Genomic DNA, 61,049 nt, shown 5'->3' on the forward strand with positions numbered 1-61,049 from the left:
TTTCTCAGTCATAGAATCCCTTCTAACTGTCTTTGAAACAATTGTTGTTAATGAGGCTGTGGGGAGACTCTCCCCATTGCAGAAAAATCATAGCGGGGAGGGGAGGACAAATTGTGAATTCTGGTAGGGTAACATAGTCCTGGAGAGCCAAATATTTCCCTTACGTGTTCGCTCACTTTTCCAGTTGGGACTTTGCAAAAGCCAATTAGTATAAATCAATGGAGCACAGACTGTATTTCCTATAGGATAGTCTTGCTTTGCTTTAGCTTCCTATGGTCCTGCTTTGGCTGAATTTTAAATGAAAATGATCAAGACTGTTTCTCCTGTTTTGTTGGAGGCTCCCCAAGATGGCCAGCTTCACACTTTGAGAATTGCTGGTGTTACGAAACTCACCTTTCAGTGGCCTGGTTCTTGGGTACTGCACTCTACCCTGGCTTTCCAGCAGTCAGCTTCTTCTTCCTTCATCCTCCAAAATAGTAATTCTGTGTATAAATGGGTTACATCACTCCATTATTTTGGACTACATCAAGAAGCTACTGTAGTATTTGATTTATATAGTGGATTAATTAGTTATTGCACAGTTAGGAAGTGATAAGCATAGAATCTTTTTGAATCCCTCTTGTGCAAAGGTAGTATTTCCAACAGTTCTTGGACTGAAATAATTGAATGAATTTGTCCTTCATGTCTATCAGATCAAAATACTGGCCGTTAGATTTTAGTGATTTTATTTTGGATTGGGAGGGGCTTGTGCTCTGGATACTGCACAACTTTCAAGGTGACTATGGCTAAGAGGTAGACAAGTATGGTGTTCTGACTTTTGAGCTAAGCTAGCAAACAGTGAAGCAGAAATGTCTGTTTAACCCACAGTTCTACAAGATAGAGGCCAAGAATCTGCAGGGAGTATTGATCCCTCTGTTAAATAGCACCCTAATACAGAGCAGCTTATATGAAAGGCACTAAGCCATGGCGAGTGTCGTCTAAAAGTGGAGTTGTTAAATGACAATCCAGGTTTCTCCTGCTGTAAGTCAATAATTAGAACTCTCTGGACAGTTGGAACATTTGGCTTATGACAGCTTGTGATTCAGTGACTCAATATTCATGGCACCCTGTTAGGTCAAACACGACACAGCACCATTCAGTACTTTATTTTGCATGCTGTGTGGTGTGCACTGGCTGTGCTATGCTCCTCTTGGAGCTATGCAATGCTCTTGCTCAAGTTTTGCTTCTGCTTTTGTGCCTGTCACTTGAGGTTGTTTGTTTTGCTTTTAATGTAGAATTGTGGAAGGCAGTTTTGCAAGCGGGTGCTTGGCCCAACAAGAAAGTAAAACTGTTACTAGCAGGTTTCAGAGTAACAGCCGTGTTAGTCTGTATTCGCAAAAAGAAAAGGAGTACTAGTGGCACCTTAGAGACTAATCAATTTATCTGAGCATAAGCTTTCGTGAGCTACAGCTCACTTCAGCTCGAAGTGCCCACTGGAAACTGCTGTTGTCTATGGAGTCTGAAGATGGCTAAGGTGTGCATAGATGACAAGTTGCCTTTCCTGGAGTTGAGGAGGAGAGGATAGACTATAACTAGGATTAAGGATTTTAAATTACGAAGAGGGAATTTTAGGCAATTAGGTTTCATATCAGGGTAGACTTCCTGACAGAGCTGTTAGATTGTGCAATAGTCTCCAGAGGGAAGTGCTAAAAGGCCCATCTGTTGGGGGATTGAAAATTTAGACTAGAGAGAAAACTAGAAGACTAAAGAAATAGATTCAGTCCCTCACTTGATAAAATAATAGATCTTTTCCATCTCTAGCCTATATGGGTCAAATCAGAAGAATGGCATTGTAGCCTAGACGCATCTGGTACAACTCTTCTAGGTGGGTGCCTGTGATGGTTGTCAGGGTACCTAGGACCAAGTCACCTTCTTACCCTTGTCCCTAGCGTGAGGTAGACTTGCCCATGGTAGCTGGGTCTTGGCTCCCTAACTCCACCAACTTACTAGCCACGCAAGGGCACTCCTCTGGGCTATGCCAGTCCTGTCTTTGCCTTGCAAGTTAACAATAGGAGTACCTGAGTCCCTTTGAAGCATTCCCTGTGATCCAGCTCCTGGTGTTGGCTACTCACAAAAATCCAAGGGTCCTCTGCCCCGAAAGGAGCTGTGTACCCTAGTTTACCAGTTTTCCATAAACCACCGCTCCTGTATCACACACAGTACTTGTGAGCACTTACAATAATACAAAAGTAGGTTTTTTAAAAGAATAAAGATTAAATTAGAAACAGAGTGATGGAAACAAATGCTTACAATACAAAATGAAATAATAAAATGCTAACTAGGGTCTACAGTTACAAATAGTAATCTTTTCTACCTAATAAAGTAGGTTTTCCCCAAAGTTCAGTATGGTGCAGAGCTGTCTGGCTTCATGGGAACCGGGATCCAGCCTTTCATGGAAACACCCCCACTCTAATAGATATCTCCTCAATGAATGAATCCAGAGTGCCTCTACCCACTCTGGGTTCTACTAGACAGTCTTTTGTTTTTATTCATAGACAGGGCCATCCCCTGTCTGTTACAATGTTCACTTTTTACCTCGAGCTGGTTTTGATTGTTGCTGTTGTCTTTGATGATTTTCCATTGACTGTCTTATGATGGGGCAATGGTAGACAATTGAACTTTGCATTACATTGCTGGTTAACCAAGGAGGGGTGGCAACTCCCTCCTGCATAAATAGGCTATCACGAAGCAATGTTAAAAAATTATATAGTACACAGGTTAAGAGAAGTGTCTATACATCTGGGTATAGTGCTTAGATTATCCACAAATACAAAGTTTATTAAAGTCATAAGATACATGTAGTGCATAATCAGCAATAACCCAAATTTAGGTGTATAAATTTAAGAATACAGTTTAGATATTAGCATCCAAGTATTCAGGTACATCACTCATGAAAAGTTATACAGAGAGTTGGTTGTGGAAAGCAACTATAGCAATGAGTGAAGATTTGTCCCTCAGTAATTGAGAATTTAGGGTAGGTTGTCCATTTAGAAAATACAATCCATGAGGAAAGTATTTTAGTTACTTTCAAAATTGCGCTTCTCATCAGCACTCCCTCCAGTTCATCCCTTCTGGTATTGCTGATGTCCAGTGATGTGTTCTACGTAGCTGTCCCTCGACCACCTAATTGCATCCGACACCATGAGTTGCCACATCAGCCGAGCGTAGTGCTGATTTGATTCCAGGTTCTCTCAATGCTTGCTCATTACTGCGGTCCCATGCGGCCAGGGCTCTGACAATCAGCGCATCTGAACCTGGTAACCATTAGCTCTCAAGGTTTCAGTCAGAGGGGCATATTTCTCCACCTTTCGAACTCGAGTGTCGTGGAAGCCCAGGGTCCTGTTCTCAAAGGGCATTGTGACTTCCACCGTCATGATCATCTTCTGGTCCTTGTTTGTGATGATGATGTCCAGTCACAGTTGGCTGTTGGTTCTGAGGATGGCAGAGTTCATGGCCACCTTCTATTACCTTCTGGTGATGCCTTTTAACTTTAAAACCATAAGGGCATAAACTTCAATATAGTTACATTATACCTTAAATACTACCTGTATGCCCATCACGCCATGATTATGAACACTGATAAGTTGCAAACTTTCAAAAGAGACTTTATATATTTCCCTCTTTAGATCAATACTTTAAGCAATCTATCAGATGTAGTGAGTTTGGCAGTTCTGAGATGAGAGCTGTTTGCAAAGAACAGGGGCACCTTTGCAAAGGGGCCTTTGTGTCAGTGTTACATTGTTCTTTTGTAAGTTTTGTTTTGTTTTCTGAAGGGGCCTAAAGGTATTATCAGTCTATCTCCTTTAGTCCTCTTTTAAGATCCCAACCTTGGACCTCAGAGGGATATTTCTATCTAGTTTAGAGAGAGAGATTATGACATTCTGTGGTACAATCCAGAGCAGTGAGGGGCTGCATCACCACCTGCCTCACGGCCTGGGTGCCTCACAAAACTTTGCTGCTGTAACTCCCAATGTGGGAGCCTCACAAACAGTAAAGTAGCATGCAGGTCACACCCTGAGTGTCTGTGTATAGCTGTAGCATGCCAGATTGCAATAGTGTGTCCGGTGTGAATACAGGGGTGCATTCGGTCACATAGATACTTCTCCATTTTTCTGTCAGAGGAGCTATTAGATGAGGATGAAATTCAAAGTAATGGTTGATGACAAGTCAACTGTATTAATTAATTAAAGCTGGTTCAGAAACAGGAGGGAAAAATCAAACTGTTGACACATGGCCAGAAAGGGTTAAACATCCTGCAAAATAAATAACCCTCAAAAGACATGTGGAGGGATAATGTTTGTGGTTTTGTGTATTTACATATGTATGAGTAGGGTCGACAATGTAATCAACAGCCCTGTCTATGCTGTATTCTGATAGTTTAGAGATCAAAAAGAACATCCTAGCATTTACATTAATTGTAAACACGGGATATCTCGGTATTCATCTCTCTTTGAAATATACTGTGAAAGGTGGAGGAACAAGCAAATTGCCTCATGTTAGTTCTACAGCGAAGTACTAGTGATGGAGCACCTTGAAAGTCATCCTAATTACCTTTTGTTCCCAGAGGAACTCCCAACTTGCCAAAGAGGACATGAAATTGTATAAAAGATCCTTGGGTCCTGATTCTGTCATCTCAGATCTGCTTGAGGCTTCATACAGTGGAAGCTTAGCAAAAGGACTGAGATCCCAGTCCTAAGCTGGAACACCCTGCAATGACATTGGACTATAACCTAAAGACTATTTCTGAAATAACTCTTTGCAACTACAAAACTCACCATCTCTGCTATGAATCTGAACCTCAATGAATTGAACTCGTGTCTGTATGTATATTGACCTTTTAACCATATTCTTTTGTTTTTTAATTTTTAGCTTAGTTAATAAGAATTGGCTGTACTGTGTATTTGGGTAAGATCTGAAACATTCATTAACCTGGGAGGTAATGTGTCTGATCCTTTGGGATTGGTAGAACTTTTTCTTTTATATGATGAAAAAGATTTTCAGGAATCTTCATCATATTTGACTTAGGTACCTGGATGGAGGCCTGAGGCTGGATCATTTTAAGGGAACTGTGTTGTTTGGACTTCTGAGTAACCAGTGAGGTAATTAAGAAGCTGTTTTATGTTGTCTTGGTAAATCTACATATTGGAATATCCACCAGCTTTATGGGGATTGTCTGCCTCATTCTTTGCAGTTCACCCTAATTGAGTGACCACAGCTGGCCCCCACTGGGACCGCAGTCACACAAACCTTTTAAAAATAGTTTTACAAAAATAATTTCAAATGTTGGAAAAATTGATCACCTCAGTAGTTGATTTAAAAAAAAAAAAACATTACTGAATGATTAATACATTTTTCCTCTTTTTTGTTCAAATTCTGATGTTTAAGTTGTTTGAAATTATTTATTATAGACTAGATCTGCTGCTGCCCCTTCTGTTGGACTATTTAATAGGATTTTGGAATAGGTTTAAAGTGTTCTACCTCCTAGTCACGCTGCCCTCATTAACATAGTAGGGGAGAGGATACAACTAAACCTGGAGACAGATGGCAGAAACGTGGAAATACAGAGGATCACATGGTTCATTAATGGAATACGTAGGATTGAGTTGCTTAAGCTCCAGTCTTGCGAAGACTTTTGCACATGCTTACATTTATGTGGTGACTAGTTCCATTAAACTCCATGGAACTCGTGCTTAAACAGCTGTGTAAGGCTGTCCAGCAGGGGTACCTTATTTCCTTGAAGATGTGGCAATATCCATTTTGAAAAGAATCACTTGGGGGGTGGGGAGAACCTTCTATAGCTGAGAATGTGAGTGTTCGTAAGCTAATGTTTATCATTTCAGTGGGAATGGAAGCCAATGTTGGGATATGAACATAAGATCTTGAAAAATTTCCCGAACACCTGGTGTGCCAATGACTAAGCGTAGGTGAAATATATCTATGTTGCCTTTATGCACCCCTCTGAGCCATACATATTTAGTGAACAATACATCTCTTAACTCCCACTCCTAACCATTAGTCATTTCTGTCCCTGTAACCTGATGGATGTACCTGCCCATTACAGTATGTTAGGGATGAGGGCAAATGACACTCTGCACCAGGCCCTGTGCTTGAGAGTGGGAACATCTGCCTAGCACGGTCACCCAAAGCTCAGTTGTGCTGCAGTATCCTTAGGCTTGGGGGAGATTCTCACTTAAGAGACATGAGGTCATAAGGGAATATTGCCCCCTTGGCTCCCTAACTGAGCACGTGCACCAAATGTCTAAAGAAAAGGAGTACTTGTGGCACCTTAGAGACTAACCAATTTATTTGAGCATAAGCTGTAGCTCACAAAATGTTATGCTCAAATAAATTGGTTAGTCTCTAAGGTGCCATAAGTACTCCTTTTCTTTTTGCAAATACAGACTAATACAGACTAACACGGCTGTTACTCTGAAACCTGTCAAATGTCTAAAGCTTCCCTTCCCACCTACCCTCTAGGATTGCTTTGGGAACACCTCAGCAGCAGAGCTAAGGAACCAGAATTTGTACCCTGTGGACAATTTCCCATGTCCAAGAGGAATTTAAAAAGGGCAGCCCCAGGATCACCTACTGAAGCTCTGGGCATGGGCAGGCACAGGCAGGAGCCCAAGGGGGCAGTTGGCTAGCCTGCTTTCCAGTGAAAAGTTTGATCTAATCCTATACTCTGTGCTGGAGGATCAGCTTTTTCTAGTGGAAAAGGGGCAGGTTGCCAGCCCCAGCAGCAGCCCGGGCGGAGACTGGCTATGAGGTGGTGTGAGGCATTTAAAAATCCTTTGTAATATTTTGTTTCTTTGATGGAAATATTGAAAAGGGGGAGGGGGGGCAAAAAAAGGTTCTCGAGGTCAGCCCCCCCGCCCCCGGCTCTCCCTGGTCCCTGGCCAATGCTTAATTTGTAATGAGAGAGGTGCTGGGGCTCAAGCAATTTTTTACATTCAGAGCTGGTGCAGCAAGCCCAGAGCGGGGTGTGTGTGTGTGGGGGGGGGGGTGCTGTGAACAGCCCCGCCCAGAGGTGTCGGGGCTCATCCCTGGCAAGCCAGACTGGCGCAGACTAAGCCCTGGCCTTGGCAGAGCGGCAGCGGGCCCGCTCCCCCTGTGTAAACGCCCCCCGCAGTGAAGCCAGAGCTCCCCTCCCGCTTCGCGCCCATTCAGCTCGCGCTGCCCCTCCAGCAGCTCCTGCCCTTCCCCCACACACCAGTGGACCCCGCCCCCCCACGGCCGGGTGGCTCCTGGCCCCGCCCCCGGAGGCCCTGCCCCCTCCTCCGCCCGCCCCTTCCCTGGTGCCCTTAAAGCCGCCGTCAGGGGCGGTTGGTGGCCTCGCTCCCCCCTCCCCCTCTGGCGGTGGCGCGTGGCGCGCCCCGCTCCAGGCAAGGCGCCCGCCGGGCCGTACCAACGCGGCCATGGCCTTGCCCGCGGAGGCGGCCCGGGGCGTCCTGGGCTCCCTCCTGCGGGACTTCCCGTCCCCGCTGGGCCCGGAGGATCCCCTGCCCTGGAGCGCGCAGGGCAGCGCCGCCCTCAGCAGGGCCGAGGCGCCGGGGGAGCTGGCCGAGTTGGCCAGGAGCTTCCTGGGCTGCAGGTGAGAGCGGGGGGTTGCCAGGGGACTGTGCCTGTCAGCCGGGGGGGGGGCTGTGCCTGTCAGCCGGTGCTTGGGGGGGGGGGGGGAAGACAGTAGAGCTGGGGGGGGGCTGTGCCTGTCAGCCGGTGCTTGGGGGGGGGGAAGACAGTAGAGCTGGGGGGGCTGTGCCTGTCAGCCGGTGCTTGGGGGGGGGAAGACAGTAGAGCTGGGGGGGGGCTGTGCCTGTCAGCCGGTGCTTGGGGGGGGGGAAGACAGTAGAGCTGGGGGGGGGCTGTGCCTGTCAGCCGGTGCTGGGGGGGGGGGAAGACAGTAGAGCTGGGGGGGGGCTGTGCCTGTCAGCCGGTGCTTGGGGAGGGGGGAAGACAGTAGAGCTGGGGGGGGGCTGTGCCTGTCAGCCGGTGCTTGGGGGGGGGGGGAAGACAGTAGAGCTGGGGGGGGGCTGTGCCTGTCAGCCGGTGCTTGGGGGGGGGGAAGACAGTAGAGCTGGGGGGGGGCTGTGCCTGTCAGCCGGTGCTGGGGGGGGGGAAGACAGTAGAGCTGGGGGGGGGCTGTGCCTGTCAGCCGGTGCTGGGGGGGGGGAAGACAGTAGAGCTGGGGGGGGCTGTGCCTGTCAGCCGGTGCTTGGGGGGGGGGGAAGACAGTAGAGCTGGGGGGGGGCTGTGCCTGTCAGCCGGTGCTTGGGGGGGGGGGGAAGACAGTAGAGCTGGGGGGGGGCTGTGCCTGTCAGCCGGTGCTTGGGGGGGGGGAAGACAGTAGAGCTGGGGGGGGGCTGTGCCTGTCAGCCGGTGCTTGGGGGGGGGGAAGACAGTAGAGCTGGGGGGGGGCTGTGCCTGTCAGCCGGTGCTGGGGGGGGGGAAGACAGTAGAGCTGGGGGGGGGCTGTGCCTGTCAGCCGGTGCTGGGGGGGGGGAAGACAGTAGAGCTGGGGGGGGGCTGTGCCTGTCAGCCGGTGCTGGGGGGGGGGAGACAGTAGAGCTGGGGGGGGGCTGTGCCTGTCAGCCAGTGCTGGGGGGGGGGGAAGACAGTAGAGCTGGGGGGGGGGCTGTGCCTGTCAGCCGGTGCTTGGGGGGGGGGCTGTGCCTGTCAGCCGGTGCTTGGGGGGGGGGAAGACAGTAGAGCTGGGGGGGGGCTGTGTCTGTCAGCCGGTGCTTGGGGGGGGAAGACAGTAGAGCTGGGGGGGGGCTGTGCCTGTCAGCCGGTGCTTGGGGGGGGAAGACAGTAGAGCTGGGGGGGGCTGTGCCTGTCAGCCAGTGCTGGGGGGGGGGAAGACAGTAGAGCTGGGGGGGGGCTGTGCCTGTCAGCCGGTGCTGGGGGGGGGAAGACAGTAGAGCTGGGGGGGGGCTGTGCCTGTCAGCCGGTGCTGGGGGGGGGGAAGACAGTAGAGCTGGGGGGGGGCTGTGCCTGTCAGCCGGTGCTGGGGGGGGGGGAAGACAGTAGAGCTGGGGGGGGGCTGTGCCTGTCAGCCGGTGCTGGGGGGGGGGGAGACAGTAGAGCTGGGGGGGGGCTGTGCCTGTCAGCCAGTGCTGGGGGGGGGGAAGACAGTAGAGCTGGGGGGGGGCTGTGCCTGTCAGCCGGTGCCTGGGGGGGGGGGCTGTGCCTGTCAGCCGGTGCTTGGGGGGGGGGGAGACAGTAGAGCTGGGGGGGGGCTGTGCTTGTCAGCTGGGGTGGGCGGGGCTGCCAGGGGGCTGTGCCTGTCAGCTGGGGCGGGGGGGGGGAAGTGGGGCTGCCGGTCAGCTGTGGCGGGGGGGGGTGAAGACAGTAGAGCTGGGGGGGCTGGCGGAGGGCTGTGCCTGTCAGCCAGGGCTGGGGGGTACAGTAGAGCTGGGGACGCTGTGCCTGTTAGCTGGGGCTTGGAGGGCAGTAAAGCTGGGGGGAATGGGTGGTTGTGCCTGTCGGCTGGGGAGAACTGAAGGGGGCTGTGCCCATTAGCTGGGGCAGGGGGGACACAGTCGAGCTGGAGGGGGATGGGGAGGCTGTGCCTGCCAGCCAGGACGTGGCTGTGGGGACAAGGATGCCTGTGCCCGTCAGCCGGGGATGAGAGGGGCCTGTGCCCACTGCACGGGAGGGGAAGGAAAGGAGGGTGTTGTGCCCACTGGGGACGGGGGCTGTTAGTGGGGTTGGGGGTTTAAGTAATGTGGGTGTATGATTGGGTGGGTTGGTGCAGGAGAGCGAGGGGCTGTACCATGTCTCTTTTCTTATGCCCATGGGTTGGGGCACATGCTCTGTTTTTGGGAAGCACCGAGTAACTGGCTCTCTGCCCTATGCACTGCTGAAAACTGAGCCATGTGTATTGCGTGGACACTTCCAACTTTACATGGTGGGGTTGGGAGACCCTGTGTCCAGGGTGCCTGTGCAGGCTTGACAATGCCCCTTAAAGTCGTCTGGGGCATGAATCAGAAAGATAGTAACCCCATAGTAAGCAGTGAAACTGGTACAGGGTGACAAAGGTGTGCAGAGCTCCATTGGTGTAACTGCAGAGAGTGAAGCTCCATGCATGGAAACAGGAGTAATGGCGAGCCTAGGATAGGAAAATGTTGCTATCACCTGTTGAGTTGCACTGGTGTTCACCACACTGGGAGCTTTAGGTGGACTGGCATGTGTGATTAGACTTGCTCTGAGCCAGGTTACATGACATAATACACCAGCATCCTATTTGCACTAGGATTCCTAGTGTTGCTAATGTCCGTGGAACTTACCATCCCGCACATCTGTTAAGAAATCTTCAGAAAACATCTCTAACCTTGACAGGGTCCTTGCTATTGTTATTGTGCTATCTACTGCTTGAATTGGACTAAGTTTAAAGAGATGCTGTCTTGAAATCTAATTAGTATTAAAAAAACAAAACAAATGTAAACACAAGGTTTTTTAATACATATGCTCCTCTGACCCCTGCCAACTTTTGTAATTTTTACAGTCTCATTTTCTTTTTAAAATGTTTTTCTTTTTCCTTTGTGACAGACGCACATAAATGCGGGAAACTAAAAGTCCCAATCCTCCAACTGGATTTAAGCGGGTGAGCCTGCGATTTCAGAGTGGGTCTCAGTGGGTGCTGTGTTCTACCCGTGTGTAGATCCAGTTGCAGGATCAAGGCCTAAATGATTGACTCGGCATGGAACACAGCTCACTGTGCACAAAGGACTGTCAAATGCACAAAATAAACTGAAAAAACACAATTTTTCAGACTTACCCAAGCTGACTGCAGTTGAAGTATGATACTTCTAACTAGAATAGATACAAATATTTAGACAAAGTTGACATTGTCATTTTCAGCATCCAAGATTGCAGTTCTTAACAGCTTGCCATTATAAACTTACGCTGCTTTGATGATCCTACATCACAATTTCAAGGGAAATATTTTTTTCACCTTGATTCTAATTGGTGGAGGCTCCTTCTCATAGACTTATAGATTTTTAAGGCTTGAAGGGCCTATCATGATCATACAGTCTGACCACCTGCACGCTTCAGGAAACAGAACTCACCCACTCACTCATGAAGGAGGCCCATTAACCTCTGGCTTTGTTGTTGCTTTATAATTTAATCAGTAAATGATGATTCTCTACCCAGACAGAACAACCACATTATTTTATTGATGTAACCCTTTGACCTCTGATTCTCTTCCCTCCCATTGTCTGCCTACCTGTTTGTTACATTCTGTCTCTGGTAAGCACTTCAGAGTAGGGACCATATTTGATATGTTCTGCAAAGCACCTACCACAGTGTGTGCTTTATGGAAGGTAATAATTACAGGGGACTTGCAGAAGAATATTGTGGATTTATGTAGATCTTCACAGGTCTTCTAAATAAAAAGATGGCTTTGTGCTGTCAAAGCAGCTAGGAATTAATGAAGTGAAGAATGAGAGAAAATTAAGATTGCTTCCATTTAGGTACACACACCTCCCTAACGTGTAAACTGTGTATCCAGTTTTCGGGTGGGTATTTGGGGTTGGTGGGATGACATCGGGTAGGGTTTTCAAAAGCATCAAGGTCATTTAGGAGTACCAGTCCCATTAACTTTCTTAGCAACTTTTGCTCCCAAGTCACCTACGTGACTTTGAAATTCACACCTATTTGTTCAATGACATACCCAAGGCCCTAAAAGTGATCTGATTTGGGACTATCCTGGCCCCACTGTAGTGCTCTGACCTCTAGACCACACTTGTCTCTTTGACAAATGCAATGATTTTATTTTCAGCAGTTGAGTGCATAAAAAGCATAGCCTTGAAAGGATGTAAGTTTTCTCTGCAAAAGTCAAACATTTTAACATAATCCTTTAACTGTTTTTTAAAAAATGCAACTACAATATATTCCTCTAATATCAGTGGCCTAAAAGCTGCAATTGTCAGGCTATTATGACTGGTGTATTAGATTCATACTCTTGAGCTTTCCAACACCAAAAATGCAAATTAAGTCTCCAATTAAGGTCAGAAATGAAAAGTAGTGTAGTGATCTCAAGACAGTCCTCATTTATGAACTTGTGACTGAGCTGTCTTTGATCAGAGCACCGTTTAATGAAAGTGTTGTATTTTTAAGTTGGATCTGAAATACGTGGTGTGCGGTGTGATTTCTAAACTGTTAGGAGATTAGAGTAGTTTTGGATGTGCACTTTATGGATCCCACCAATGCACGGTGGTGCATGTCTTGAACAAACACCCAGCCAACTAATCACCAAGTGAACCAAGATGATGTTCCTAAAATTCTATGCAGGAAAAAGGAGCTTTCTGTGTTTTGGTCACCTGAAAAAGAACTAACTTTTAGGAATTGGGGCTTCTGCTAGTTATAGCTGCAAATTCAGTTCTGTTCTTGTGTGAATCAGTGGAAGTGGAGAGTCCATGCTGCTTTTGCAGTGCTTTCAACCTATCTGTCACTCATGTTGTTTACACAGAAAGGAGCTTTCCCTGTCAGTAGCAGAATTCTTCACATACCTGCCCTCCAGCCAGTTGTGATTACACAGCCTACATCTGAGAGTTCCTTGAGTCCCACAACCTCATTCTAATATTCCCCCCTCCCCCCCCAGGCTTATTTATTCCTGGTCTACTGCTAGAAAAATTATAGAATTATAACATTCAAAAACCAGTCGGAGAACACTTCAGTCTCTTTGGTCACTCAATTACAGACCTAAAAGTGGCAATTCTACAACAAAAAAACTTCAGAAACAGACTCCAAAGAGAGACTGCTGAACTGGAATTAATTCACAAACTGGATACAATTAACTTAGGCTTGAATAAAGACTGGGAGTGGATGGGTCATTACACAAAGTAAAAGTATTTCCCCATTTTTATTTCCCCCCCTCCCCTGCCCACCCAACCCTACTGTTCCTCTGACGTTCTTGTCAACTACAGGAAATGGCCCACCTTGATTATCACTACAAAAGGTCTCTCTCCCTCCCCTCCCCCCCCCCCCCCCCGCTGGTAATAGCTCACCTTACCTGATCACTCTCGTTACAGTGTGTATGGTAACACCCATTGTTTCATGTTCTCTGTGTATATAAACCTCCCCACTGTATTTTCCATTGAATGCATCCGATGAAGTGAGCTGTAGCTCACGAAAGCTTATGCTCAAATAAATGTGTTAGTCTCTAAGGTGCCACAAGTACTCCTTTTCTTAATACAAACTAGGTATCCTTTAGAGCGCACCAGCTGGATCTGCACACAGCAGTAGAGGACTTTACAGATCACACCTTTCTGGTGTGCTTTGCTGCACCACATAGACAAGCCCAGAATTCATGGACTGGCAGCATCCTTGTTTCTTGAGATTGCATCCAGTGTTGTTGTTTAGCAATCCAATGCAAGGAAAAACACTTGTTGCCTCTGGAGGTAGCCGTGTTCGGACATCCACCAGTGGGAGAAGGGTTTCTGTGGCACGGCTTTTGAGAGGAATGAGTGGAAAACTAAATGGGATTCTTCAGGTTCTATAAGGGACTCTGGACCACCAGTTTTGCAGTTTATGGTGAAGAAGCAGCTAGCTAGCTCAAGCCCAATCCAACTCTTGCTCTCGATACGCACTGTTGTCTTTATAGATGGCACTATGAATAATAGTTTTATATAGCTCTGTAGTTATACACATCAAATACTTTCCTTGTCTGAGAGATTATGCAGTCTGAGGCATTGATCCTGTAAAGACTTGCATGTGGGTTTAACTTTATACACTGTGAGTAGTGCGATTTAAGTCAACAGGATTGTTTGCATTCTGCCAAGTTAAACACATTCCTAAGCATTTGCAGAATGAGGGCTTGTGAGAACTTAAATAATACTCTTATATTTTTTTGTAGAATTTTTATTTGAAAAATATTTTCAGGTAAAAGCCACCTGCCATGAAGACTTATAGAAAATGGGTCAATGCGTAAGGAATCCAGAAATGCTTTCCAGTAGCTTTAAAGGTTTTAATTAATCTGAAACTTTTTTAATTTACACATACTAGAAAGTAAAGTGAAATGTGTCCCATCCTAGTATAGAAATGTTTCAGATTCCCTTTTTAAAGGAGCTGAAATTTATTAGAAGATGGTGGCTCTTTGGTTACACACAATATAAAACACAAGCAGGCTTCCTGTTTGAAGAGACTCTACTACAATAATTGTTGTGAGACTCCTCCTAACTTCCTGTTTTGACTGTCTCCCCAACCGCCAATGCCTTTCTGACTGTTTTTTTGGTTTTGTTTGTTTGCCAGTACATATTCACCACCCTGTTGATGGTTTTCAATAAATGTCAAATATTTCTGTTCTCAATAAGGGTTTGTCCTCTCTCTTTTCCCTTCAGTTAATGTTAGATTTCTTTTCCAGGCATTCTGGTTTCAAAAAAACACTTTTAAAAGGAAAATCTAAATTATTTTAATTTTGCCTCAAGATTAATTGTGACACCAGTTCCACTATTTCACAGTAATGCTCTGATCCAGCATTCCCGTTTTTCAAAGGGCGCGTTATGTGCTTTTTGTCTATTATTTCACCTTTTTCCCATTGCATCCCGATTTATTTTCCCTGACCGGGAGCCAAGTATTACTCAGAGATATGCAGATTGTCTTCTGTGATTGTCTTCTTTTCCTTCTGAGAGGAAAAAATAGTGCTGCCATACATCTGGTACAGAGTACAGTTGCATTGAGAGAGAGAATAACTGGAAGTGCCTGGAATTATCTCAGAACTGGAAATAAGTCTTGGGACAGGAAGGAAAATTATGCTTCTGACACTTGAAATCTTCAGTCCTTGTGCAATGTGAGCAAAATTTTCAAAAGCACCTAAGTTACACTGGGACTTAGGATAGGTGCTTTTGAAAATTTTACCCTATGTGTATAAATTGAAAGTCAATAAATAGGCTTCATTAGGCTTTTAAATACAAGATGGATCCTAGTCACTCTTGTGGTTTAGTCTTGATTAGCTTGTGATGTCTACAGATTCCTGGAATGTATTCCAGTGACATTATTCTTTAAATGAATTATATTTTAAATCCATAATAAAATCTGCTGCTCTAGGCTCAGGCTGATAGAGCCGCCTATTAAAGTTGCCTGACATTTCCTGTTATAAGCAACTGACAACAGGTTCTTTCTTATAACTTTGCCAAATATTAACCATTCGGGTTGAAGTTTTCCATGCTGGGTGTCTACCTCAGGATGGATGTTTTGGAAAACTTTAGCCAAAATGGTAAAGCAGTTTCCAAGAATGAGGCTAGGGAAAAATGTTTTCCCTATGTTAAATCCAGAGATCTTTTTTTTTTTTTGAAAAGCTGTAGCACCCCCCATTACTTGGTAGGAGGGACTTGCAATTGGGCAGGAGAGTGGTTTTTGTGTTTGGGCTTCTTGCTGTCCCCGTGAAAATCTGCCCACATTTGGCCAAGTTATAAGCATGTGAAAAATTGCACATGCTCTTTAGAGGTGACTTAGATTTTAGCAGTTAAATTCCCTAAAGAGCCAGTACACAGAACTCTAACGCATGGCAGAGCAGGACTTTTCCTGCAGTTGCAGCTCTGGGCTGCTGAGAGCCATATTGTGCCCCAGAACTGAAAGCAAAGATACTGTCTCTTTCTTGGGTTCTCAGGGCCAGACTGCACCCCCCCCCCAATGCTGGGCCCAGGTAATGTGGAGGAGGAAGCTACCTGATCTGAATGCAAAGAGGAGAAGAGTCACACCTATGCAGGGAGAGCAGATTGGGACAAGGAGCTTGAAGGGGAAGGGGGCTGTGAGCTGTGGGTGGAGGATGGGAGAAATAACTGTGACTGTCTGGGAAAGGAAATGGACTTGGAATCAGGGAGAGAAATAGGATCACAGTAGCTCTGGGAGCCAGTAGGAAAGGGAGGGCTGAGATGCACTGGCTGGGCAAAACGAGACTGGAGCTGAGAAGCATTTGGACAAGGGGAAGAAGGTGATAGATCTGATGAGGAGCCAAGGTGCAGAGAAGGAAGATTGTGATAAGGAGCTGGAAGGTTGAAAGGGGAACTTGGGATGCCTGGGCAAGGAGAGTGGGACAGGAATTCTGGACAAATGAGGCAAGGATTTGCTATGGTAAAAATAGTATGTTAAAAGAACATTATTCAGGTTGTAAGGCAAGCACTCAACAATTAGGAAATGTGGGAATTCAGGTTGTCAGTGTTTGCTTTGGTGTAATTATGTATATAAAGAGAAAATGATCTCTTGTCCCTATACCTCCCCTGAATCCTCCTTAATGGCTCTTTCTCATACCTCCTTTTTTGGGTGATGCTGGTAACTCTTTTTTGACACAACCTCTGCTTTCAGTAGCACTGTGATCCAGTAGTTTCAGTATATGTGTGTGTATATATATATATACACACACACACACACATTGCGACAAAGTTCCTGCTCTACCTTGGTGGATCTTGCACTTATTGGCGGATTTGCTCACCTTGGAGCTTCATGGCAGCCCTCAGCTTGGCCGTTTTTCTGAACCCACAGTCCAGGTCGACTCCTCCTGTGTCTGACCAGGAGTTGGGAGGATCTGCGGGGAATCCGGGCCTGCCCTCTACTCCAGGTTCCAGCCCAGGGCCTGTGGAATGCAGCTGTCTAGAGTGCCTCCTGGAACAGCTGTGCAACAGCTACAACTCCCTGGGCTACTTCCCCATGACCTCCTCCCAACACCTTCTTTATCCTCACCATAGGACCTTCCTCCTTGGTGTCTGATAATGCTTGTACACCTCAGTCCTCCAACAGTCCATGTTATCACTCTCAGCTCCTACTGCCTCTTGCTCCCAGCTCCTCACACGCACACCACAAACTGAAGTGAGCTCCTTTTTAAAACCCAGGTGCCCTGATTAGCCTGCGTTAATTGATTCTAGCAGCTTCTTGATTGGCTGCAGGTGTTCTAATCAGCCTGTCTTAATTGTCTCCAGAAGGTTCCTGATTGTTCTGGAACCTTCCCTGTTACCTTACCCAGGGAAAAGGGACCTACTTAACCTGGGGCTAATATATCTGCCTTCTATTGCTCTCCTTTAGCCATCTGACCCTGTCACAACATATAATACAGTAATGCAAAGTATTTAGCGACATTACAAATATCATAATGGAATGTAGTGGGCGTACCAACATTGTTTTCACAGCAAGCCTTTAGAATAAGAGTGACTCATCCAGGAGTTACAGATTGTTGGTGATATCTCACGTGAAGCATGACTTTACAAACTATTCTTTCTGTATTTGGTGGGAACTGCTGTACTCTGTAGTAGCATGATTGGAGGAAATCATGGGATTAACAGAAATGGCTGCCTCTTCTAGAAACCCCATTGTTCACACTAATCAATGGTATTGTTGGAATCAGAAGCATCTTTTTAGAGTCCTGCACACAAGATGAAAATGACATAAATAGTAATGTGATGTCATTTATTAACACAGCTTGCTAAAATAACCAGTGCATTGGCAGGTCTATACTACGGGGCTAAGTCGACCTAAGTTACGTGAATAACGTAGCTGGAGTTGACGTACCTTAGGTTGACTTATTGCAGTGTCTACACCGTGCTGGGCTGAAGGGAGAAACTCTCTCATCAACTTACCTTGTGCTTCTCGTTCTGGTGGAGTACCAGTGACGATGGGAGAGTGTATGCCAGTCGATCTAGCGGGTCTTCCCTAGACCCAAGCGTCGATGCCCCAGTAAGTGGAGACAAGCCCTAATAGTTGTTTGTGGCCAATGAAGCAGAATTTTGCCTTGGCTGCTTCCACTTCAGACTTGCAAAGTTAACTTTTTTTTATTGCAGATGATTCATCCATAATTAATATGTGCTAAAATTCCTTTACCACCACAGCTGGGTTGGGATTAATACAATTATAGTGAGTATATTCGTATAAACCATTATTGTATTCCCTCTGTCATCTTTCAAACTGGTATCTTTGTCGTGATGAGATGGAAAAGTTCCACATCAGAACAGCTATGAGATTATCAGTTTTGCCAGAAGAAATGTTCAAAAGTCATTTAAGCCATGTTATGTTTTCCAGCTTTTCTCTGCAAACATGAGGACTAGAAACTTACTTCATTTTTTTAAATGGAAGTGGAGATCTCTGCTAATCGTATGCTTTCAGGGGATTTAAGTATAACATCAAATATCATGAGACTCATGATCATGAGAGTTGGTAACACTGGATATTGCTTGGTTTGGAGCTCTTGTTTGGATTAAATCTGAACACGTGTTTGCATGATATCAGGAGATCAGCATCTAAATTGGAGACACTGTGCTGTTTTCTGTTGGGGACAAAAAAAAAATCTTAGGGTATTGGGTTTGCCATCTTAGATCAGTGTCATATCATATCATAGTCCAGCTTTCCCCCATTTCTCAGGAATAAGTTTAGCTGGTTTTTGCACCAGAGTCCTTTATGTACATTTGATGGCTGGCAGCAGATAGACTGAGCTGTGTAATATTTCCATTCTTGCCCCCACTCAGCTTTGGCCTGTGGAAGTTGAATAAGAATTTTGCCCCTGGTAATGCTGTGCTTGTGTTCATGTATTAAATAGAAATGCACAATAAATTATGAGTTGCATCCAGAGAAGAGCAGATTGCTAAAAAGGATCTCTGGTCTTGGCAGACACAATGTAATATAAATGCTGGTGCCATCGAGCCAAGTAAGTAGCTAAATTCTATCAATTTTTCCATGTTTAGTTTGATTTCCTTTCTATTTTAAACACACAAAAATATAGACCATTTGTCCATCTCTTTAAATTTGGCATGGCTCAAGCTGTTGCTGTGCATGATGTGCTGACCACTTCTTCCCTAACTAGGAGCAGCTTTCCAGGCTGGCTGATGCCATGCTCAACAAGGCCTTTGGATATGGTGGTGGAAAACTGCAGAGTTCAGCTGCAGCTGTAATTTCTTGCCCCCTACCTAGACCCAAGTGTTTGCCTGTGTCATCTTCTGAAACATGCTTACTGCTGAAGGAGTTGGTGGCAGGACAATACTGTAGAACTTGATACTGACAAAATAATGCATAATTGAGCGCTCCGCGCAGAGTAGCGCTCATCAATACAGGTAACTGGTTTCTGGCAAACTTGACCCATTGCAAGTAGAAAACAGAAAATAGACTAGACAGCTCACCTAAGAAGTGACCAGTGCACTGTGGGATTCTGTGAACTGCCAGAAGTTGTGTAAAATACATTGATTTATTTTGATCCTTGGAAAAACTAATTCAGTTTTCCACTTGTAGAATTTGCAGGCTCTGCTCCAGTAGTTTGTATGAAATTACTCTGCTTCTGTTGAAATCGTTGTTATCCTAAATGTTATGTTCCACTTCTGAACAGTGCCATTTAGTTCATAGCCATGGGTGGGTGGCTGTCTTGGGGCAGGGCTTCTACTGCAGAGAAGTCTCTACATGCATCTGTCAGTTACAATTCTGAACATTCCCAAAGGGGAGGGGATGCTTCTAAGTTAAAAGAAAAGGAGTACTTGTGGCACCTTAGAGACTAACCAATTTATTAGAGCATAAGCTTTCGTGAGCTACAGCTCACTTCATCAGATGCATATCGTGGAAACTGCAGCAGACTTTGTATATACACAGTTAAGTTAAGAGAGCCAACCCCCATGTGACTCTTTAAAATGTTAATTGATACATAGCAATTCTGTGCCCCACACCACAAGGCTTGGGCTTCACTTTATGGCTCACAGAGGGAAGGTTAATAACAGATGTTACTGGGTTGTTGTTTTTTTCCCCAGGGAGTTTTATAATCTCTCAACCCCTTACTGTGATCAATAACCTGTCACCATCTAGGACTTGGAATCAGACTTCTTCAGTGAGAGCTGTATTCCCCTTGGAATTGACTCAGCAGAGAATGGATGAGGTGGGAAGGGCGGGGATTGTTTATCCCCTCCTCCCCAACATGTTATGTGTGTTTGAGTTTTGTTGATCTTGCTCTTGGGAATGAAGAGGGAATGGTGGGTGGTTCTTTAGTAGTATCTACTTTCTATAAGGCTGTTATCAAAATATAGATACTTCAGCCAGCAATAATAGAGATTCTGAAGATCAGACCCTGAAGTCTAGTCTTTGACAGTTTTGTCAGAAAAGAATCCTATGGTGATTATTTTATTTTTCCAGCTGGATGAAAACCGTTCTGAGAGAAGATGAAAATTCTATCTTTAAAATCCCTCATTCTCCTCCTTTCCCTGTGTGTTTTAAAGACCAGGAAAACATTGATCACAAAAGTCAACAAGTGGGCTGCTGAAATTGTGTAGTAATCATTTTCTGTCATCTAGGAACATTCAGCTGTTCTCTTTTTGACTGATGTTTGTATCTTGCCTAGTGCAATAGGGCTCCAACCTTAATCAGGGCATTTGGGTGTTACCACAATATAAATAGGTAATGACCATTAGATTCACTTGAATGAAAATGTTCTGCAGTTAATTACAAGGCAGGAGGGGAGGAATATTTTATTAAGGACCGCTTTTGTTTCCTAGACGATTTCTGATCTGGAAATGCTGTCACTTCCCTTCCAAGCAGAGAATCCATCTACACTTTTTCAGACTGCCCCCGCCAATCTTCTGTTCTCTTAACAAAAACTTCTATCTAATATGTTTAGACTTTTATACCATGCTCATCACAGCAGTATTAGTGTGACTCCATGTATTTGAACATCTAGAATAGCTCCATATGAGTTTCTTGGACAAGGGCAAGTGGCCAGCATACCATTCTCTGATATATATATATATCCATTAAATCAGTAGTTCTCAACCAGGGGTCTGGGGCCCTTAGGGGGTCTTGAGCAGGACCAGCATTAGACTTGCTGGGGCCCAGGGCAGAAAGCTGAAATCTCACTGCATGGGGCTGAAGCCCAGCCACCCGGGGTTGAAGCTGAGACCTGAGCAATGTAGCTTCATGGGGGCCCTGTGGCATGGGGCCACAGGCAATTGCCCTGCTTGCTACCACCTAACGCCACCCTGGCTCTGATAGGCAGAAAACCAGTTATTGTGGCACAGATGGGCTGTGGAGTTTTATATCATGTTGGGGGGTCCTCAGAAAGAAAAAGGTTGAGAACCCCTGCATTAAACTTCACAGGTACAGTCGGGAGCCTCTTATCTGTCTGGTCGTATAACAGAGATGATCTTCTGAAAGTATCACATGGGGCGATTGAGACAGGGAGGAAGAATCTAAACTAGATTTTTAAAAGAGCCAGGAGGACTTGGGGCTTTAGGTATTGATCAGTCTTTGCAAGTCCTCATGCCACCACCTACTAAGTTGTGTAGAGCTTGTTTTTCCCTGTATAGCACACCAGAGAACAGCTGTTCAGAGTCTGCCATCTGTTGCACAATTCTCAGTTCTAAAGCAGCTGTAATCTGTGGGCACAGAGCACAACAGAAGGTCGGTATCGTGCTTTCAGAACCTTTCCGAAAGTGTCATAATTGGGGCAGTGACTCTGGAGAAGATAGCGAGTCTGCATCCGATCGAGGATCCGCAATAATTATCTGTGGATATCCGCAGATTTGCAGGGCTATACGCTGGGGGCCAAGCTGAGGCTCTGAGGCATCCCCCCCTGCCAGAGCCCAGTCGGGGACAGCCATGTGGGCAGCTGTGGGGAGCCCGCGCGGAGTCGCAGACCCTCCACCTGCCCTCGGCTGGGCAGGGAGCCTGGAGGGCTGGGACACGGCTGGGGGATGCTCTCAGCTCTCCCCTCCCCTGCAGCTCCCCAGCTGGGCTCCATGCTGGTGAGGGCGAGGGGAGACCTGTGGAGCTGCCCGGGGGGCTGCTTGGGCCCCCAAGCCAGGGCAGGTGGAGGGTCTGTTGCAGGTCCCCACAGCTGCCCACTTGGCTCCTACAATGGCTGGGCTGCGGCTCTGAGCCGGCCGGAGCTGGGTTGGGGAGAGCCGCGCGGGGAGCTGCGGTGGACCCTCCACCCGCCCTGGGTGGGGGGCCCAAACAGCCTGCTGCCCAGTGTCCCAGCCCCCTGCCCAGGGCAGGTGGAGGGACCCAGGCTCCACACAGCTGCCAGCGTGGCTGTCCTGGACCCAGCTCCAGCTGTGAGGCGGCTTGGAGTTGCAGCCCAGCCATGATAAGAGCTGTGGAGCTGCAGCAGACCCTCCACCTACCCTGGGTGGGGGGCCAAAGCAGCCACCTGCCCAGTGTCCCTGCTTCCCTGCCCCCCAGGCCCTCTGCCCAGGGTAGGTGGAGGGACCCAGGCTCCCCACAGCTGCCCGCGTGGCTCTCGCAGACCTGGCGGGAGGGGGGAGGGAAGTGGCGCCAGCCATTTTAATAGCCGGGCGGGCAGCTGTGGGGAGCCGTGGCGGACCCTCCACCTGCCCTGGACTTGGGGCCCGAGCAGCCCCCTGCCCAATGTCCATACCCCCGAGACCCTCCGCCTCGAAGACAAAACAAGACAGATACACATACAAGAGGGAAGAGAAAAGAACAGCAAAGATATAAAATGCAGCTTCTGTCTCTGGTGTTCTCTTGCAACTTCACTGCTGGAAAAACACTGGCACACACATTTGTCTTATCAGCCACTCAGACTTGACACATTGGTACCAGCATTGGGCTGCTTGGGGCATTGCTTTTAGCTGCCTCTTTCGCAGGCTTACAGTGGTATTGCAAAATATGCAGGCTTGCCTGACTAAACCAGACACTAATTAGACAGAAAGAAAAAGGAGAGCGAGAGGACAAATTTGGGGACAAGGGAAGGAGACAGTGTCACATCCCAAGTTGTGTTCAGGATTTAGCCAGAGCCGGTGGATGAGGTGGTGTCATCTGGGTCCTTCTCTAGGGTCTGGTCTGGTCAGGATGTGTCTCAGGATTAGGATGAAGAAGGTCTGGGGTCCCAGGAGATGGTGGGGGGTGGCAGTCTTGGTGGGGAAATGTGCTCCTTCTCCTTGTCTTGTCTTCCAGTCAGCCAGCATTGCAGTTTTCCCTTCTGCTAATTTTCATCCCCCAAAGTCTCGTTGCTTTTTAAAATTCCCAAAAGGGGTGGGTGGAATAGCCAATCTCCTCATTATTTTGTCCACCAATAGGTCTAATTTCTGACATGCCAGTTTTGGTCAATTGATTTCCAGTGCTCTACTCCTCTTGTTTACCAGTCATACTACTCAAGAACAGTGTTAAGATTACCCGTAAAACCTTTTCAGTTTAAATTAATTGTCTTTCTATCTCCTTGCATCTTTTCTTAAACAATTTTATATAACAGGTCATTGTGACAACTTATGAACTGTCATTCACTTTTTACAGTTGAGCTTACAATTTAGGTAAATTGTAAACCGAGTTATCACAATAGTCCACCTCCTGTTAGACCTGCTGAATTAGTCATGGTTGATACCAGGGATCTGTAGCCCAGGTTCTCCTGGTCTGAGAGTATGTAAATTGCAAATTCCACCCTTAGCGGTAAAGGCCTGGGGCTTGGCCCCGTGGGGTGCATACAGAGAGAGCATCCCTGCAAAAAAACAGCAGGTGTAGCCTACCAAGGGACCGTGAACACAGGCACTGTTTCTGCTCCCAATTCCTCCTCTTCTAAATCAGCTCCTGTTCCTCCATACTATCTCTCTCCCAGGAGAAGAGAGACTGATTGTAACTGTCCATTGCTCCCTTCCTCAGTTAACCAAATATATATAAATTTTTTGGTTAATCTTCTGCTTTGGAGCAGGTGGGGCTGGAGCCTATTAATATCTAATTTGAATCTCAAACACCACTGCCATGCAGGTAACTTCATATGAGCTAAAGTAAAGAGGAGGCAAGGTAGATAGTCAGCTTCACCTTGATCGATTGGTTCGTGTTGTTGTAGCCAGTCCTTCAGCCACCCACTGGCTAGGCTGTCAATGGCACAGGACACCTGATCAGCATAGTGCACCAAAGCCCAGAACAACCTTAGTGATCCATCAGCCTCCCAAATAGCTGGGATTACAGGCACGTGCCACTGTGCCCGGTTTGATAGATAGTGCTGCTAGTAAAACCCTATAAAATGTAGCTCAGAACATCTAGGTTCATTTCAGGTCAAAAAAGGACACTGCAAAGCTATTTTTTCCACATCTCACTTGGCAGTGTCCTGCTCTGCTTCCTGAAAATGCTAAGGAATCTTCAGTGAATTTCCTTTTGGGAGCTGAGTGGTAATTGGCAAGAATGCAAGGATGTGACATGATGGTTTGTAATTCTTTTCCTTTACTTGGAGGGCAGAATCTACCAAGAATGTTGCACGCTTCCTGTGATTAGAGGTCTCAGTGAGACTTGTGCATTACAGCATTTCCTGTGCTTTAAAGTTGTGTCTAGGGTCCAGCCCATACTGAGCCAAGGCTTTTGAAGGTAGAACAAAAGCCATGCCTGAAACCAAAGTATTGAACACTATTCTAATGTCAACTAGAAATCTGGTTTAGCTTTCAAATTCCATTCACAAGGCACCATAGGTAAGTCTAGAAAAGATCCTTAACTGTGGCTCTTAATGGCCATTAAAGTATACTGTGATTTCTCTTCTTGTTTCACCCATTTTCTTTCCTGCTGTTTTCCTCATAATATTTTCTGTTTCCATCTCTGGAGATAGAACTTATATTGACACTTAATCATGGTACAAACACTTGCACCATTTCTAGGCTAAGATAAAAGGTGTGATGCTAGAATATCTTAGGTAACATGTTCTAACTAATACGCTTGAAATATCTAATGTAGACAAGCTATCTGGCTGAATGAAAGCTCAGGTGGGAGTATAGGCTTTAACTTGATCAGCCTAGCACAGGTTAATGTATATGCTACTTTGTCTAGACTAGACTTTTCGAACACGTTAGTGTAGACAAGGCCTATGATGTAAAGGTGCTACCGCCTAAGTCGATGTAAGTTACGTTGCTCAGAGGTGTGAACCCCCCAACCCACCCAGAGCAACATAACTTACATTGATTTAGCATGGTGTAGACGCTGCTTGATGTCGGCGGGGGACACTCTCCTGGTCACATAGCTTCCACCTCTCGTTTACATAGAGTAAATTACATTGATGGGAGAGCGTTCTCCTGTCCATGTAATGTGTCTTCACTGGACATGCTAAATCGGTGCCGCTGCATGACTTCCTCATGCTATGCTTTGTTCTGCAATGCAGAGACTAGCTGTGCAGCTGACAGTTGCTGAAGCATTCTTGCACTCATGTTGTTTTGAATTCTCCTTCCTTCCTCCTTCCCCCCCACAAAGATGCAGCAGCTCAAAAGGGGGAGAAGTAGAACATTTTCAGCTTAACACTTTCCTACTGCTGTTGCATTTCTACGTAGGTTGACTGCATTTCTCGTCTGCAAGGTGGTCTTGAAACTTCCAGTTGTCCATTTTGTCAGCGCAGTCATGCAAACCTATTCCTAGTAAGCAGATGTGATTTGCTTTTGTCTGTTTAGATTGGATAGGAAAACAAAGACCTTTTCAGGCTTAACCATGCACTAAAAGAAATGGCAAAGTAGCTTCTGGTTTTGGCAAGAAAGCTTTGAAATGAAAGGAGGACTGCAAATACGCTTCTGTGCGTTTTTGGAGTACTGAAGGCACTCTCAAACTAAAGTAGGACATCGTTGCTACAGAACATTGCATAAAACAAGCTTCTATATTAGCAGCCAGCTGACCTGCATGAAGATTTGTTTGCAGTAGCAGGAGGTACACATGGCCATGAATACTTGACAAAGTCTGCTTTTCAGCAAGGATTTTTGAAATACAGTAAAAGCTGTTTTATCCGGCATGTTGGGTGAAGGGGGGGTGCTGGTAAGTGAAAAATGCCAGCTATATAAGAGGAAGGAAGATTGGGTGTGGGAGGGGGTCCGGGGGGCGCTCACTTCAGGCAGCTCCCCACAAGTGGCGACCTGTCCTAGCTGCTCCTAGGCAGAGACATGGCAGGCAGCGCTGCACACTGCCCGAGCGCCGGCTCCGCATCTCCCACTGGCCAGGAACCACAGCCAATGGGAGCTGCGAGGGTGGCCCCTGCGGGCGGAGGCAGTGCACAGGTTGCTGCTTGTGGGGAGCCACCTGAGGTGAGCATCCCCCAGATATGGGACCTCGCACCCCTCCCCCCAAGCCCCCCAACCCTTTGCTGGCCCCGTGCCAACCAGGCTATAAACCGGACTTTCAATGAAGATCAGAAGTGCTGGTTTCTAGAGATTTCCGATTGGTGAAGTGCTGGATAAAATCGCTTTTACTGTACATTTGAGCTCATAGTTCCTAGTGGTGCTAAAAATGTTCTTTTAAGATTTGAAAACTGGGGTTTGAATCTTTATAGAGCATTTATTATGTTAAAGCCAGCCAATTTATGCAGGCCTTCCCAAACTCTTTCCAGGAAACCCCGCTCCCACCCAAACCTGTCCTTGACCTGATCCAGATAGCTTACCATTTTACTTCTTTGGATGCAGTGTTAATATCCTGTCGATATCCAGAGACTCTCAGAGCCATGTTTGAAGTCCTGTGTTCATGAACTTCTTCGTTCCCAGTAGTGTTTTTATTTCACTGCCTCTCCTCCCAGAGATCCTCGGCAGTGAATTCTTGATACCTGCTACAAAGATATATTGCATATGAAATGATTATTTTGCAGTCACACAACTTTAAAGTTGGAACAGGCTTCCCTTGAATCTGCAAATTTATTATTTAAAGCCTTATCACGAGTCTCTTGTGTGTATCATATAAAACTCTCATTATGCATGTAGTATATCTGTTTAAAGCCTCATCCCCAGTGGACACTCTCTTTTCAGTTCCACTCTGCACTGGTTTTGTGGAGCCTCCGCTCAGGAGAACCTGGGGACTGGAATGCTAGAGGCAAAACATTCCAACCTCTCTCTGACCTATGCTGTGCTAAGATGTTACACTTTGCACAAAAATTCAGTCACCTTTCCCTTCACCTGTCCAAAGTGTATTGGAGCTCTGGATGCTATGTGTTTAGTGATGTGCACATACCATACACTGGGATTCTAATATGCTTTGTAATATCACAATGGATAATTATCCACATTTCAAGCAAGAAATCAGCAAAAACCCACCAAAAGAAATGAGTACTGGGGGTGGGAAGGTGAATAACTCCTATCATATCTGTTTAAAAATAAAGAAGACATGGCACACAGTGAGAGAAGCAGAGTGCATGAGCTCAGTCCTAACAAGGCTCTGTAGGTAACAGTTCCCATCACAGAATGCAAGAGCACAAGATGCAGTCTGTGATTGAAAGAGTTAAAAATGAGGCAGCAGTTCGAAATCACACTTCATGCACCTCTGGCCCCTGCATTCTCAAGGGAACTGCTATCTTTGAATCTAAACTGAGTTTAGAGACTTATAAAGGTCTTTGTATACTACAAATACTGGTAATACTAAAGTGTGACACTTGTTTTCGGTTGTCTCTGGAGACTATTAAAGTTACATCCCTGACCAGGAGTCACAATTATTGGTAGCTGCTGGGGCTTTCTAACTTTTTGAGCCATGAGGTTGCTGACTTCAGGAAGGCCACGGTTCAGTTTAAATTTAATACAATATATTTCTTTTTTTCTTTTCCTCGCATCAGGAATGCACCGCCTCTTCTTGCAGCATCTTTGATCCACGCTGCAATTGACAAAGTGCTACAGACTGATCTTTCTGTTTTTAAGAAGCAGAGTGTGGAAGAGGAGAAAGAGGGAGACCAGAGGAAGTTCACCTGTAAGTATAATATCCCTCTGTGGATTTCCACAGGTTGTCTGCTGGAACACTTGTAATTTGAAATACTTCCTGGAGTACCTGGTGGGATGTTTTGGCAAGCAAATAGGGAGCAGAGCGTTTATCGCTCTTACAGAATGTGGGATGAAGGATGACTTTGTGGTCAAGGTGCAAGCATGGAGTCGAGACCTGGATCAAGACTTTCAAAACTGATTAGTGATTTGGGGTGTCCAATAAAGAGGCGTGATTTTTCAGAAACTGCTAAGCTACCTACTTCCTGAAAATCAGAGTTGAGTCACATTGGAAGGAGTAACTGCACTCTAGCTCTTTTGTTGCTAAATGGAGAGACTTCTGTGAAGAGTTGATTGTCAGTCTTTCTTGAGGAGTTAACCTTTTGTAATTTTGAAGTACGTTTGTTTCTTTACACGAGTAACCTTTTCAATGATTAGCTAATGGTAGTCCATTAATGTGCCTTTTCAGTCCACATTGGAATCAGTGGGGTCTCTACTACGCAGCTACATTAAACATCATAAGTACAACCCATTTAAATCTTTGAGCATCTCTGCCCACACGCAGGGTCAAGATGACAGCACCTATGGTCACTCTTGAGCCTGCAAGTGTCAAAACCCCAGGCCCTTACATTTGGTGAAACAACTACCTGAAGGGGCGGGGGGTTCCAACGGGGATGGAGCTCAGCTGTTCTCAGTGGTGGCAGACGACACAACAAGGAGCAATGGTCTCAAGTTGCAGTGGGGAAGATCTAGGCTGGATATTAGGAAACACTGTTTCACTAGGAGGGTGGTGAAGCACTGGAATGGGTTACCTAGGGAGGTGGTGGAATCTCCATCCTCGGGGGTTTTTAAGGCCTGGCTTGACAAAGCCCTGACTGGGATGATTTAGTTGAGGTTGGTCCTGCTTTGAGCAGGGGGTTGGACAAGATGACCTCCTGAGGTCTCTTCCAACCCTAATCTTCTATAAGATCATCATTACTGTATGGACTACTTGATGATGGGTGGAGCACTGTTGGACCTTCTACCTGGTGCCTTCATTCCCTCACAACCAGCTGACGTTGGGTAGGGAACAGACAGTTGCGCACTGTTTGAGCACTGTGTAACAACCAGTTCCATCGCATTTATTCACTAGAATGTTTAACTTTAAGCATTACCAAACCTCCTTTTACCATTTGATTTGGAGCTGGAGTGAGGGTCGGATGCTGCAGGAATCAGAAGCTAGAAATGGAAATAATCTCTTGGGTAATCTAGACCATCACAGACAATGAAACGTTATTTCCTGTTTCACACGTTCTCCAATCTGTTTTTAAAAGCCCTGCAGGATGGGGCTTCCACTTCTTACCTTGCAAGACTAATCCACTGGCCATTAGGTTTCATTGTCGAATATTTTCCAATATTCAGTTTAAATTTTCTTTCTTAATTTCATCCCATAACTCTTGGCTGTATCCTTTACAGCATCCTAAATATTTTCTCTCCCTCCTTGATGTGTACAGCCTTCATGTGTTTGTAGACTGTTATCACGCCCCCTCTTTATATGGAAATAGCTGGTTTCAATCAAATTGGCCAAGGCCTAAATAGCGAGTACTAGCTCTCCTCCTCCAGAGCATAGAAAAATTATGTGGTGGTAGACTTTAATAGAGAATGTTGGAAGGGAAGTGCAGGAAGTATAAACAAAATTTGTTTTTAAACACAGTCTTCTCAAGACATTTGGCAGCTCTTTAGTCCCACAGATTCAGGAAACATTTTTTCATTCATATGCCAACCCAGTTTGCTTTCTCAGAATTGAGCTGATAGTAAATTGGCTCCATCTCCTGGGATACTTGAAAACTGCAGGCCCTTATGGAAAGCTGAGCTACTTAGAATTGTGATGGTTTCAGAGTAACAGCCATGTTAGTCTGTATTCGCAAAAAGAAAAGGAGTACTTGTGGCACCTTAGAGACTAACCAATTTGAGCATAAGCTTTCGTGAGCCACAGCTCACTTCATTGGATGAGCTGTAGCTCATGAAAGCTTATGCTCAAATAAATTGGTCAGTCTCTAAGGTGCCACAAGTACTCCTTTTCTTTTTTAGAATTGTGATGATCTCTCAAGAGCTGCAAGCATTTCTTTATGAAACTGGCTTGTTCATTCCCACAATACCCTAGATGACATTGTGGATGCCTCATAACCCTTTCATAAATTTTCAGTCTCATAGGCCTAGTGTCTGCCATCCTTACTCACTTGAGTAATAGCTTTCTCTGAGAGCAGTCCCACTGATTTAAATAGAACTACTTTTAGAATACTCAATATGAGTAAGGATGGCAAAATAGCCCATGCTGGACAAAGCACTAGTAATCATAAGTATTCACTCGCTGTATATAGACTGCTGCTGCTATCTGATTCATTGGATTTAATCCTTTGTATTCTGACTGTGCCAACAGAAGTTTGCCTAGAGGGGGACATGGTGGTGTAAACTTCCAATGCTTCCTGTTTTTTGCGGGGAGGGGAGCAGAGTTGACTGCTGCAGTTCCCAAAGTAGGTAGAACCAGTCGCTAAGAGATGGGACCAGCACTCTTCCCAGGCAGCCTCTGTCAGAGAGGTTCATATAGAGCCTGGCTGGAATTTAAAGCTGCCTTCACTGGTTAGAATCCTCACGGCAGTGTGGTCATGATACTGCTGATTACCATCCTCCAGGATAATCTGCTTTCCAAAGCAACTGTCACACAGGGTTAAGGAGATGCAATTTGTGCCCTGGGTACTCAAGGTGAAAGTTTGGCTCAATATTTGTATCCCCTTGATTGGATTCTAGATGTGGATTTCTTTGTTTTGGGGGTAGGGTGTTTGGAGGTTAGAGTTCTGTAGCCAATGTGATTTCACCAGTGCAGTGCATGTCACTGCGTGGGAACCAGAGATCTATGTCAGTGTGGTCCTACGTAATCTAGAAAAGCAAGCTTAAATGTTTTAAACAAGGATCATTCTTATGGCACTAAAATACATTCCAAAACCGGAAGGGCAAACCAACAAAACATACCTTTTTGAAGATGACCTTGCAAAAATTCCAGTAGTCTGAGCAGTGTGGTGTAAGGTAGGAAATGGAGACACAAGTCCACTCAGTTTAGACTTAATCAGTTTTGCCTTTTTGTTTATAAATTTTCAGACAATCATTTATTTATAGTTTGACAGATAAGTAGGCAAGATGGAACAGCTGGGGGCCCGAATTACTGAGTTCCAGGGTTCTGGGTTGCTCCTAGCCACTTCATGGTGGTCTTCTCAGTGTCTGGTCCAGCATTCTCCTACTAGGTCCCTTGTTCGCTTGGTTTTTTTTGTTTTGTTTTTTAATACCTTTCCACATGACCTATTCATTGCCTTTCTTCCAGTCAACATTGAGCATTGTATCTTCTGTAACCTGTGCAATACACATGTGCAAGCTTCAATTAACATAACTTCTGCTCTCTACACTATTTTTGTCATGTCTCCTTATCACCGTATTACTGTTTTTCCTCAACACAGGGATTTTTTTTAGCATTACATTTTATCTTCCTCTTGTATATACTCTCCAACACAATATGTTCCATGAACAAAAATGTATATCCTAAATTATTTATTAGCATAACCTTTTCATTTAAGTAGAAAAGTTATGAAAAACTATCCTTAATGTCAGCATATTATCTTTTCCAAACATTGGTTTCCAGGTAACTTTTTACTCAAAATTTAGCTTGTAAATCATTTAAAAAAAAACGGTGTCAGCTTACCATGGCATGGAGTTCACAAACTGCTTAAAACTTACGTAAAGAATAAAAACAAGAATGGAAAAATATAAAGCAAAACCAGAACAAAAATCACAGAAAAGAGAAATGAGACCAGATACAAAGGGAAAGAGAAATAGGAGTTGTGGAAAGAATATGGACAGAAAGCAAAAAGGTTGCAAGCAACTATGCTAGAGTATGGGGGTGGGGAGGGGAGTATAGCATTTGATACCATCCAGCTATGCACATATCTGAACTATGTATGTGGCTTTTTTGTTTGTTTGTTTGTTTTATGGTTTCCCTTGCCCTACTTTTCAGTTGCTTATTAAACCCACTTGTCTTGCCTTAACTGTAGGGCAGGAGCCATCTTTCACTCTGTTTATACAGTGCCTAGCACAATGGGGCCTCGCTCCTCACTGATTCCTATAAGTACTATTATAATACGAATAATAAATAACTTTGTTGATTTGCTAGGATATGTTTTAATCTTTTTAAAAAGAGAAATTTTTGTCTTGAGATGAGAGACTTGCCATTATAGACCAGAATACCATTGATCTTTCATGAAAATAGACTTCAAACTAATTTTAAAAACTTGGGTTAGTGACACAATATCACTATACTATTTAAATGCTTGGTTAAGGAAATCTGCCTCACAGGCATTATGCTGTGTAATGGTATGCATATTTAGACTATATTAACCAGCATATGTAGACCAGCATCTATATTGATCTTCTCAATTTAAAAATAGCTGCATGTGTGATGAGTGCACTTCTCAGAATTAAATATCTTGCCTATTTAAAATTTCTAAAAATAAGTAAATCAAAAGTGATTATATCACAGACTGACCACTTGCCAATATTTGGTGCATTAAACCAAAGCTCTTCATTCACCAGGTGCAAGAAAGTATCTGAAACTGGACATCCAGTACTGTGGATGAGAGAATGTGCTTGAGAAACTGGAGTTAATGCTGAGACATTCTTAGTGCTAGCAAGAGTTGCTATAGTATAGAAATTGAAAAGGTAGTTTACCCAGTAAAGAATTTCAGTGCTGTAAAGTAGAAAGATCTGTGATAGTTAATTGCTTTAGTTCTACTCGCCCTTTAAGCAAGTTGATTTAGCAGTGGGTGAGAGATTTTACTTGGACAGCAAACTTAAAATTGCAGCCTACCTGAGAGACCCTGCATTGCTAAGCTAGAAATGATCACAAATATCACAGTTTATTGCTCACCAGACTGAATGCTGGGATTAATGAAATTTGAGATGAGTCCAGGAAAGGATTTGAGTGTCTGGCTAGTACTTTTCCTGTTGCTCTCTGTAGTGTTGTGATTCTGCTCTGTAATGGCAAAGCAGTAGTGTGGCAGAGATGGTCTTCTGTCCCTCATGCTTTTAACATTCGATAGTTCACTCTCTGTGTGAAAATGATTGAAGAAGACAACAGTTTAAACATTTCTGCAGTCTGATAGTGCTGGGTTATTACCTAGTTGATCTGTCACGTGATACATTCTGTGTATCCATTGTTTTCAGTGAATATAATTCAACTGCACTTAACCTAGGTCTAACCCAGACTAATATTTGTGACTTGTGTCAAGAGAACAAAAGCCCTGTGCACAGTCTTTAGAGTTTTCTGATCTGCATCTAATTTTCTTTATAAACGGATACATTTCTGCCAGTATGCACAATACATTGCACTCACAATTCCCAGTACTGGATCATTTATGTCTAATTTACTAAACTGACCTTGGATCCTCATTGTGACCTTAAGCAGTCTATTGCCCTGGAGAACTGTCAGCCATTTGATAGCATGATGAGCTTCAGAGGTAATAACTATTTAATAAACTGGTGACTGAAAGACCTGTTGTCCATAATACTCTACTGTTGGGTCAGAACTTTTTGCCTGTGATTCTGAAGAGGGGTTTGACTCAGAAGTGTGTGGGCCAAGCATAATGATATATATTTGTTGCTCCTTTTTTCATAGTGTCCCAGTGGAGTGATTTTCGGAGGGAGTATTCTGTGTATCCATAGGCGCTCATATGTCTAAAACCAGTGGATTAAAGGGAGGGACAGAACTCTGGCTCCAAGCCAGAGGCTAGTACAGGCAGAATATATTGAGAGAATGCATTTAGTCCTAGGGAAGAAAACTTGTAGGAAAAGACAAGTGAGGGGGTAAGTAGGAGAGAGGAGATTGGGTTTGAATATCCTCATTTGTTTTCCTTCTCCTTTTCCCAAACATACAACTAAGTCACCTACTGTCTCTCTGCCATCAGTGCTGGATGGAGGCTCTTTGCAGCGCTGTTTCTTTAATAAGCTGCGAGACATTTGCTGTGAATGGCAGAAGCAACTGCCATCCCTGAAGTCACTGAAGTGCTTCCTGCTGATTTCCAGCCATGCCATCCGCAACGTCCGCCGGAAAATGGAGGACAGACATGTTTCTCTCCCAGAATTCAATCAGCTCTTTGGCTTGTCGGTAAGTCTCTGTGGCCAGGAGAAGTCAGTTCTAGCATTCATTCAAACACCCCTTGAAACACACTCATGTCCTAGTATCACAGAGTGAGCACTTTTGGGAGGTGCTACAAAGGATTTTCTGACAGCAGTCCTTTTATCAGGTCTGTAGTGGAGCAGAGACCTACTGGATTTGTGTGTTTCGGTTAGCTATATAACATTTTTTTGTGACATTGATATGCTCCCACCACAAGGGTGAGAGCGGGAAAATAACTCACTTTGGGGGCGCGGGGTGTTGCTATATTTTGTGAGAGAATTGATGATGTAAAGGTGAAAAATAGCATTTTGGTTGAGGATTCAGGGATGCTTACTAAATATATAATGGAACCACACAACCTTCCAATCTGCCTTTTCAATTCCTATTCCTTTTCAGGAATCTGGTCAGTGATCAACAAGGAGCAAAGAAAAATAACACATACCCCCATGAGATTATATTCTATCTATTTTACACATTGGTAAACTGATGCAAATTACCCGAGGTTACACACAGTTAGTGGGAAAGCTCAGAGTAGAATACAGGTATCCTAATTCCTACTCTCCAAATTAGTTTGCTAGATCATGTCACCTTACTTTCCTTTCCCAGGGAAGATCATGGTGTTTGTGGCTCTCAGTGTATTTGCATAGTATTGTATCCATGTACATGCTTGCACTCTCTCATACATATGTGTGCATATTCTCTCACTGAAATGCTTGCATAAAATCTGGTAATTGACTTTTATTTCTGAACTCTTTGTATCTCCCTCCTGCCAAAAGGATGATGTTGATCGAGTATACTTTGCTGTATTTGATGGCCATGGTGGAGTAGATGCCGCCAATTATGCAGCGACTCATTTGCATGTAAATGTTGCATTACACAAGGAGATTCTTAAGAACCCAACTGAGGCCTTGAAAGGCTCTTTCCAGCAAACTGATGAAATGTTCCTTTTCAAAGCTGAAAGAGAGGTGAGTTGTGTAGAGTAGGGTTGCCAACCCTCCAGGACTGTCCTGAAGTCTCCAGGAATTAAAGGTTAATCTTATATTTAATTAAAGATTGTCATGTGATGAAACCTCCAGGAATACATCCAATCAAAATTGGCAACCCTAACATAGAGCCAGATTCCATTATGGTTAAGCAGTTGGGAAATTGCTTGGGTAACAGTAAACAGGAATGGTGTTATGCAGAAAATTTTGTTCTCCTACAGTTAGACTTTGAATTCATTCTAATTTGTTTGCCAAGTATCCTAAGTGGAAAATATTTCACTGGTCACATTAAATTTTCCCTTCTCATCAGAACCAGTGCCTGCAAGTTCAGGGAGATGGAAACTTTGAAGTGAGGAGTTAGTGCTATTTCAGGATCCTCAATCTCAGGGAATATACAGGCAACAAAGAGTTGCTTCCCTGGAGAGAAGAAGAAGGGGGGGAAAAAAAAAAAAGACTAGCCTCAATTGTATCTGCATAATTTAATACAGGAAAGGCAAAGAAAATCTTTCTATTTATTTTCTTAAGGCTGGTTCCACTAGCACCATCACTGACCTTTCTCTTCCTCCTTTCCCCATATTTGGGAGAGTGAAGTTGGTGTATGGCAAGATAACTGGAGGATGAGAAATTTTAAAAATGAGTTAAACTAGGTTCTTGAGTTCAAAGTATTGTAAGGGAACTGAAGGTGGTAAACGTCAAATGAAGGATACTCTTCCATCTTTATAGCAGCAGCATTGAAACTTGACCATTCAAAGTGTAACAAGGATGGCTTTTTATAATGGACTGTAATATAGCAGTGGAGAAATGCTTACCTTGAGAATATTTTTTCACTGCCACTAGGAAGGCAGAGATAGGGTGGCTACATCTGTTTGTATGGGGAAGAAAAGTCACGTACTGAAAGGTTCTTCCTGCTGAAGTTAAAATCAAACTGATTCCTCTGCTTTTCAGAAAAACCCAAGTAAACAAATGGTTCTGGGCCCTTTGAAGCTAATGTTGGAGTTAGTGAAGACGAGGGGAAGAGCATAACTATAGCAGTGTCAGACACTTGAAAGCTAGAATAGGGTTTCCTCTAAACCTGTGTTTTCTCTTATGTTTGTACCTTTTATTCAGTGGATTGCCAGTCACAAAGATCTAAATTACTGCACAGTTAACAAGCTTTAATTAACCCTAATTAAGGCTAAGTTTTTTGTCATGGTTATTTTTAGTAAAAGTCACCGACAGGTCACGGGCAATAAACAAAAATTCAAGGAAGCTGTGATCTGTCGGTGACTTTTGCTGCTGCAGCTCCATGGTTTCCCCTGCCACCGTGGTGGATAGGAGCTATGGGGCCAGTTCCCCCTGCCCACGGCAGTTGAGCACAGCGGGGTGACCATACTTCCCAAAGAAAACATGGGACACCCAGCCTCTCTCCTGAGGCACCCCCCTCACCACTCAAGGCGGTCACCCATCACCGGAACCCGGACGAGGGCCCCCTCTAGGAGTCCGTCATGTGTCAGTGGGACCTTGCAGGGGGCCACCTGTTGCTGGAACCCTGCCAAGACCCTGCTGGCTGCCAGCTCCAGCTCCAGAATCCTGCAGCCCCTGGGGCTGAAGCAGAGACTGTCACGGAGGTCTCTGGAAGTCACAGATTCCATGACTTCCATGACCTCCGTTACATAAATGTAGCCTTAACCCTAATTTACAATGTTATGATGTTAAACTGCAGTTTAACTTGCACTGCTCTGTTTTCCTTTGTAGAGGCTGCGGAGTGGTACAACAGGTGTATCTGCCTTAATTGTGGGGAACAGGTTACACATAGCCTGGGTTGGAGACTCCCAGGTAATGTTGGTGCAGCAGGGAAAAGCTGTGACCCTGATGGAACCTCACAAACCTGAAAGAGAAGTAAGCCTGTTTTCTTTGGCTCTCTCCTCTAATGGCTGTAATTAATTTACTTTTTGGCTCACTGAATCTCTTTAAATGAAGACCTGGCCAACTACCAACTGACGTTGAACTGGTCTCTTTGTAGACATGTTATAAAAAAGGTCTCTAAGTAGCTTTGGAACTATTTGGAATCTCTAGATTTCCTGGAGTCTGGCACATATGCAAGTCTATAACTAGAATGACAAACTGAGCTGATAGGTTTCAGAGTAGCAGCTGTGTTAGTCTGTATCCGCAAAAAGACCAGGAGTACTTGTGGTACCTTAGAGACTAACAAATTTATTAGAGCATAAGCTTTCGTGGGCTACAGCCCACTTTGTCGGATGCATAGAATGGAACATCTAGTAAGAAGATATAAATACATACATACAGAGACGGTGGAAGTTGCCATACAAACTGTAAGAGGCTAATTAATTAAGATGAGCTGATGGTATTGGTGGCCGATCTCATCCTTGAAATGGATGAGGATACAGTCTGTTGGCAGTTTTTGATAAGTGGTCATGAATTACATCTATTAAATTTAAAGTCTCTAGCAGGACTAGATGGAGCCACTTTTCGGTGATTTCATCCCTTTTAAGTTGGACGGTTACGGAGCATAATTATGTTGTGTCAGTCTTGCCTTTCTTCTGTCTAGGTGTGTGTTCTCAGTGCATGTTTTTCCAAAGGAAAAAAGGATTGTGCTGAAGAACAGATTTGATCTGTACTCTCAGTTGGGAATCCCCTTAGAAAAAATAAAAAGAACCTTGTGAATACTGTAGTACTATGGAACTTTGCATACAGGGCAACCATGAAAAATCTACAACTGCAAGCCTTTTATTAACAAAATTAACTGATTTTTTTTTTAAAGTTACCATTGAGTTAGTAAATTAATGTTTTAATTTCAGACCTGGCTTACATAATAGCATCATCCAAACGGCAATAATAGTCTAGTATCATAACAGGCTTAATTAATCTTGCATTTCTTTTTATTAAAATAGGTCAAAGATAACTCAACTGACTTATGTACAATCTGAAAAGACAGTAGCAAGTTTTTAGAGGTGGCATTGCATGAACCTTCTCCTTTATAGTATGAATATTAAAGTTTTTGTAGGGCTTGAGGAGTATGGATTATATTAATAAAAATGAAATTTGCCTCTAAATACAGTTTTTATTTCTACATCTAAAAACCTTAGCCTTACAATTATCCTTTTCTTCCTACTTCCATTCACAATCTTAAATATTTGCACAGTGATGGGGATATTGCCAGTTTGTTCCTATAGAAATGACTTAGATAGGGATTCTTCCCTTTAGTTTCACGAGCAAGCAATGATGCAGTCATAGGGAAGATGTCGTCTTGTTCATGTATATTCAACTTAACATTGCAATAAGACTGATTTTTTTTATTAAGCATATTTTTTCTCTGAACACTATTGATTCCCATTTCTTTGATAATATAAAGCTGTTTGCATCCTACTATAAGTATACAAGTTGAAGGGATTTAAGATTTTTCTCTGCAACACTGGATAGCAGTGAATTTAGTAAGATATAGGATATGCTCTTAGTATAAAGAGTTGATGTGCTTCTTTCTTCTAGGATGAGAGAATGCGTATAGAAGCCCTAGGTGGCTGTGTGACCTACATGGACTGCTGGCGGGTCAATGGAACCCTTGCTGTTTCCAGGGCAATAGGTAAGTAACGCCATCTAAATTAGTCAAAATTGAATTATTCTTAAACACATAATCTAAAAAATCCTGGGGCTGAATAAGTAAACAACCATTTATTAATAAAGAGATTATAGTGTTTGCCCAGCTTGGGCTGAAGAGTAAATTGCTTCTATTATTGTAATTGCTTGAATAATGGAGTATTAAATTGCTTGGTCAGCACAACCCTTATCAGTTTTTGAAGGAAAAAATAAAATTAGTTCAATTCCTTCTTTGAAACACCTCTAATAACCTATCCTGTTGCAACTGAAAGCCCAACAAGCTTACGGAGTATATTGTACATGACACTAGAGCAAATATTGGCTTCTGATCTGATAGATGTCTGAATATCTCCATATAAGGTCGGTGAGTTAATATCTTATTGGATCAACTTCTGTTAAATAAAGAGACAAGCTTTTGACCTTAGAGTTTATTTATCCATTTTAGTATCTACAAGTTGTTCTCTTCGCTGTGTTTCAAAAGTCAAATTGTTGTGTCATCCTTCAAACTGCAAATAGCTAACATAAACATTGGCAGTGGACCATTTGCATTTAAATGATAATATTCCCAAATGCCGTGGAAAGAACTTTCTTGGATGCTTGCCACTTAAAGTAAAATTAGAAAAGACCCTAGGCAACAGCAGTGAATGAAGAATTGTAATGGCTGAACTGAAGCAAGTTATCATATATTTATACAGTATCTTCTTTTTTTTCTTTAATTGAGAAGTGGTAAGCTTGTATCACTTGTGTTGAAATGAATGTGTACAGGTGGAACTGTTGAATTGAGTATTTGGGCACTATACTGCGTGCAAGGGGATGTTCTTATTCCTCTCATGTCATTATCGCTAATGAAAATAAGCTTCCTCCCTGGTGTTCCAAGGGTTTCACAAGATGCACACTTTTCCCTTGCCCTCCTCCCCCCCCAAAACAAACAAACAAACAAAACCCAAAGCATCCCAGCATTTCCTGAGGGAGGAAAATTTGATGTTTTCCTTGGTGAGCTCCTCATATCATTCTGCTCTAGAGGAGGGGTATAATGAGCCATGGTAACATCCCCAAAACACAGTAGATGCCCTTAAGTCCATATGAATCACAGGGGATTGTTAGGAGTTGAAGGCCTTCTCCATTGGCTTTGTAGCCTCCATCCATCTCCTTCATGGGGCATTGAGAGAGCTGTGCATGGATCTCTGGGGTATGATCTGGCCCTAAAAGAAAGCATTGCAACGCTGGAGAATCATTGAAATGGTGGTAGAGGAGGCAATGGTTCATATTAAAGCAATCAGATTTGTATCTTTTCTTGTTAGGTGATCTATATCAGAAGCCCTTTATCTCTGGAAATGCAGATGGCAATTCATTTGAGCTGACAGGTTCTGAAGATTACTTGCTCCTGGCCTGCGATGGATTCTTTGATGCCATCAGACCATATGACGTGGTGGATCTGGTCCTAGATCACTTAAAGCAAAACAAAGGAGATGGTCTCAAGGCAGCAGAGAGACTGGTGGCTGCAGCAAAGGAAAATGGATCCAGTGACAACATCACTGTCTTGGTGGCCTTCTTAAGGAACCCCCCAGACATCTTGGCAGACTGCTTGGGAGACCCTAAAAGCCTCAGTGCTGATGAGGGTGCAGAGGATTCACCCTTTAACTTTTTCAGCTCTGAGATGAACAATCAGAGCGACAGCCACACAACGATAAAATCTTAACTCTCATATGTTCCACTAAAGAAATTTCTTTCCATTAAAGAAGCTGCTAGTAGGTTGGGTAAAACGTCAGGAATAAGGTGACCAAAATTCCACAAAGAAAAATGTCAGAGCTCATCTTACTGTATCCATTGTCCCCTCTTCCCCTGAAACAGCTGAGCAGGCTGGAAGACTTGTGCAGCTACTTCTTCCCTGGACATAGTTTTAAAGTGTTTGCCAGGTTGCCAGTTCATGTCCCTCTGTCCTGGAGGTGATAAGGAATGTATAAGCTAATGGAGGAGAATACTTATTTGTATTATGCTTATTTGGGTTCTGCTTTAATTCAAAATAGTGCTTAAAAAAGAAAGCTAACATGCAGATAGTTTAATTGTAATGTTACCTATTTAGGGTGTGTGTGGGGGAGAGAAGCCATCATCAAGTCGAAGCTTGTTACTGCACACTATCTCCATGAACAGGTTCAGTATTCTAGAGGATCAGGTGTCCAGAAACGGGATCTTGTGCTTTTCGTGTTATACCCTCAGAGACCTCTCAACTTCATCATTTTGTACCAAAGACAACATTGTGAAAGATGGTGATATAATAGAAACCTCATCCTTTTAAAGAACCATTTGACTTTTCATAATTATGGGGAAAATACAACGGAACACTTAAGGAGGGAAACTAGGAATATCCTAAACAGAAGAAGCAATCTGTAGTTAATTACTCTCTGGCATGGTCTGGTAATTAATTTAATTGACTGATATGGAAAGAATAACTTAAGAGTAAGGGTGAGTTATTTCTGTGACACAAACACACTTTATTAGCTATTTGGTAACCTGAAAAGAGAGGACACTTGCTGACTGTGTTTGTAAGGGGTCCATAGAAATTGTGTGTTTATGCTCTGCCAGTTCAATAGGCCCTGTACTTGCCACATCGTTTTTTATGGTTTGCTATAAACAAAGTGAAGTATTTTATTTTTTTCTTTTCATAAAGTTTTTGAGTATTTACTGAACGTTATGGTTGTGGGAACTTTTTTTGCAGTGTTACTGGATTTTTTTAAATTTTTTTTATTTAAATAGGATTTTAAAAATGTACACTTTTGTTGTCTGGCTTTAAAAACTGGCCACCTTCAAGTGCCTTAAATGTTTCAGAAAAGGATGGGAAAGGTTAGTTTTCTATCAAATTCAGGTGACCATGTTCTAGTTCTGTTTTTAAAATTTAGTTTATTTCATTAATATAAATATTTTAATGCACTTACAGCTCTTTCATTTTTTTGTGAATGATTGAGCAGGAACTGTGTTCCAAGAACATTTTTGTTTTTCAGTGTTGCCAAACTCTGTGGTGTTTGTGAGACTCCTGATGTTTGGTGTTTGCTTAAAGGCCCCGGCTAGCTGGCCTCAGGTTATTTACCTGAGAATCTTCAATTTCATTTTAAAAAAAATTCTAACCCTCAGTTTTGTAGAGGGCAAACCCTATGTGCACCAATATCACTGTGCAGATTTTCAATAAAAAGAACCCCAAGTGTGTGTGTTTAAAAAAAAAAAAAAAAAAAAAGAGTTAGGCCTGACTCACAGTTGCTGGATGTTGGCAATACTGCATTGATGATTGTATATATATTTTGATACAGTAACTTTCTGAGGCGGTGAGAAGTTGAGATTATATTAGAGAACTATGTGACGTGTATATCATATGCATGGGTGCAAGCATGCAGTATGCGTGCATATATAATTGCATTGCTTAGCAGATAGCAGACACATGACAGTCACAGTCAGTGCTGCTGGAGCCTCTAGTCTGATTCTGTCACTGTTCCCATCACCGGGAAACTTTCTGTATGAGCAGGATCTGAGAGCTATGTTGCAAATTTATTTTATAACTTTTGTATCTGAACAGGAAAAGCAGCCCCTCAGGTGGTGAGAATGTAACATCACTTTTGACTTAGGCATACTGTTTTCATACAGCAGTCCTGTTGGTTAAAATGCCCCGAATATTTTAAATCGGAAATGTTTTAAGGGGAGTAAACGTCTATGGAAAATTGAGATTTGTCTTAGCTTGATCAGATAGCAGCCTTAAAATAATGAGGTGGGGTGAGGAGGCAGAGCAGCACTGATTGTGCTCGTGCTATGATAAGCTATCAGCTAACGTAAGATAATTCAATTATCCAAGTGATTTATTTGTCAGGTTACCCCCAAAAGATCATACAATTCAACATAGTAACTCCATGAGTGAGGGGTGGAGGAATATTCCACCACCTAGTAACTCTGACAGTGGCTCTGTTAATGTATTATGGAAAGGCGGTAGCCTCTCCATAGTTAAGGTTGTAACCATTTTTCTATTATAAAGAGAAATTTTGCTACCCTTCTAAAATGCTTGGGAGAAGCTTTCTCTTACTGCAAGTGAGGTAGGTAAGGTGGAAGGTGAGAGGGAATTTTTTGTGCCAAATCTGGCTGTTCAAATTTGGAGACTTCCCTGATTATAAGAATAATTCAGTGAATCTTTGTCATATCCTACCTCTATAATGATGCAACCCAGAAACTTCAGCTTAGGTTTGTTTGCTGGGGTTTTGGTGACCTAGTGCATTTTGGCATCTTGAGGAGACAAGTCCCCATATTCAGAAATTGAGCATTCTATCTGTGTCTTATGGACCTCTCAGGTTCACTGTTACTTTTGTCAAAACCAGGATAGCTTATAGAGGTGGTGTAAGATTTGGAAGATTCATGAAGTTGCTGTTTTTGTTTCAGAACTCTGACAGCATTTCAAAGATATGGAGGGAAGCAGGCACACTTTAAAAGCCAAGCCCTTTGTACCTACCTTTCTGTTATAATCGTCTGCCCGGTAATGCTGCCAAAATTAAACAAATCCACCTGAAACTTCTGACCGAGGCTCCTTGCCAGGTGAGAATATCTTAGCCAACTATCAAGTGGCTAAGACATGATATTTTTCAGATATGGGAGCTAAAATGAGACTTCAGCTTAAAGCAGAAACCAATGAATGGCTTAGACTAGCAGAATCCATAGTTAGTGGGAAATACGGATACTTTGATTTGGAGTTATTTGCTGTGGATTTTTTTGAATCTTCATGGACTGATGGAGAATTTCTGGATGAAATCCTGGTCCTGCTGAAGCCGATGACAAAACTCTAATTGACTTCAGTGGGGCCAGAATGTCACCCTCTAAGCTTCACAGAGGCTCCTACAGGCTTTCAAAGGTCAGCAGCTCCTACAGATCTAAGCAGAACCAACCAGGCTAAAAAGTTAGCAGATTTTATGTACGTAGACAAGTACGTTATGACTGACACACTGTTGTCATTAAAGGTGCAACCTGTTGTACACAGTACTTACCTCTGAAACTACTTCTGCATCAATAGTTGTCCTTGATCAAAATTTGATAAATGAATTTTTATAAAAGAAAAACTTCAACCTGTAGCATTTAGTAAATATCAGGAATTTAAAAAGGAAGGTGGGAAGAGTGTCTCTTTGAGTGACATGCATAAAAAATATTGGAAACACAGGAAGCTTTAAACCTATCCTTTGCTCTCTGTATAAGTGGCACATTTTATCTTGATTTAGGAGGCTTTGTATATGTACGTATCCTCGTGCTGTATATGACACTTACATGATTGGTAGCATATGTACCCCTTATGGATCATGAGGAATGAGTTCCTTTGCTTATTCATCTACATTTAAAAAGTTCTACTTTTCCTGAGACCTGTCTATGGCCATGAAAAAGACACAGACCTTCATTCACTGTATAAGTCTTCTTTTTCTTTTTGATCCTGTGTATTATTGACTGATTACAGTTATCATATAATTCTGGTTGTTCTCTGGGCAATGGGATAGGGAGTTAAGGTCATTTGATCTTAACTTTATTTCCATACATTCAAATGCTTGATCTTTTTACAAGTTTTCTCTTCAAAATTTCCTGGTTTTCTTTGCACTTACCATTCTCTTCATATTTGTTTCCCACCGCCACCTCCTTAAATTATTGGTATGGCGCAGCTTAACCAAGGTTTGCTATTATCTGGGAATAGTCTCAAGTGTGTGAACGCTTTTAAAAATGCATATATTTTTATTTTTGGGAGGCAGGGGGGGCAGGCTAAATTGCCTTTATAGCTAACAGCAAGGACATGTCTTGGGCTCTCTTGTTGAGCTTAGCACATAAAACTGTTCATGATTCCAGACAATTTCTCAGATTTAGACCCATAGGTTTGAGTTATAGGTAGGGCCCTGTGAATTCCTAGAGTGCAGAATTGTGCTTAAGAAAGTAAGCTTTTAATTAAAACAAAATTAAAAACCCAGCCCTTAACTTTATGCTTTTCATTGAAACTCTGAATGCAAACTTTGACACTGGCTTCTTCCAGAGACGATAGAAAGCCTGAAATGATCTGAGAAATGTGACATTCCTTATTCATGTAACTGGGTTGGTAATGCTGAAACCTAATGATAGACCTTTAAATGTCAACATAAAATGATCAACTGCAAAATAGTTAAATGATTTAGCTAAAAGCTTTGATTATCCCACAACCCCAAACTACCCAGCTGTCAAAACCTGCAGCTTCACCCGTGACAATGTCTAAGATGCAGTTGTACATCATTGATGTAAAAGAAATTGGCATGTTGAACATGTGGGAACAGCATCAGATTTAAACACAGGGAGTTACTCTCCCTGTTGTACTATTAATTTTCATATTTAAACTCCCTTTAAATGAAACTATTGCAGAATTCCTAGTCTGCCTCAACAAATGGCTGCAGAATCCCGGAATCTTTCTGTAGAATTTAAGTTCAGCTTGCCAGGGACTAAACATGCTCTTGAAATAGAAATGGGTCTATCATCCGTGAGTGTACTAGAAAACTAGTATAATCGTCTGATCAAGAGAAGTACTGGACATGACACACTTTAGATACTGGTAACAGAGTTCAAAGGGGCACCATCAAATTAAAAATCACATTTCTGCCTGAAATTTATTTTTTTTACATTCTTGTGTTAAGGTTACTATAACCTGAGCAAGACGGGGGCAGCGGGAAGAATATAGTCTTTATTTTGTCAGTCTGTTTGTTTCTGCATATAAACAGCAATTTATATATAGTCAGTTTTACTGTTTCCTCTGTGTAGTCAGTCAGATTTCCCTTATTTTGGGGACTTTTACATAGCAATAGTAAAGGAGGGGAAAGTGATGTGAAACCACAAAAATTGGCTGAGGGACTCAGGGCAGATGTAGTACCTGAAACTACTTTTCATCTGAATAGATTTCAAGTTGGATTGTGTCCCTTTTTAAGAAGTAGCTCAGAGTAGCCAAGCACTAAAATGTAGTCTTTTAAAAACAATGCAACAGACACTTAAAAGCCTCATCTTCTGTGGGATGAAAACCTGCTTTTTTCATGATGCTTAGATATGGTACAAGTCTCCCTTGTGCTTGAACAGCTCAGTTCTAATCCTTTTTACTTTTATTCTTTAGTCCTTGAAAGAAATGTAAAATAAATTAATAAAACAAATGTTCTGGGTCTAACGTAAACAAAAGGACCAAAAATTCATAACTCATGGTTGTAAACAAGGAGAGTTGTTCAAGGGAAAGGACTCCTGTCACAACCTGTTAATGTCTGTTTGACATGTTTTTTGTAGAACCTTTGAGAGCTAGAGAGAGATATAGAGACAGAGCAATTTTTAGAACAGTGCGGGAGGGGGAATTAAGTAAAATTTACCCTCTAACAGTGACAGAGGAATGAAAGAGAGCATGCAAGACAGGAACACGTTTAAGTGTTATTAGTGCCTATTTTAAAAAGGAAGTGGGCTGGAAAATAGAGCTACAAATGTCAGTTTCTTATGGAGAAATACCAAGTGCTGGAAGAAATTAAAAACACTTTTAAAATGGCAGAACTAGAGTGATAACCTTGTCTTATAATAGTGAGGTGTGGGGTCAGGAATGGGGTCAAAGTAAAGCATCCTAGGTGATTTCTGTGACCTTGCTCAGTATTGTTGTGTCCTTAGAGGTTCATGCTGATAAGTGGAATTCTAAACATATTGCATGCAAGGGAACTAGGCTGAGATATACAGTTCTGTGTACACAGGTTATCGGCTACCACACAGTTGCTGCTGTAAGTAAATGCCATGAAGTGTGTTAATGAATTGATATTGCGGGTTGGATCTGCTAGGATGAGTAATTGGCGTGGAGTTGTTTCAGCAGAGTTGGCAGTTGAATAGTGTTAATCATAGTGATGACTTTAATAGCATTTAATAGACACTTACTTGAATTCAGATCAGATGATATATTGCTTTAAAAAAAAAAAAAAAAAAGCATTCCCAGGGCTATTAGCATTGTATGGTAAAAAGACACTAAAACTGCCAGAAGAAAGTTGTGGGGGGGTTTTTTCGTCCTCTGTTTGAGAAGTGCTTGCTTTCTGGGTTCTGGATATAGGTCTGCTGCGCTTTCCATTAGAAATCTGCACTTTCACTTGATATTTTAGTAAAAGAATAGTTTTGAGCTGAAACGTAGCAGCCACCTCCCACAAATCCTAAAAGGAGCTTTCCAAACAGAGATGCTATTAAAGACCACCAAGGAAATACAGGTGTTTTTTAAATATGTATTGGACAATAGGTCTTGGCTCCTAAGATGTCACCAGAGAATTGCTTAAATCACATACAAGTCTATGAAGGGTATATATTGAAAGATTGTTTCAGTTGAAACTTCCTAAGATTAAAAAAGCTATGTTAAAAGAAAATTCAAGGTCTAACTTAACAGACAAAAGCTAGGAAAATTGGAGTCAATGTTGCTACTCCATTCTTAGCACTTAGATGCCACAGTGATGGGTGTTCTACAATTGCTGAAAGATTAATGGATCACTGTTATGTATTGCCACGTGTTGTATTTGAGTAAAAGCAAATGCTTCTGGGGATGTGTGGGGGAAAAATCAGCCTTAACGAATTTTTCTGATCCTTGTTAATCTAACACTTGAAGACTGCAGGTGGTTTTTATATATATAGATAGCTGTTAGTTACATTTGGATTAAAACTTCCGTTCTTACTTACAGGTGCCTTTAGGCTCTAGTGCAATATCCTAGCCACACTGTGCTAGGCAAAATACTAGCACAGAATTAACAGCCTCTTTGCAGTTCTTCATAACTTTTGGACTAATTCCTTTTGGGTTGAAATTTCCCAGGCTTTATCTCATCCAAAAATTAATGTTTGGAAAATTAATGCAAAATCATCTAAACTGTCTTGAATAATTGGTGGTTTTCCCCATGCATCTATTATGTATATATCTTTTCTAGTTTGGGTTGTGAACAGGAAGGGCGGTTGTGACCTCCCACCGCTTTCTTTCTGGTTTAGTGGAGGAGGTGGTTCCAAAAATGTCTGTTGTAACAGAGTCCTGGTCTGGAGAAGGGTGAAAACTACTGCGCTGAAGCACCCATTTGGTTTGCAGAATGCTACCATTGGAAGGTCTATGCTACAAAACCCAGAACCCCATTTCTACCAAAAGGGTTAGAACTTGTAGTATGGACAAGACTAGGTTAGTCCCATCCACGCTATAAGCTTGAATTCTGGTTCAATTTTAAAGTCCCCGTTTTCATGAGACCCTCTGAAAAGAGGAAACCCATGTGAGCATCCTAAGTTGTTCTGCAGTTCTAGTTTTGTGTGGGTTTTCCAAGCTGTGCACATTCCTGCTGAGATTGTTTACTTTCCTGTGCACCAGCAACAAAAGACAGCTGTGTTGGCAGCATAGGAAATTTTGCAAAATGCAACGTTCCTCCAATAAAGGAGGACAAAATCAATAGAGAGAAAAAATATTTTCAAGCTTCTTGGAATACAAACAATGGAATACAAAAAATCCAAGCTAGAAGAAAGTTGGCAGTGTGCTGTTTGAATATATCTTAGTTAAGGAAATCACTGTTCTAAGCTAATGCATTTTGTCTGCTTTATTTTATTGACAAGTTTCCTACACCCAGGGGTTCGTGTCTTGTTGCTGATATGTACTTTTTAGCATGAAGAAATCAGACATCTATTTAACTTGCTGAGGACTGGGGATCTGTTTCTGCAGATTTCCCCTAGTTAAAACATGATTTACCAGAGCTTTCTGCTTTCACAAGTAACGAGCCATATTGCACCAAACCTCAACAACACTTTAATATCACTAGTAGTGGCTTTTTTTTGGTGATAACTCATGTATTTGGCCAGCCTAGTGACACTGCTCTGTATTGTCATACTGAAGACCCTAGTATTTCCTCCCCTGGTGGATTGATCTCCAAGGCCTAGCAAGATATGGGAAGTAATGCACTCAGCTCCTAGGGGTTTGTGTCATTCAGCAGTGACCTAGTTAAGGTGTGACTTTTGCCAGTTGTGAAGGGAGTATTATCCATTCCTTGGTCAAAAGGATGGTGTCCTTTAGGACTTCAAGGATAAGGGAGACACAGCTAGAAAACAAGAGGAATCTTAAGGGCTTCTGAGAGGGATCCCCAATGCAATCCATTTCTGTAGTTGCCTCTGCATATTGTTCTTTTTGTCTAATGTGATTCTAGTTATTGCTAAGCTATTTATTAATGATGCTGTTTGCTCTAGGGTTTGAGCAATATAGTATATAAAATGTCATTCTTATTTGCTAGAGATTCTCTGTGATGGGAGGAAATGTTATACTAGTATAAACAATGGGTTTCAGAGTAGCAGCCGTGTTAGTCTGTATTCGCAAAAAGAAAAGGAGTACTTGTTAGACTCTAAGGTGCCACAAGTACTCCTTTTCTTTTAGTATAAACAATGCATCTATTTTTACCTTTTAGTTCAAGAGATCTAAGTCTGCCTCTTATCCCCACCTCATTTTTCCTTTTCTTCCCACTTCTCCCTTGCCATTCCTCATCTAGAAAGGAAAAATGGTCTTCTTTTGGAACCAGCATCAAAGTTTGTGTGCAACTCTAGACAATAAACTCCACCTGAATTGGCTCAGTGCAGATGCCCTGTATAATTTTGTCCAGTCTGACTTAATTCCACTATAAAAATACAGATCTGTGGTCCGATGCTGCAAATGAGCCTTTGGCATTGGGAACATAGGAAATACCATACAGAGTACGCAGGACTAGATGACCCATTGATTGGATGTAACTGACATTTTGCCAATACCAGATGCTTCAGAGGAAGACCTTAATCTCCTATTATGCCATAACCTGCCAATAGGGGATGCTTCATCTAAAATCCAGGCAGTTAGAGCTTCTTATGCCTGTAGTATGAGGGTTTATATTGCTTAACTTCTATCCTCGTCTGGGACACACCTTGCTATCACCCTGCCTGTAGAGGAATCACGCTTGTTTCCAGCCATTTTAGGCTGGTTTGAAAGGAGAATTATTTGCCTCTTCGGTTCTCCTTTTGCTCCCCACCCCAAGTGAACAAAAAAGAAAGACAATCTAATACGTATACTTCAAACTTCTCACCAAGACATTTCTCCAGTGTTAGGTACATAATATAATGTAAACACAGTATCAGACATCTAGCAGTAATGTTAGACTTTTGTAACTACTTGTATTGATTAAAAATGCACATAATTATGATCAGTATTAAAATAGTTTTTGAGTACACAACTATTGCTTTATTCTGGCAACCTCCTCTTAGCATGTTGGCTAATGAACCTTGGGTGAAAACAAGAAGGACCCATTATTAGAAATAAGGGATCTGTTAGTTGTGTCATTTAAACATAGTCCTCACTTATTTATTTTGACTGTTACTCTGCAGTTGCAGAGAGGCTGAGATATAGCAGGTTTTGTAAGCTGTGGCTTAAGCAGTTATCCAGTATTTTAAGACTTTTTCTTTCCTATTTAGGCTGACTGATTACTTGTACATGAGCTGTAAACCTGTTATTAAACATGCTATGCATATTGTATATTCACTTATGTGAATTGTTCTAACAGTGCTTGTGTGTGTTGTTATGATGCTACATTTCCTTATATATTTACGTGTATTGCATGTGGTTTAATTGTTTTTATATTGTCACTTTTGTATTCACATAGTGCCTGAAGTATCTATTTGCCTATTGCAAGGAATTTAAATTGTTTCAGAACAGTGATTGAGTAGCAAAGGGAGTAGGGGCAAGAGATTCCCTTACTGTAGGACGTGTTTTGAAGTGTTAATAAATTGCAAGGATCCAAAGATTCTGTTATTCATTTCTTCATTTTAATCACAGAAGTGGCTTAAAAACACTTGAGCCATATGACTAACTTCCAAGATCATGTTTTTCCATTTCAGGCTGGCAAATACAGCTTCGTCTTGTCAAAATTTTTCAGTAGGCTTTCTACTGGAAAAGATTGCTGGAGCTCTGGAAGGAAAGAACCCTCGCAGTACCTAGAAGGAAAGAACAGGTTTGAAGGTGAAAATGGGAGGTGGAGGGGGAGAACGAAAACTTCCTTTAATGGGGGCATAGGATAGGAGCAGAAGTAAGGGGGAAATACTGAGATGAGATGGAGGGGCGCACAGCTGACTCCAGGTTGGGAAAAGGCATCCCAACAGTTGCTGCTGCTGTTCCTATGGCAGTGGAAGCTGGTGCCCTGTGGTCCTCAACCTCCCCTCAGCTACTTGTGCCTGTGCATGGATGCACCCTGTCCTGTCCCCCACACCCCTTGAGCTGGTGCACGTGTTCCTGCCTCTTCCTGGGCCAAACATCTCTGCTGGAACTCGCAGTGGCTGGAAGCCTGGTCTGGACTGGACCAGGGAGTCCTACCTGCTCTCTGGCAACCAGCCTGATCTTGTGTCCTTTGGGATCCTTCTCTCATTTCCACATCCTCCTTCCCCCGCATCCTTCTACATGCAGGCATGGAAAGGTAGCCAGGTCCCACTCTTCTGCCCCCAAAATACCTTGCAGAGGTGAAACATGTATCTGCCCCCAATATTCCCATTGCGGGGTGATAGCCCCCTCAGTTCCACCACCTGTGAATGAAAGGACACTATTGTGAAGACCACCATAAAGCTGCCTTCAAAAATATAACAAGCAACCCTTTGACTCGAGAATAGTGGTTTTGAAAATCTCTTACAATGAACATGGTTGTTAAAAAAAAAATCCAATAATTTAATATAGTGCATTTTTAAAATGTTTTATTACTGAGGGTACTCTAAAACCAAACAGTCAAACTTTGTCTTCAGATATATGCCATTGGCTCATTATGGGTTTCCTTTGCTTCTCTATACCCTGAACTTAGCAACACAAACTACACCCAGGATTGAGTTGGCCCAGTGACTAATGTTCTGCAGTGCCAGAGCAATGGGTAACTATTTGAAAATGGCTGTCACTTTGTACAGCTTGGCGCATTCTAAAAGCAAAGTAATCGCTCTTCAGAAGTATTGTTGAGCTAAAAGTAAGACAGCCTTGGCGGGGGATGGCTTAGCAGTATCTAGAGGGATGGGGATACGTTGGCATTAACCCTTAGGAAACTGGCGAATACCCAGACCTAGATTGCCTAATTTCCTAAGGCAGAGATTCTCTAGTTTGTGATCCACTGAGCCTTTACCTGTGGTCTTAGAGAACTGACTGATCCTGCTTTCACAGGGTCCAAGTAAATCCATAATCTAGAGCAGCGGCAGTTCGTTGACGGCTGCAGAAGGGATTGCTATTAGTAAAGAATCCATGTACAACTTGCATTCACTTTATATGTCCTGCGCATTCCCATTGCTCCCTGGCAATGGGTGTCCAAAGGGCCAATCTCCTCCGTAAGGACTTGAGTCCATTGCCACTGCAATCGGATACTGACTTCAAGGAGAGCAGGATTGCATCTTGGTACTGAAGTTCCATCCTGTCATTGTATTGGTCCTCCTCACTGGTACCTGGCTTCAGCTTTTCCAGAGTTTGTTGCTTTGCACCTATGCAGAGTGAATCAGCAGCATCTGTTCTCAAGTCATCTATTAGAGTGCCCAAATTTCCCCATGAGCATCCCTTTCCATAGCTCTTCTTGGCCAAGTGTCTTCAGCTGACCTCTTCCCTCTGATACAGGGCAATGGCAGAGCTAATCAGCTACAGCTGTGTACTGCTGGGGCACTCAAGCAAGAAGCAATGTTCAAAATAAAGTACTAGAGAATACGGTGGGTTTTGATCTAACATACATTAAGTAGGTGTAGCTGGATGTGGGTACCCCTGCTGACTAGCTCCAGCAAACCAAACAAAAGTTGACCAGGGTAATGGGCTAGTGGATAGTATTATACCTTGTCACATGTAAGATGTTTGTTTTCCTGCTTAGGGACATTATACCGCAGCCAAGAGCCTGCCTCCCAGCCCAGTAGACAGACTTGAACTGCAGGGCTCAAGTTAGTGTACTAAAAATAGTGTGGATGTTGCAGCTTGAGCTGCAGCTAATGCTCTCAAGCCCACCCGACCAGCTCAAGTTGTTCCATCCACACTAGTTTTCACGCAGTAGCTTAAGCCCCACGAGCACAAGTCCATCTGTCCAGGCTGGGAGGCACTCTCCCAGCTGCAATGTAGGCATTCCCTTGAAGCAGTGGTTTTCAACCTTTTTTCATTTGTGGACCGCTACAAAATTTCAAATGGAGGTGCAGACTCCTTTTTCTAGTCTTAGACATAGTCTGTGGACCTCCAGAGGTCCACAAACCACAGGTTGAAAACCACTGTTCTAATAAGGCAGTGCGCTGAGGAGATGGGAGAGAGTTTAATTATCAGTTAGAATGGGGAGAATGTTTAAAATGGGGCAGCAGCTATTTAAACATTAAATGAGAGAGAGCTCTTATAAATGTTCTGAATAAGTCTGGGAAAACATCAACTTGGTCATGTAATACAAGCACTTATGGTACATTTTTCCCCTTGAGGAGAGTCTTTCATTCAGAATAATCCAGAAAGAAATTATTCTAACTCCACTGTTTGTAATGGAGCAGATTAGCTACAATATTTGGGTAAGAAGTTTGAGATTCTATTTTCCTGATCCTGAAATAGATTCTACTGTCATGTAAAGGGATGTACTTTCCAAATCACGCTCTGGGCAGCATAGCAGATACCTCCAGGAAACTGTTACATAAGGTAACCTACACTCCTGTCACTTTCCAGTATTCAATATGATTTTTTTTTAAAGCAATAGGCAAAAGTTCTGAGTTTCTACTTCCCACTTAATGGAGTCAGATTTTTAATATCTGCCCTCTTACTTCACTAAAAAGATTGCTAGAGAGAAACAACACAAATGCTGGCTCAGAGTAAAATGCACTTATTTTCAAAGATTTCAAAACACTTTACAAGCATCAATGACTTAGGCTCCTGAATCCTGGCTATGAATGGCAAAACTCCCTTTGACTTCAATAGGACTAGGATTTTACCTGGCGGGAGGGACTAAAGAAAAAATGCCAAGGAAATCATTTAATAGCAACGTTGACTGGGCTGTTTAGGTGAAGTTTATTCTTAATGCCTGGTTTTCTTGACTTAATTATTTCTGTGTTCCTAACTGCAGCTGAAGAACAATCATCATTAAAATCAAAAGGCTGAAGGCAATGGAATAAATCAGTAGTTTCCAGGGGCCTTGCAGAAGTCAATGGCAGCCATTCGTATCCTGAGGAACAAGGCCTCTGATATGCAGGAGAGACAGAGGCTGCAGGCATCTGTGCGTTCCTTTCCTTTAGGTTTATGAAGGGTCTGTTTATGTTTCCTGCCTCTAGAGGGCTCTCTGTTACCTTTTGGCAAAAGAGTTCCGAAAAAGGTTTTTGGTTGTGCCCGCTGGCACTATTAACAAAGAAACAGCCAATGTTGCATTCATGTTTTTTTGCCTTGTCTCTCGAAGCTTAAAATGTGAAATGTTTTCATAGTACATTAATACCTTCCTGCCTGTGTGGTTTATTATGCTAGGGATACTTGTGAGTGCAGTAAGCCTGCCACTGACATGATTTAAAAGAAAAAGGCATAGAAAGGCACGATCTAGCAGTTTGGACACTATCTTTAAATTAGGTTCTGTCATGCCTTAAAACCAAAAGGGCCATCCACTCCTGTTTCCATCAGTGGCCAATACCAGTTGCTTCAGAGAAGTGGGCAAGAAACCCTACATTTCGAAGGGAGGGGATAACTTGTCCCAGGGAAAGTTTCTTCCTAATTCCCATTAATTAAAGGTTGGTTTAAGCCCTGAAGTACAAGGGTTATATCTCTCTGAAAATTCTTTTGTTGGTGTTTTGTGCTTTCCCTGTAAACATGCATGTCCAGTGTTAATAGTAATATCTCATCTATTTTTGGGTCCTGCAGAGATACTGGTACCTGTGTGAGCAAGTGTTAGACTAGGCCCTTCTTTATTACGGAGGTGCTGGTTGCAGATAAGGCTGAGCTTCATTTTGCAATTAAAGGGATTCAGTCTTTGTTTTGTATCAAAAATACAGCCTAGTGTCCCCCAAACTTACTCTTTGCATGCAGAATATATTTTCTGAGCATTCATCATTAATTACTTTATGAATTGAAAAGTGGGTTCTTTAGGAAACTTAGCATCCTGTGTCAGTTTTTTTTTTCTTTCCTCAAATACCTTACCAATGGAATAACTGACACTTCAATATAATGAAAATTAGTTGAAATCTTGCACAGCACCTGCAGTTGAAGAAATTAGGTTGTAATTAAGCTAAATTAATGATTTTATCTAATCGTTTTGACTGTACAGGTTCTAGCCAGGCTCAGGTAACTTTTACATGGGGCCATTGTGACAGAGGAAATTCAACCAATCACCACCCTTTCTCTACAGGTATTTTGCAATGAGTTGTAATGACTCAGTGATATAAGGGAGACTGGACGCTTGTCAAGAGTTTTTCATAGGTACATTAACAGGCCCAACTGTGTCTGCTCTTTAAAGGCTCACTGGCTGCATACTAGCTCTGGCATCAGTGTTTGGAAAGATTCCCATGGCATTGCAGCTTCAGCTCTACTGCCCATTGGAACAGCGCTACGGGCAGAACGGAGGCAGCAGTGTTGGGAAAGCATTTGGCTCTCTCTGCCTTCCTGCACATAGTGCCAGTCTTACTAACACAGCCCTCTAAACCAATAAGTCAACTGCAAATTTTAAGGGCCAAATTCACACCAAAGCAGCCATTGTAAGGTAGCATTCTCTTTAGGTTTCTTGTTTAGTGTTCAGGTGTAATATTTTTAAAAATTAAGGAAATTCCAAGACACCAAACTGTTAAAATGGAATTAAGGTTGAGGCGTAGTGGTCCACAGACTCTTACAAATGCTTTCATCATAAACATATAGTGTTGTTACAGGGAAGAGTTAAGGTACTTTGTGTGCCTTAATTCTGTATTTCTCTAATTTGTTTTTGATTTCTTGTAATGCTGGCTTTTGGGATAGTTACAGCATCCTTGTATTGGCTTTTATTGAAATTACTGATTATGTATTCCCAACCTTAACGCTGCCTTAACATTATTTTATTATTGTTATTATTTATTATTGTTTTTGTTTTATCTGGAAATAATAGAAAGGAAAGTGGCTATTAGATCGGAGGGTACATCTGAAAAAGCAGCTAGCTTCTGGGGAGAGGGTAGCAGGGGGAGAGAAAGGGGGTTCAAGCAGTGTTGGAATCTTTATTTAAGTAGTCTAGGAAAAGGTTTAAAATAAATATTCAAAATATTAGTGAAAAGTTGTTCAGAAGTTCTGCCTGGTATTTTCTCCCATGATTCCAAAAGTTACTCTTTAAACTGCAGCTGCGCTGCAGAAAATTGTTGTCAAACATCTTGTTTTTAATGAAATTTAAAATCAATGGGCTTTTCTCAGATAGCAGCAATAAGCCAAGCCAGGAGGCTCATTAGTAGGCTAGTGGTGAATGTCCTGCATGGCGGTGGGCCCTGTGTCTCTCAGCAACTTGCTAGGAGCACTGAAGCTAGGTCTGCCAAAGCACTCTAGTCCTCCTACTGGGAGACTACTCCACCAGCTAATAGGCTTCCTGACCATGAAACCTTTCTTGTTATTCCGTCTTAGTTTTGCCGTTCTTCATTTCTTCCCACTACAGTAGCCATAGCCCCTTGGAGCGCTCTGAACACATATGCTTCATATTAGGGAGGGGAATCAAACTGCTTTTTTATTTACTCTGAGTTAAATACCTAGTAGTGACTCAATTTTCAGTGAATATTGAACAAGATTATTTGATGTCCTCTAGAGCTCCCAGAGCTGCTCTAGGGCAGTGAGATCTGGAGTGGGCTAGTTGTGTCCATCTACTAATAAGTAAGACTGCTGGAGCTTGGAATCCATCAGTGATCCATGCAAGCGTCTGTGACATGCACAAATGCCGGCAGCTAATGAAATGAAGCAGAGATTCCATGGGCTCACAGGGCCTATGCAGATTCACAAAGTGTTGGTTGAGATGTCCCGGGAAGACAGGAGCTGGGGGTGAGTAAGAGACCACTGGGGATGCTCCTTGTACTGAAATGGTTCTAGAATGGGACAGCATAAAAACAGCTTGTGATGGTAATGGCTGCTATGAACTGTTAAACTCCCAGCAGCAGCAGAGAGGCAGGTGCATGGGAAGTAGCCACAGTGTTTCACAAGGACCTGTTAGATCGCAACTGTGTTCCTGGCTGCAGACTATTGAAGGGGGGGTTGGCCTTTGGGCTTTGCTTTCAGATGTTTTGCCCGATCTAATCTCAGTCTTCGACAGATACAAATACTTTAATAATGAGGTTCAATAAGGACGAGTGCAGAGTCCTGCACTTAGGACGGAAGAATCCCATGCACCGCTACGGACTAGGGACCGAATGACTCGGCAGCAGTTCTGCAGAAAAGGACCTAGGGGTTACAGTGGACGAGAAGCTGGATATGAATCAACAGTGTGCCCTTGTTGCCAAGAAGGCCAATGGCATTTTGGGATGTATAAGTAGGGGCATTGCCAGCAGATCGAGGGACGTGATCGTTCCCCTCTATTCGACATTGGTGAGGCCTCATCTGGAGTACTGTGTCCAGGTTTGGGCCCCACACTACAAGAAGGATGTGGATAAATTGGAAAGAGTCCAGCGGAGGGCAACAAAAATTATTAGGGGACTGGAACCCATGACTTATGAGGAGAGGCTGAGGGAACTGGGATTGTTTAGTCTGCAGAAGAGAAGAATGAGGGAGGATTTGATACCTGCTTTCAGTTACCTGAAAGGGGGTTCCAAAGAGGATGGATCTAGACTGTTCTCAGTGATAGCAGATGACAGAACAAGGAGTAATGGTCTCAAGTTGCAGTGGGGGAGGTTTAGGTTGGATATTAGGAAAAACTTTTTCACTAGGAGGGTGGTGAAACACTAGAATGCGTTACCTAGGGAGGTGGTGGAATCTCCTTCCTTAGAAGTTTTTAAGGTCAGGCTTGACAAAGCCCTGGCTGGGATGATTTAGTTGGGGATTGGTCCTGCTTTGAGCAGGGGGTTGGACTAGATGACCTCCTGAGGTCCCTTCCAACCCTGATATTCTATGAAAGGCAGAAGTTTGGGGCAACTCAAAGAGCCCTCCCATCTCTACTTCAATTTGTAGGCTGTTGCAATCTCCTGACTCTCTCATTGCTCTGCCCTACTCATTGCTTTGCTATGCTTGCTATACATATTAAGTCAAATTCTTCATTTTGCTAATATTTGTAAGTGTATTCAACCCACTTAAATTGCCCTGAAGCTTCAATTGGCTGCATATTTCACTTCCTGCACCTGACCTGCTGTGTAGTGTTGCTATATGCTTCTAAAGCTGCTGCAATGTTTTATTCAAGATGTACAGTAGCAGTAGTTAGAGAGGCTGTGTGGTCTAGTGGTAAACCAAGGAACTGGGAATCAGGACCCCTGGTTCTATCTCACTGGGTGATCCTGGCTAAAGCCCTTTGCCTATCTATCTAGGTTTCCCTGTGATATCCTAGAATCCATTCAGAAGAACAGTATTCTTCTGCCTTTTGAAAGACACTGAATAAATGCCAAGTATTGCTTATTTCAGTGATATGGTTTGCCAATTTGTAATGCACTCCAAGGTGTGTATATTAAGGGTTACATAAATCAAAAAATAACATAAAATGTGAATAATAACTGCACAGACACCATGGTAATGAGTGCATATACAAATGTAGATAGCTAGATGCTATTTAATGACCAGTTCCTAATTGTACAGTATGTTTGCTTTGGGTTTTTTTCTCAGTCTATATGAGCTGCTTGGAGCTCTATTATCAATGCAAATTATTTACCACTCATTTGTATGCAATATGCTCCTGCTTTGAAAGTGCTTTATAGATTTCAAGCTAAACTCATCCCTGCAACTCCACTTAAATCAACGTTTACATTTATGCAAGAGCTGTTGGTTCCCTTTATTTTAATGGGTTTGATGGGTTGTTTTTCTTTAGGGGAATGTGCTCTAGTGCAGCATTTCCCAAACATTATTGATACGTGTGTCACCTTCTTAAACGGACGTTTGAAGAACCATGTGCAAATTTCTCCTTTTTGTGCACCTTTATTTTAGGCCACAATAGCTTAATTTACTACAAGTCTGTAAATACTTAATTTCATTGTGGAATGTATCTGATGGAGATCTGCCTGGGGGGAATTCGATGTGAAGGGAGTTAGGCTGGGGAAGTCAAAGTGGGAGGGGTAGAAGGCATGAGGTTTAGAGCTGGCTGGGAATTTTTCAGTGAAACTGAAAAGGCTGTTTTGTAGAAACTTACGTTTTCCAGGAACCCACCGGTTTTGACAGAACTTTCACTGGGAAGGTTTCTCAGGTTTAGGATAGAATTTCTAGTCAAAACGAGATAGACAAACACCTCAGAACAGCCTGGGGACAGGATGCTCACCTGGGATGCACAGACCAGGTGCATAGTCCCTACTTGGCTTGATTCAGATGAGTGCCCTGCCCACCAGGCTATTGGCTATTCTAGGATGGGTTGATGGGTCTCTCTCTCTCTCTCTCTCTCTCTCTGATCTTTCATGACCATCTCTGAAAGGTCTCAGTTTTTTGTCCTGATGCAGAGTGGGATAATTCTTGAAATCACGAAAAGTTTCACAAAACAGGAAAACTCATTTTCCCACTCAGGTCTAACAAAGTTAGATTGGGAGCGGAGGGGGGTGGGATTCTGGCTGAAGTGTGGGGAGGGCTTGGGGGGAAGGGCAGAAAGGGTTCTGACGGGGTATGTGTAAAAACAGGGGGCGGGGGACAGAGAGCTTGCAGGAGGTTTGTTTGGAAGTGCGGGACTTCAACTCCAGTTCGCCCTTTTTTCTCCTCAAGGCTTCATGTTCCTAGTTCCCTCTGAGCCAGGAAGCTGTGGCCCCTGACCATTCTGGATTCTTTCCCTCGCATCTCCTCCTGTCCCGGTCTCACCGTTCCTTCCTCTTGGTTAAGGAATTCCACAGCCCTCCTGCACGGGGTTGTGAAATGATTCAAACAGGCTTTCCCAGCCCACCAGTATTGAGGTTCCAACCCCATTCCATGGAGCCTCCCTTGGTCCTGAGACTCACATTTGCCCTCTGGATTCCAGGGCCCACCAGCCACCCTCCTCGATGCAGGGCCATGATTCAGGAAGTCTTCCCCATCCCACCACTCTCCCTCCTGGTTCTGGTTCTCACCTTAGGGAGTCTCTCTCTCCTCACTGTTAGCCCTCTCCCTTTTAATCCTCCTAGAAGGCATCTAACAGCTGTATTTTTATCATGTTAAGGAGATAGCTCACTCCCTTGAATACCTTTTTCCTTCAAGAAGCCATGTCATGGAATGGGGCTGGGTAGCCACAGCCCCCACTATCCCTTAAAGGGGACAGAGAAACCTATTATAGCGCATCACTACCAACGAGCTCACATACCACTGTTTTTGGCAATTTATGCTCTAGTGTTTATCAACCCTTCTGCTCCTATTCGCCCAGATCCTGCCCAACTCCTGTCCTTGTCTCTCTCCTTCCCCTCTTCTCTTGTTCTCCCCCACTGTATACCTGCTCTCCTCCCCCCAACTTCTATCCTCTTCCTTGTAACTGTCACCTTGCCACCCTGGGGAAAAAAATATCCATTGATGAATGTGGCAAACTCATAGAAGAGTTCCGTGGCCTCCACCAAACTTTCTGTTTCTATAAAATCCCTCCAAAGATGGAGCCTTATCTACCTCATTTTGTTTTTCAGCACTGGGGTGGAAGAAGCCGCAGCAGTGGCAAATCAGCAAATGGGCCACGGAGCACTTTGAATGTGACCGGCGGTCTAACCACCCCCATTATATTGCAATATAAAAAGCAGATGCCAGACCTTCCACCTATGAATGTTGTGGCCCAGTGCATTCTGTTTAGGTGGCACATGTGCATGCATAATAGTATTTACTCTTTGAGAACTGTTCTTCCAAGTAGCTCTCTGATTCAGCCACTCTTGGGATGGCTTTTACTAAGGCCTGGTCTACACACAAAACTTGGGTCAGCCTAGCTACATCATGCAGGGCTGTGATAAAAATTTACACCCTGAGCACCATAGTTAGGTCGAACTATTCCCCAGGGTAGATGTGGCTAGATCAAGAGAAGGATTCTTCCATTGATTTAGCTACCACCTATCGGAAGGCTGGCCTACTTGCATTGAGGGGAAAAAGCCCTTTCTGTCACTGCTGGAAGCATCTACCCTACCGCAGCACAGCTGTAGTTAACCCAACTCACTACCTGCCTCTGGTCTACTTAAGATTTAAAATCAGAATGAGTGGCGCATAGGAAATTCGGGAGATGAAACCTCACCCAACGTCTGGGAAAGCTTCACTTTTAATCATCACAAATAGCGAGATAAGTTCAGATCGTTTATACAGGGGCTGGGGCTGGTTTCCATAACATGGTGTCTAGCCTGTGATGTATAAAGTCGTATGCTGTGTTGCACAAACCCTGTGGTGATGGGCACTCTTATAAGAACTGTGGAGTAGATAAATATATACGGTGTGTGTGCACATACACACAACCCTATACTCTACAGGTGGAGAGGTGATAGCTGTGTGATGAATTGCAAAGCCGTGTGATAAATAGTCAAAGATGCATAGGTCTATTTCACCTACCTTCTGTCCATGAGCTTCTCTCTCTATTTTAACATCCT

The 61,049-nt window shown here is 43.2% G+C and overlaps 1 protein-coding gene across 1 annotated transcript; it reads left to right on the forward strand.

The window, feature by feature from the left end:
* Positions 1–7,345: 7,345 nt before the first annotated feature.
* On the forward strand, positions 7,346–50,213 carry PPM1F (protein phosphatase, Mg2+/Mn2+ dependent 1F). Its single transcript, XM_084649504.1, has 7 exons — positions 7,346–7,630; positions 27,506–27,636; positions 33,632–33,831; positions 34,620–34,808; positions 36,561–36,704; positions 38,313–38,406; positions 39,722–50,213. The coding sequence occupies exons 1-7, from the start codon at positions 7,455–7,457 to the stop codon at positions 40,117–40,119; spliced, it is 1,332 nt and encodes a 443-aa protein (XP_084505630.1). The 5' UTR covers positions 7,346–7,454; the 3' UTR covers positions 40,120–50,213.
* Positions 50,214–61,049: the final 10,836 nt, after the last annotated feature.

The sequence above is a fragment of the Lepidochelys olivacea genome (assembly GCF_965140295.1).
Source record: "Lepidochelys olivacea isolate rLepOli2 genome assembly, chromosome: 15".
NCBI classification, from domain to species: Eukaryota; Metazoa; Chordata; order Testudines; family Cheloniidae; genus Lepidochelys; species Lepidochelys olivacea.

What these genes read in the sequence shown, in the direction of transcription:
- PPM1F (XM_084649504.1), top strand. Translation starts at nt 7,455, where the DNA reads ATGGCCTTGCCCGCGGAGGCGGCCCGGGGCGTCCTGGGCTCCCTCCTG. An exon ending in ATCAGCTCTTTGGCTTGTCG is followed by an intron (nt 33,832 to 34,619) that starts GTAAGTCTCTGT and finishes TCCTGCCAAAAG; the next exon opens with GATGATGTTGATCGAGTATA. An exon ending in TTTTCAAAGCTGAAAGAGAG is followed by an intron (nt 34,809 to 36,560) that starts GTGAGTTGTGTA and finishes TTTCCTTTGTAG; the next exon opens with AGGCTGCGGAGTGGTACAAC.